This window comes from Salvelinus fontinalis, chromosome 37 (genome assembly GCF_029448725.1).
Source record: "Salvelinus fontinalis isolate EN_2023a chromosome 37, ASM2944872v1, whole genome shotgun sequence".
NCBI lineage: Eukaryota > Metazoa > Chordata > Actinopteri > Salmoniformes > Salmonidae > Salvelinus > Salvelinus fontinalis.
In genome coordinates, this window is record NC_074701.1 from 11,069,179 (window position 1) to 11,141,267 (window position 72,089).

The window sequence follows — 72,089 nt, forward strand, 5'->3', positions numbered from 1 at the left end:
ACACTGTGCACCCCACTACACATTTTTATTACATATGTGGTGTTCGGGTCCACTGGAAAAGTGTGTGTATGTGAAATCAAGTAAAAGTTGGCAAAAAGGTTTGCTGTGTGCCTTCACTCTGTCTTCCTCTTCCCTTGGCCTGCTGTTTCAACATAGCACCAAGAACCTGTCTGTCTCCTGCTTTTCTCACGCTCTTTACCTTTTGTAGTGTGTGAAACTACACAACGTCTTGCGGGAACTTGCACAATGTTATTACAATACATTATTTCTATACATTATTTCCATACATTGTAAAAAATGCTGTATTTTCCCACACTACCACAGCCAGGTGCAAATTGTGGGAGGGACACAACAAATAAATAGCTTTGCGTGTATGGCTCCTTACCACAATCAATCAGTATGGCAAAAAGAATGTCTGCCTAGAGGGCCTTAGAAATCATTTTTGCAGAGTGAGAAGCTAGTGTGGAAGGAGTGTCTTCCACGTTGGAAGATGAAGAATTTTCAGAATATGAGGATCTTGTCTCTGGCAATTCAGAGTCTGACAGTGAGTTGGAAGAAGAGGATGAGATTGACCCTCAGCCAGCCCCAGGACTAGCCCATCAGCAACCAGCTCACCAGCAGCCTGCAAGAGGTGAAATATGGATGTAAAAAAAAATTGTGAAATTGAATGGTCTTCTTGCCCAAGGAATGAGCCACCCCACATGGCTGCCTATGTGATAAGGATGGAACCAAGGCCGACTTGGATGGCGGTTACTCATATGCAGGACTTAAAGTCAAATGTTGAACTGTTCATCCCAGACACCATCCACAAAATCATTCTGGACTGCACTAATTTGGAGGGAATGTGTGTTTTTCGAGAGAGATGGAAGGAGACGGACTAAACTCATTTACATGCATACATTGGGGTTCTTATCCTTGCTGGTGTTTTCAGATTTTCAGATCCAATGGGGAATTCACAGAATCCCTGTGGGATGCAGAAACTGGCAGACAACTTTTCCGTGCAGCAATGTCTCTGGAAAACTTGCACATTATTTCCAGGATTATCTGCTTCGATAATCGGGACACCAGACCAGCTCGGTGGCAGAGAGACAAGCTAGCTGCAATCAGGTCAGTGTGGGACAAGTGGGTGGGACCGCCTTCCCCTGTTTTACAACCCTGGGCCCAACGTTACTTTTGATGACCAGCTTATGCCATTTCGGGGCCGCTGCCCCTTTACGCAGTACATATCATCTAAACCCGCAAAATATGTAATCAAGATCTGGGCTGCCTGTGATGCTGCTGCTTCAGATGCGTGGAACTTGCAACTGTATATGGGGAAGCCAGATGGAGGAGCCCCTGAGAAGAACCAAGGGATGCGGGTTGTCCTGGACGTGACACATGGACTCCGTGGCCACAACATCACGTGCAAACTTATTTTACTTCGCACAAGCTGGGACAGGAGCTCCTCAAGAGGAAGCTGACGATGTTAGGAACAGCACAAAAAAACAAGCCAGGGCTCCCAACTCAGCTGTTGAGTACACGGAACAGGCCTATAAATTCCTCTAAGTTTGTGTTCACGGCCGACTCGTCCCTAGTGTCCTACGTGCAAAAATGAGGCAAAAGGTGGGTGGTACTCATGAGTACGCTGCATAGGGATGGGAGAATCTGTGAACAGGAACATCAAAAACCAGAAATCATAATGAATTACAAAGCCAGAAAAGGAGGGGTGAACAATTTAGACAAGCTGGTGACTGGCTACAGCTGCAAAAGAAGAACCCTACACTGGCCACTTGTGATATTCCTCAACATTTTGGACGTCTCAGTGTACAATGCGTTTGTCATCTGGATGGCGTTCAACCCAGACTGGAACAGAGGGAAGCTCCAGAGGAGACATCTCTTTCTCAAGGAGCTGGGCAAGGCATTGGTAAGACCTCAAATCCAGAGGAGGTAACATATCCCAAGGACCTCAGCTTCTGCAGAAAGTGAGGAGGATGTTGGTGCCCCATCCGCCTGACCCACAGAACCAAGAACTCCAATACCGGACGTAAGTGTTAGTGATGATGTTGCATGTGTGTGTGTCTGACTCTCCTACCTTGGCCTGCTGTAACTATATATGTGTGTGAGTGAGATGTTAGTAAAATTCCTGAACTAAGGGTTTTCATGATTCTAGATTGCAGTTGGTAACGTAACGAAGAAGCGCTGCGATGTGTGTGGACCCAAGAAGGACAGGAAGGCACAGTACACATGCACCAAGTGCAAGAAATACATTTGCAACACACACACAGTAAAACTCTGTCCCTCATGTGGTGTGTAGACCAGCCTTCTTTTGTGTTCGGTGGGACTCTTATCATTTCCATAAAATACTGTATGTAAAATGTGTCCGTCCAATTTGTTCAGTTCTAAGCAATAAACAGCAAAAGTGATAACCTTGTGAAACACGATTTTTTTTCTACCTATGTCTTGATAATAAATTTTTGTAAAAAAAAAAGAAATTGCGCTTTTATTGATTAAATGTGATCTATCAGAGGTAAATGGCAAATATTAACCATGTATGCTGTCTATATTGCTTGTAATTGATATAAGTCAACATCTAAGTATTTTTACGTAAATTGTTATGGCTGTATCGTTTTAAAAACCCAATAATGTGGGTCCATCAGACCCGCGAACATTTGGTGAATAACCCAAACATGAACACCACACAAGGGTTAAACAACACACCACATTGAATAGGCTACATATCTTAGGCTACATATTTGACTATTTTAATACAGACTAGCTCAAAACATTACTAATCATTGAAAATGACAAATTACCCCATGAGTTTGCGCCGCTATTTTGAAAGGGGGGGGGGGGGGGGGTTCAGCTGCTCTATTTGTTCCATTGCCCAGGTGCCTATGAATAGAGGTGTTACGTTTCTGTAAGCTAAGCACTCGGACAGTAGGGCAGGTTCAAGTGCGTTGTACATGAGCCCCATGTCCATAACTGTGTTGGTGACAGTCGTTTTAACAACCACTCGTCGAGTTTTCTGTCTGTGGCTTGTCACATCAGATTTGGCCCACTCGAAGTAGGGCAGGCCGGCCTCCTAAGAAGATCCGCCCATAACGCCTCCTCTGTATTGTAGCATATTACATTCAAACGCCAATGTTGAAACGTGTACAATATGTTGCATTTTATTTGATTGAATTAACTGGCTGTTAAAATAACTAAATTGATGTTCATTATATTGTGTTTTGGTGATTAAATCAATGTTCTCCTGGTATTTTGGATGAACAATGTTGGTGAAAGATGTCTTCAAATAAAATGAACGCACAATAAAACGTTTTGAATATGACACTTGCTGCGTTACATGTTAACTGTTTGGAGTTTTGTATGAAGAGAATTGAAAATTCCACTAAAGTGATAAAAAAAACTGTAATGTGTATAGTTTAACTGCTGAAAAATGTCTATATTTAAAAACATCAATTTGACATCAATTTATGTTAGAAGGTAAAACCAAATCCTATAAGGATGTGAATGTAAATACTACATCCTCATTCCCATCAGCCAGTGTGCTTCAAAAGGACAAAGTGTAGTCACTGTACAGTATGTGCTACCATTTGGAATTATTGTGTAGTGTACAATGCACTGCTGAAATACCTGGGTTGTATATAACAATATTACATTTTTTACACTGTAAACTGATGAATTTCAAGCAGAGATACGGGCAATACTGTATCAGTTGACAAGTCACATAGAAAAGGTGATCTTGTACAATGTTTCATGGGGCAGAAATGACATACAACACCGTGCTACGTTTTTACAGCAGCCAACTGCTTTACAATACCGCTATTTCTGATGATTTGTCCTACGTACTGTACCAGTCAAAAGTTTGGACACACCTACTCATTCCAGGATTTTTCTTTATTTTTACTATTTTCTACATTGTGGAATAATAGTGAAGACATCAAAACTATGAAATAACACATATGGAATCATGTAGTAACCAAAAAAGTGTTAAACAAATCAAAATATATTTGAGAATCTTCGAACTAGCCACCCTTTGCCTTGATGACAGCTTTGCACGTGCTTGGCATTCTCTCAACCAGCTTCACCTGGAATGCTTATCCAACAGTCTTGAAGGAGTTCCCACATATGCTGAGCACTTGTTGGCTGCTTTTCCTTCACTCTGTGGTCCAACTCATCCCAAACCATATCAATTGGGTTGAGGTCGGGTGACTATGGAGGCCAGGTCATCTGATGCAGCACTCCATGACTCTCCTTCTAGGTCAAATAGCCCTTACACAGCCTGGAGGTGTGTTTTGGGTCATGATCCTGCATGTACTGTATCAGTATAATGAAACGGACATATTTCTCAACATGCTCACAACGTGCCATTCGATACAAATTATTTAAAAAATGGTACATGTCAAGTGTTATCAGTTTAGAGATTTGTACTTAGTTGTGAAAATATACCACTTACATTGAAAAAATCTGTAAACACATACACACATTTACACCAACTCATGGGACATTGTTGGAGACAAATTGCGTTTTTTTTAAAAGTAGGGAGACCAAAGCACGTGGTCTGGAAGCATGTGACACGAGAAGTTCACAGAGGCCATTATTGTCTCCCTATCATGCAGTGATGCGGCAGTAATTAAATATGCCACTTATGCTTCACTGATTAATTTCCCTTCACAATTTGGTGGCTCAGCTAAATGCAGCTTTATGGGCAGAAGGGCTATATTGTATCCATTATTGCCTCATTACTGGTTGTAAGGGCTTGGTGTGGGGGAGGGGCAGAGTGAGGGTAAAGCACCCCATGAAGACATTATGGTTGTCTCTCCAAACATAACTATGCTCTCCATTGTCAGTTCTGTCCCCATTTTTCTGATGTGATGTGTTTTACTTTATTGAAGTAGGGAGCAGCTTGTTAATCCGCCAGAGAATCCAAACAACCAACACTTTAATGATGAGGTTTACAAAGAGTTTCTACGGGATATTCTCGTTTATGCTTTTGTTGACTGTTAAGGTTAGACTTCTACAATGTCTTGCGTGCAGTCACTGTAATTATAGCTCTCTCTGGACAGTGTCCTGCAGAAGAGCCACTTTGCTCTGCCCCCAGGCCTCAGCAGCTAGTGGATCACTCCACAGAGCAATGCCTCCCTTGTGTCACTGGCATGGAGAGATGCAGGTTCACTTGCCCTGCGTAGGGGCTTATCTAGGGCTAAGCTAGGGGGACGGACAAATAGCAAAGCCAGCCTCAATCCAGCCAGCCGGTCTAAGGGCACAGAGAGCCATCTGTCCCTTCTCTGAGCAATAACTGACAACAAAGGGGGTCAAACTTTTAACGAGGACTGTAAAACTAGAGGACTATTCATTCTGGAGTGACAAAGAAGAGAGGAAGAGGAACAAATATTTATACTAAAACAGCAGGTTAGTGTTTTATACTAATTCTTATTTTTACTTTACAGGCGCCTCAACCAATGTGGCTACCAGAGGATTAGGCTTTGCAGCTATTCATGTTTCCCTTGATAATAATATTGCAAATAAGAACTACAGAAGTCGTATTCAACCGTAGACTTTAATCCCCTGTTCTTTTAACAACTTACAAATAAATTGCCCTCAATAGCCGGTTGCCCTGAGTTGACACAGACTTAGCTACCCATGTCATTGAATTTCTATACCCTTATTGTTAGATGCAATACATTTCCATTTAATCTACAGTACTGGATTTAATTGATGGAACTAAAGCTAGGCTTTTGGTCTAATATTGTGGGTTTGAGTATACATATATTTGCCCAATGTTCTATGCCCTTGTATATGAGGAGGAACTTTTATCCACACGTTAAGATTGGCCTAAGCTCATTTCATGATGTGAGAGGAAGGTTTTAAAATGCTCCGATGTAATACAATGCTATGTAGGCCCTATAACACACAATTATGGGGCGGAGAGTGTTAAAGCACACAACATAGCCTCTGCGCAAAGTCACTTGTCTCATGATAAGCGTTCAATTTCAATATTAATAGCGTTCCATTTCTTCAACAAGATCAAATTCAAAATCCTCATATTGTCCTAAAAATCAGTTAGTCAAGAGTACATGTGTTCCCTGTAGTGTAATTCCAGTGTAAATTCAGTTTGCTCACAAAGATTAGATTTTTATCAACACCTTTTGTCACTGTACATGTTCAGTTGTTAAATCATGCTCATGGCTGCTCCTGTGTTGCGTTTTGTTCTGTAGTCTTGAGTGGGTGCTGACATGCTAGAGGTGACTGAAATGGGTCAAAGGGGTCTTAAGCATTAACCAAACAAATCCGGGCCTATAGGATTAGGCTGGGATGTTGCTGTTTGTCGGATGCATTTAGTGTAATTATAATGACACAGAGAAGGGAATCACTCTTGTTAGCCTATATATACCCTGCTGCTCAACAACTCTTTGAATTCCTAATATTATTGTCTGCAGCAATATTATATTATTTTCTATATGGCGTGAAGACGTTTGCATTGCTTGCTGGGAATTGACCCAGGCTTGACTTAGCAATGAATGTTGAAGCAATTATAATTAAAGAATCATGTACTGTTTGAATGTAATGACATGTTATTGTCAAACTCAAGCATTATTTTACCCATCACCATTGTGTGTAATCCTTGTTGCTTCCATGTCTTTCTTAGGTGTGGCATGCCGGGCAAAGCGTTGTCTTCATCTATTGGTGTAGGTAAGTATCTGAGTTGGGGAAAAGGGTGGGGCGGAATTGGACCAGAAATCGGCCCTGGCATTTCTAACAAACCAGACCATTTATTTTCCTCGAGACCCCCACACCGGCCCATTTCTTTCCTTGAGGCCCACATTATTGGGGGCCTGAAGATAATGATAATTTTGTGCGAAAAACACAAGTTAGACAGGTCTACTGGGCTAAAAATTGACCAGCCCATCTGGCATTTCGGGCAAATGCCAGATGGCCAGTCCGCTCCTGGTCAAAGGTCATGCATGACACACTTGGTAAGATACAAAAAGGGCAAATAAATTATGTTTAAAGCATTGGTGTACAGATGTAGGATCTTAATTTGAGCCAGTTTGTTATGTGGATTGTAATTAATAGGGGGGAAATGTAGGGGTTGATACATTTTTCACTAGGGTAAATCAAATCTGACATTTTAAAATGGTAATTAAAAACTTTAGAAACCTTTTTAAACCTCAAAACGACAAAATAGTTCTAAAAAATTATCCTACATCTGTAGATTTGGGCAAGTTTTGACAGAATTTTGGATTGTGGAAAGAAGGATTCTGTCAATTCACAAGTAGTATGTTCATATTTGAGTGTCCCACTCCTGTCTGTCTTATATTCAGAGACATTCCTCTGTGGTTCTGGGTATAGGATGAAGGGTACATGGGAACAGTGGGACATTGTGTTCCCACAGTGTGATATCACTTGGGTATTATTAGAGACGGTCACACAGACATCACTTGATCTCCAGCCCTGTAGGATACAAACAGCTCCTTTTGTATTTCCATCTAATCAAAGAACAGTCTCACGAGTTCTGTTTAGCTGGAACTAATGAGGGAGTACCATGTGAGCATCACACCAGCGGCAAAGCGAATTTTACCCAGTCACAGATATCAACCACTAAAACAGGATCATAATGATAAGCCTTGCATCACAGGGCAAATGATAAAGAAATATGTAACCATGTATGCTTACTGGTACGTGGACACAATTAACTCTGGAGGCTTGGATTTCACTTTTAAGTGATGTGGCAAAAAGGTCCAAATCAAAGAAAATTGCATTCACTGTAGGGACAACTCTCTAATCGTAAAATGACAAATTCATTGTCTCATTCGTTCTGGGAAGGCCTCCACATATAGTTGTATTGGTTGCATGTTACACTGGATACATTTCAAGGATCGTGAAAGGCTTTCTAATTTCATTTTATGACTGACTGAACAAAAATCAACTTACTATGCCAGTTTCATGTGAATTGGGTCCCTGTTTGTGTCTACAGAGTGTTGTATGAAGCTGAGTGTCTAGACCGTTGATAAGTGTGAATATGTCTGACAAGGAAGGTGGGGCCTCAGAGGGGGGGCTGAACGTTACCCTCACTTTACGGCTTCTGATGCATGGGAAGGTAAACACGTCTCATCATTGCAACATATTCCTATTCTTTCACATTATTACGATCGTCAGATCGCGTGAAAAATGTTTGTGTCATCATTTTGTTGATTTATATATTTGTTTGGTGTCTCATTGTTAACAGGAGGTAGGCAGCATAATTGGAAAGAAAGGGGAAACCGTCAAAAAGATGAGAGAGGAGGTAAGTCGTGTCCTTACAACTGTCTATAAAAAAACCATATATTTTCTGACAAAACAAATGCAATAATTTTTTACATGACTCACCTAAAATGACACCTGTGTCTCTAGAGTGGAGCTCGCATCAACATTTCAGAGGGATCTTCTCCAGAGAGGATTGTTACCATCACCGGACCAACAGAGGGCATCTTCAAAGCTTTCTCTATGATCGCTGAGAAGTTTGAGGAGGTAACAGACTCTGGTACCATGTAATCTGGTGTGTCCTTATGTTAATATCTTAAGTAAAAATGTACTTAATTTCCTCACTTTGGGCAACATTTCACACAAAACTTCCCTTGACTTCAATGAACGATACAATACAAAAGATTTTGTCAAGACCATGTTAGAATTTCTGAGATTTTACCCCCTATATTTTTATACCTGAAAACCTCTATTTCAGGACATTACAGCTGCAATGACAAACAGCACGGTAACAAGCCATCCTCCAGTGACACTCCGCCTTGTGTTCCCAGGGAGTCAGTGTGGCTCCTTGATAGGCAAAGGAGGCTCCAAGATCAAGGAGATCAGAGAGGTAGAAGAAGCTAGGCCCAAAGCATCTCTCAATTACTCCCTGTCTTTTGACAGCAATTTTGTCCTAGCGGGAGCTCATTTGATTTCGCCTGGTCCCAGATCTGTTTGTGCTGTATAGCCAACTAATGACTGTAGGAGTTGTTTATACAGCATATATCTGGGATCAGGCTACATTTGATGATCCCGTCCTAACCTTTCAATCACCCAATGAAACAGCCTCAGGTAAATGAATTACAATGAAGCACCAGCACAACACAACACTATTCAGGGAGACTGATACGCCTGGACTACCAAACAATGTGGTCACGCAAACATTCTTATTCATCAATGGAATTGGGTGCTAAATCCTCATAGTAAACATATTCAATTAACTATGAAGGAGGATTGCACTCTCCAAATAATTGGGTGTCAAATATTTATGTTGACATAATCTCGGGAACACAGAAACCAAATCTTGTGTGCACTGGCTAGCAGTGTCACAAGAGACTAACTTGTACAACATATACATTGTGCATGTCAACAACAAAAAATCAGACGTTGTACAATTATATATGAATAATACATGATCAAAAGGAATCTTTTGACAAATAATGGCCTCTCTTTGGAATTGACTCCCATTGTATGTGATGTTCAGACCACAGGTGCTCAGGTGCAGGTTGCAGGGGACATGCTGCCAGAATCCACTGAGAGAGCTGTCACTATCTCAGGCACTCCTCAGGCCATCACACAGTGTGTCAAACACATCTGCTCTGTCATTCTGGAAGTAAGCAAGCCAATACAATTAACATACAGTATTATTATTGCATCCAATAATCAGTTTGTTCAAATTGATATCCAGACCTGAAACGGCTCAAGGCTTGATAATTATGGTATCTAACTACACCATAATAATGGAGGTTACAGCCATATCAGGGCCAAGTCATCTAAGAAACAATGGGATCTAACTAGTTGCAGTTGATAGTGATGTCTGATCAGTCATTGCTGTTTGTTGTTTGGTTGTGTCTTCAGTCACCGCCCAAAGGACCAACTATCCCATATCGCCCCAAGACCATGCCAGGAGCCGGCCATCCAGTATTTCAACAACAACAACAACAACAACATGCTTCACAAGTGAGTTTTTTTTGTTGGTCTGTGCAAAAGTTACACTTGAATACAATACAGTAAGAAGCAAAAAAAAATATATACACATCAGCTCCTTGGCGCTGATGATTGGCACGTGATGGCAGGTGATCAAATAGCCTTCTAAGGCTGATGATATCATGTTCAGGAAATGTACAATAACCTTGTTCAAAAAGCCTGCACGTCCGTTAGAATTGTTTATGTGTCTGTATTTTCCAATTCATTCCTTGAAAATGATAGACGAGAACCTGTTATATGACGATGGAAGGCCAGAAGGACAGCTACTAGCCACAGAATGTTGTTACCATACTTGCTTGTCATTAAAGACGTCATTAAAATGAGCTCTGGGAAACATGCAAACTAGGCACTCATTCCGCTCATTCTAGGAATTTCATGGAAATGAATTGCATTTCCTGTTATTCCAATTAAAATGTAGATTCTGCATCTTCCTGGCCTTTTTTCATTCCGAGTAATCAAGTTAAGAAATGTAATTGGAGTTTAGGCTACAAAAACATTCGGAAATGGCACGCAAATGCTCATTTAGCCCAAAAAACATCCGGTGCATCTTTTCACCACTAGAGGGAAGCATCCGCATATATTGACGTCTCTCCACTATTTGTAGTATGTGAGTGGCCAGATGAGAAATTGCTGCTACAGCCAGTTGACTTAAACATCTATAGTCTCTGGTCAGAGCTGTCATATAATTACACAGCAGTTAGTAAGCACATCGCCACTTTACAAATTACGGCAGTGTACCGATGGGCATCAACGCTAGCCAAAATACGACACTTAAACCTCTCGCTTTGCCATGTGGCATTATCCGTTATGGCTCCCATTTTACATATAGAAAATCCATTACGACCTTTCACAAATGTGTGTATCCGATTGGACATCCTAGGCAAAGCGAAACCAAAAAATGAAATGGATAACCTTTCGATTAAATCAGGTGGATCGGAACATAGACGTAGTAGTAGCTACAGATTTTGGGAACGTGACCAAAGCAGCATGGGACCTACATCAAATGCTCATGTGTTGCAACCATTTAGAAAATAATCCAAAAGATACAAGAGGAGAAATGGTCAAGCAGTTATAATACCCCACTCCTGTATCCCATTTTTGCAGGCCTTCACAATTCAAGGACAGTATGCGTTTCCACATCAAGATGTAAGTGCATTTGTCTGATCCAATAACACCCACCCCAATGACCCACTCCCGCCTACAACCACCACCACCTTCCAAGCCACCACTATGCCCTCAGTGCACTCACTAGCAAGGAGGAAACACTAACACTATCCTGTACTGTGGTGTTTATTAACACTAACATAGCAGCTTGCTTTATTTCAGAAGAGTGTGAGAAAATGAAGGGACCTTAACAAAAAATAGCTAACGGTAACTTGGCACCTCTTGCTCATAGAAATACCACATCTAATATTGAAGAATCTCATCACTTCCATGACAAGCCAGCATAATTCTGATTCTGATGTCAAACGTCAAATTCTTCACCAAACTAACACACATTTTGAACTCTGTGTTTGAATTTAAGATTGGCTCTGTATTGTCGCTATAGCTGTCAGCTCCGCTGAAATAATCCAGTTTGATTGGTTAGTTCTAACTTCCTTCCTACCCTGCAGTTGACCAAGCTTCACCAGTTGGCTATGCAGCATATCCCCCTCCCTTCCCTTGGGCAAAGCAACCCTACCTTCCCTGGTACGTACCCAAGGCTCCCTGGGAAAGTCCATCTATCCCTCTCTCTCTCTCTGTGCTCATCACACCAATCATAAACCCTCTTCTGCTTCTGGAAGGACCACGTCTTCTTTTACATGTTTATGTTCTACTGTATGTCTGTAAAGATTGAGCAATTTTTACGAGGTGGTAGCCTACATCTTACAGAAAGAACCCTCATCTCACAGACCCCTCTCCTTAACCTTGGCAGTGATTCTCCTCTGTCTCTAACGTCCTCCCTACCATCCCTGACCTACACCACCCCATGTATTCTATCCCACAACAAAGAAGCAGCCAACTGAAATAACACAATATTCAAACAGTGAGAATTATTGAATTATTCCAATTGTTTGATAAAAAAAAAGACAGGGTATTGCTGAGAATGTATGTATTTCAAAGGATACATTCACAGATTGAAATGCTAAGGTATATTATTAATCTATCATTATGTATAATTGTATGCATTTTATATCAAAGCTGTTAAGTCACTTTGTGCTTTCATGTTAGATGTACATGCAATGTGATTTGAATTCTTTAATTAAGGTGACCAAATAATTGATGCATGTAATGTCTCAGGGATCATACACACAATGCCATGACTTTCAGTGCATATGGAAACAGTACTATGTCCTACTCTGCAGGAATGGAGGCCCCTGTCCCCACAAGTTCTCAGGAGCTGGCAATACCCAATGATGTAAGTCTTGCTCAGTCTTATCAGCATCATACAATGTACAGACTATAGATCCCAGTCATTTAGGCACCGGTTTCGCTGCTCTCAAATGAGGATGACAGCTGAAATTGATGTTTTTCTGTGTGATATGTAAGCCAACTGAATGCTGTCTCTTTACATGGTGTTCTATTCTTATCTTTAGGGCAGATTTCCAATTGTCACGCGTGCAAACTGGCGAGAATATTTTTCAGATGTCCAAATTGTGGAGATAACATTTTCAGATGTTCCAATTGGGGAGATAACATTATCAGATGTTCCAATTGGGGAGATAACATTACGGAGGATACAGATGTTTTAATTGGACTGATAATCCATGAGAAACATGTGACACATCTTTTGACTTCAATTTTTCACTTTCCTATCTTTTCCGCCTCAGTTTATTGGCAGCATAATTGGCAGACAAGGCAGCAAGATCAATGAGATTCGCCAGGTGTCAGGAGCTCACATCAAGATAGCCAGTGCCACGGACGGATCGCCCGTGCGCCAAGTCACAATCATAGGCTCTCCTACCAGCATCAGTGTGGCACACTACCTCATCAATGTCAGGTAAGACTGCTTCACTACCTCTAACAGGTCAGCTGTGAGTTGTGACCCATGAGGCACTACAGTACATGACAGGCAACTGACAAGACACAACTGAAAATAGAGAACAAAACAGGCAAGGTAGTCAAACAACGTAAAACAGTCTAACAACAGACACGACAGTCAAACAACAGACACTATAGTCAATGTAACAGTGTTGACAGGAAGGGAGGACGGTTTTGTTTGAGGGAAAAGCATTACATATTATCTAAGTGCCTTGGGGTCTACATACAATCCAGTGATCCAAACTCACAAAAGCATGAACACCTTTTTATTGTCTTACTGCTTTTAACCCATAACATTCCTCATTTGATTCTTTTTTCCCTTTCTCTCACTCTCCTCCCATGCTATACCCATTCTCTTCCCGCCTTTCTTTGGATATGCCTCTCCTTAACTCCCTTTCTAAACCCTATCTTCCCATCTTCTCCCAACCCCATCCTTTCCAAAAAATGGCTACCTTCCCTGTATCTGTTTACAGCTTAGAGATGGCTAAATACACCATGCAGGCTGCTTCCTCTGCGTCGTCTGTTGACCTCAGCAATATGAGCTTCTCTCAGTCCGCTCCCACTGTCTCCACACCCACCTCCATGGCTGTCATGGCCGCCGCCACCCAAGTCCCTGGCACCATTAACATGCACTCCCCCTCCACCTTACAGTCCATCCCCACCCAGCACTATGCTGTCCCCGTTTCTAGTCTGCTTGGCATGAAAACGCTCCCTATGCTGGCTATGCACCCAGCAGCTGCCTCAGGGCTCCCGCAAGGTCTATCCCCTTACACCACTAAGATTCCTACTGCTGGCATGAAAAAACCTGAGCGCCAGAAGTTTGCCCCATATTGACATATGGGATAAGAATTGAATTCCCCTTCCAAAAACAAGTTTGGGGTCAGTACTGCATAACACTTGTTCCCTGTTTCAAAGCTTGATTAAGATATATTGACTGTATGCAGAGGCCTCATGCCCGTAGGGGGGACAGGGGCGTGTTCCCCCCTCAGATTTGTCTTGTTGAAAAATATTTTTGTTGTTGTTTCTCATAATACTACTAGCCACCTAGCAATTGTATGAAGTTGGCTTCAGGTAGCACAGATAGGTTCCCAATCTTCCACCCTCATTACTCGCTACCAAGAAGCCATTTCAGGATATAAATAAAGTTAGAGTAGCTAGTTGGCAAGGTTGCCTGCTCACATTCATTTCAATCTTTTATCAAGACTTTAGCAGAGCTGCAGAAAAGCATATACGAGGTACGCTGAGATATGCAGAAAAATAAACATATTTTTGGCATATAATTAAGCATAATGATTATTCTCTAGATGGCAGGAAAAAGCTTTCAGCTGTTTGACAAACACACACACACACACACACACACACACACACACACACACACACACACACACACACACACACACACACACACACACACACACACACACACACACACACACACACACACACACACACACACACACACACACACACACTGTAGTGTAACAGTATTGGCTGCAACTGTAAGTAAAGCTAAATACCTACTTGTGTATCTGAACATACATAACAATACACAGGCATTTCTCAAGCTTACAGTATGTGATGCACAGAAACAGCTGATCCTTCCAGCAGAACAGTTTTTTCCGATATTATGTACTGTATTTTGTTTTGAATCGCTGTAAATAGTTGGCCAATGATGTTGTTAGGAAAAGGTCAGTTCCAAACAGGAATTGACACTGTGCCAGCTGCTGACCATTGGTAGGGTAACTGTTTGGTAACACTTTACTTGACACCCAGTGTCATAACATGTTATGACACGGCCATAACCATGTCATAATATGTCCTAACAGCTGACATAATGTGTCATAACCTGTTATAATATGGTCATAACACTGTCATGACCCATATATTTACACCTCTTGCGTTCTTTTATGGCTGGTTATGACACCTACATAAGAGTGTCAAAACCCACATTTATTCAAATGAGTTTTTTCACTGCCGAGAAGTTTCATTTAGTTTGAATCTTTCTTTCTTAAGTCCTTTGTTGTTGTTGTAAGATATTTTTTACAGTCATGTTTCTTTTTTTATCATCATTTTTCAAAAATGATCCTGTAGAAAATAAAGCTTAGTGCACTGCCTTGAAGCATTATGACCATCCTGTGACACTTTACTTGGACTAAGAAAATACAATTTATGAAACTGTCAAGAAGCATTATGACCATCCTAATCATACAAGCCAGATCGGCCTATCACGTACATGCCCTTATAACAGTCATCAATCAAAAAGATGGTGTCTTGTCCTGCTCCTGCAATCTGATCGTACATTCATCCCAGTCATCAGCAACAGAGCATTGGGGTAGGTGTATGTCTGACATCAATGTGTGCGCAATTAAAATGATCATTTAACATGGTAACATACATAAACATACTGTTGACACGTAGGCTAGGATGTAATGGAATGTTTTGCCTTGTGTGGTAGGTTTTGAGGTTTTTGACACTCTTATGTAGGTGTCATAACCAGTCATAAAATAACGCAATATATGTCACAACAGGTCTAAATCTATGTGTCATGACAGTGTTTTGACCATATTATAACAGGTTATGACAAGTTATGTCAGCTGTCATGACGTATTATGACATTTTTATGACCGTGTCATAACATTTGTGACGCAGGGTGCCAAGTAAAGTTATTACAGTGAGGTTTACTGTAACAATGGTTTTTCCGCTTGGTCATGTTTCCTCCTCTCCTCCAATAGGCTCTCGTCAGTGGTTACAGACTTGGGTGCTCTGTAGTATTGTTACACATGCAGTGCTGATGGGATTACTCTAAAGCCACATTGGATTCTTGTGGTTTTGAATCTACACAATAACCCTGTAGAGTGGGACTGGCCTAACTAATTCCTATAGTTCTGTTTTTGCCGCTTGGTTTTCTCCGAACTGAAGTCAAAATGAACAAAACTCTACCGTCCAATTCATATTCCACTCTGCTCTCAATATCTGTGGTTGATGCAGCACACTATTGTAACAACGTTGTGTTTATGTTCGTGTTTTTAATTCGGTTCTACTCTTTGTTTTGTCGATGAGCTCTTATGATTTGTTATATTTGTCCCCGACATGAAATGACTTTTAAATAAATCAAGCTTTTTACGAATACAAATGAGTAATTTCGCCTTTTTTATTGCACAGCAAAATCAAACAATTTACACACTTGAGATTAGACTACCCATCAATATTAGTAATTCTTGTTTTCATATACAGTTTCTTTCTCCTTCACATGAAGAGTGAGCCATAATTCAGATATGGCAGGGCTGTGCACAGACCTTTCGGGGGACAGGTGCTCATAATGAAAAAGCCCAGGTGTTAATCAACTGTTCTGCTGCTGTGACAGTACTGTTGATATTTAAACTAGGTAGCTAGCTACACACACTCGACAGGTGAGCGCATGTCTCAAGCCATGCATGTTTGGATACCGGGCACGCGCAATCTCCTACAGGGCAGACTGGGAAACAGGCACGACCGGGAGCACTCGAGCTCTGTACAGGGCAGATCAACAGGAGCAACCAACAGACTGGATGGGGCAGGGCGAACTTGATGACATCGCGACGACTTGCGAAACAGTGAACACTGAACAACAACGTTAGACTATCTATACACAACATTTTTTTTGTGTGGGGGAAATATACAACTACCCAAAAGGGCACTTTGGAGACTGGAAGGCCTGAGGGGCATGTGCTCTGCACAGGTAGAGCCCTATCTGTGCACATGCCTGTCTGCCTGAGATGTGATATGGTAATTTAGTCGACATGCCTTTCCACTTTGCTAGACTATTTTTCAATAATTCATTGTATATTAAAGTCTGGGTTATTTTTGTAAAAATAACCTTTCTCTAGGAACTAAGCTACATTTATATATACGGTAGCATTCCTATTCGGAAAAATTAAATTGTACAGAGTTGCATGACACAGTATTCAAGATATGGAGTTACAAAACTGTTATATCTTGGCTAGAGTTTGTCATAAGACTTTCTGAACATTTGAGAATATGAAATGTTACTTATTCATGTCACTGATGGAGTGACAAGGTTTAGGGTCGACAACAGAAGTCAAGGGTTGTAGGAGGTAGGTATATAGTGTGTGCTGACTGAGCTTGGAATGTGTTGAGTGCAGGGAAACGATTGCATGTGGCGGGCATTGATAAGGGGAGACGGGTGGAGATCTAACAAATGTCACTGAGGGAGAGAGGGTCATGTATAACGTTGACATGATGTCAGGATATGTTATTGCTAGCCATCAGGGATACTCTGGGAGGAGAAGAGACACAGTCTGGTATCAATAACCATGACAGCCTTGAGTTGGGGTAGAGGTCAGGTCAGACGAAGTGAGGAAGAACAGATATCACTAAGGTTCTGTCTAGCAGCAGGGATGCATTGGCTGTTCGGTTGTGGAGGAGACTCAGCCTAGGAGAAAGGGTTAAATATCAGTGCTTGTGCGATTTTTTTTGTGTGGCTGAATTACAGCTGTAACGACCCTTTGGGAAGAATTAAAAAAGCTTCTCTAGTGTCCGTGAGTTATTTTCTCTGAAAAATAAGAACCTAACAATACTATACAAAGTCTAATATAGGTGTACAGCTAACTGCTAAAATAATGGAAACATTTGAGTAAATTAGGGATACAAAGTATATTGAAAGCTTGGGTTGGGTCCTGAGTTAATTAAGCAATTAACCTCCCATCATGCTTAGGGTCATGTACTGTATAAAATGATGGGCAGGCCATTCTTTTGGCTACCATGGCTATGTCCCCATAGGATGACAATGCCCCCATCCAGAGGGCACGACTGGTCACTGAATAGTTTGATGAGCATGAAAACGATGTAAACCATATGCCTTGGCCGTCTCAGTCACCACATGTGAAGTGAACACTTATGGGAGATTCTCGAGCGGTGGCTGAGACAGCATTTTCCACCACCATCAACAACCAAATGATGCCATTCCTCATGGAAGAATGGTGTACCAATAAAGTTCCAGACACTTGTAGAATCTATGCTAAGGTGCATTGAAGCAGTTTTGGCTCGTGGTGCCCCTATTAAAACCCTTTATGTTAGTGTTTGCTTTATTTTGGCAGTTACTTGTAGTTCAGGTTGGTGCATGATTGGATATGCAAACCTTTTAAAGATACCATAAGCATTGTTTCGCAAATAGAGTACTCTGTAGTCTCACTGGTGAAATCTCTGTTGATCGATATACAGTACCAGTCAAAAGTTTGGACACACCTACAGTACTCATTTCAAGGTTATTCTTTATTATATTTTTTTTTTTACTATTTTCTACATTGTAGAATAATAGTGAAGACATCAAAACTATGAAATAACACACATGGAATCACGTAGTAACCAAAAAAGTGTTTGTCACGCCCTGGCCTTAGTTATCTTTGTTTTCTGTAATATTTTGGTTAGGTCAGGGTGGGACAGGGGGGATGTTTGTGTATAGTTGTCTCGTCTGGGGTGGTTGTATGGTATAGGGGGTTTTGGTAGAGTGTATGGGTTTGTGTTGAGTGTAGGTGTCTAGGTAAGTCTATGGTTGCCTGAATGGTTCTCAATCAGAGACAGCTGTCATTCATTGTCTCTGATTGGGAGCCATATTTAAGGCAGCCATAGGCAGTAGGCTTTTGTGAGTAATTGTCTATGTCTAACGTTAGTAGCAGTGTGTGCACTTTCGTTTGTAGCTTCACTTCATTGTTTTTGTATAGTGTTCGTTTCATCTTCGTCTCTAATAAAAGAAGATGTATTCATATCACTCTGCGTTTTGGTCCGATCCATGCTCTTCCTAAGACGAGGAAAACGAACGTGACAGTGTTAAACAAATCAAAATATATTTGAGATTCTTCAAAGTAGCCACCCTTTGCCCTGATGACAGCTTTGCACACAATGTAGAAAATAGTAACAATAAAGAAAAACCCTTGAATGAGTAGGTGTGTCCAAACTTTTGACTGGTACTGTATATCTCTGTCTGACTCTTGTGTATTATGTATTTGCATTTTTGGTTGGTCACAAATCACCTATCTGCCAATACCCTAATCAAAAGGTGTTGGGATCAGCAAACATTTATCCTTAAATAATATTGCTTACTGTCAAAGTATATGTACTGTACCTGTAAGCTACAAACAGTAGGCAAACTTTTTTCAATACTATATATATTTTTTATGATCTGGGCTTAACCCAAAACATCAAATGAATATTCAACATATAAAAATGTCCTCTCGGGTGCTACAGGAACAGCTTTCTCTTGTCTTGCCTACTCAAGCATGCTGCTTTTAATGGCCAGGTATACTGTAGTCCTCACTGTTTCTCTGCCCTCTTCCTTTCAACAATGAACCCATGTGCCACTGCATACAGTGCACTTAGAAAGTATTCAGACCCCTTGACTTTTTCCACATTTTGTTACGTTACAGCCTTATTCTAAAATTGATTAAATTGTTTTTTCCCCCCCTTATCAATCTACACACAATACCCCATAATGACAAAGCAAAAACAGGTTGTAGAAAGTTTAGCTAATTAAATGAAGAAAAAAAATGAAAAATCACATTTACATAAGTATTCAGAACTCAGTACTTTGTTGAAGAACCTTTGGCAGGGATTACAGCCTTGAGGCTTCTTGGGTATGACGCTACAAGCTTGGCACACCTGTATTTGGGGAGTTTCTCCCATTCTTCTCTGCAGATCCTCTAGGGCTCTGTCAAGTTGGATGGGGAGCGTCGCTGCACAGCTATTTTCAAGTCTCTCCAGAGATGTTAGATTGGGTTCAAGTCTGGGGTCTGGCTGAGCCACTCAAGGACATTCAGAGACTTGTCCCGAAGCCACTCCTGCATTGAGTTGGCTGTATGCTTAGGGTTGTTGTCCTGTTGGAAGGTGAACCTTCGCCCCAGTCTGAGGTCCTGAGCACTCTGGAGCAGGTTTTTATCAAGGATCTCTCTGTACTTTGCTCCGTTCATTTTTGCCTCAATCCTGACTAGTCTCCCAGTCCCTGCTGCTGAAAAGTATCCCCACAGCATGATGATGCCACCACCATGCTTCACAATAGAGATGGAATTGGCCAGGTATGAGCTGTGTCAGGTTTCCTCCAGGCCAAATAGTTCAATCTTGGTTTCATCAGACTAGAGAATCTTGTTTCTCATGGTCTGAGAGTATTTTAGGTGCCTTTTGGCAAACTCCAAGCGGGCTGTCATGTGTATTTTACTGAGGAGTAGCTTCCGTCTGGTCACTCTACCATAAAATCCTGACTGGTGGAGTGCTGCAGAGTTGGTTGTCCTTCTCGAAGTTTCTCCCATCTCGACAGAGGAACTCTGGAGCTCTGTCAGAGTGACCATTGGGTTCTTGGTCACCTCTCTGACCAAGTCTTTTCTCCCCCGATTGCTCAGTTTGGCTGGGCGGCCAGCTCTAGGAAGTGTCTTGGTTGTTCCAAACTTCCTCCATTTAAAAAGGATGGAGGCCACTGTGTTCTTGAGGCCACTGTGTTCTTTTTGCTACCCTTCCCCAGATCTGTGCCTCAACACAATCCCTTCGACCTCATGCCTTGGTTTTTGCTCTGACATGCACTGTCAACTGTGGGACCTTATATAGACAGGTGTGCCTTTCCAAATCATGTCCAATCAATTGAATTTATCACAGGTGGACTCAAACATCTCAAGGATGATCAATGGTGTCACGTTCCTGACCTTATTTCCTTTATTTAGTCTTGTTTAGTTGGTCAGGACGTGAGCTGGGTGGACATTCTATGTTATGTGTTTCTATGTTTGGTTTAGGGTTGTCAACTAGCCTCATATGGTTCTCAATTAGGGGCAGGTGTTTTAGGTTTCCTCTGATTGGGAACCATATTTCAAATCAAATCAAATCAAATGTTATTTGTCACATACACATGGTTAGCAGATGTTAATGCGAGTGTAGCGAAAGTGGCATAGTTTAAAGTGGCTAGTGATACATGTATTACATAAAGATGGCAAGATGCAGTGGATGATATACAGTACAGTATATACATATACATATGAGATGGGTAATGTAGGGTATGTAAACATTATATTAAGTGGCATTCTTTAAAGTGGCTAGTGATACATTTTTACATAATTTCCATCAATTACCATTATTAAAGTGGCTGGAGTTGAGTCAGTATGTTGGCAGCGGCCACAAAATGTTAGTGGTGGCTGTTTAACAGTCTGATGGCCTTGAGATAGAAGCTGTTTTTCAGTCTCTCGGTCCCTGCTTTGATGCACCTGTACTGACCTCGCCTTCTGGATGATAGCGGGGTGAACAGGCAGTGGCTCGGGTGGTTGTTGTCCTTGATGATCTTTATGGCCTTCCTGTGACATCGGGTGCTGTAGGTGTCCTGGAGGGCAGGTAGTTTGCCCCCGGTGATGCGTTGTGCAGACCTCACTACCCTCTGGAGAGCCTGACGGTTGTGGGCAGAGCAGTTGCCGTACCAGGCGGTGATACAGCCCGACAGGATGCTCTCGATTGTGCATATGTAGAAGTTTGTGAGTGCTTTTGGTGACAAGCCGAATTTCTTCAGCCTCCTGAGGTTGAAGAGGCGCTGCTGCGCCTTCTTCACAACGCTGTCTGTGTGGGTGGACCAATTCAGTTTGTCCGTGATGTGTACACCGAGGAACTTAAAACTTTCCACCTTCTCCACTACTGTCCCGTCGATGTGGATAGGGTGGTGCTCCCTCTGCTGTTTCCTGAAGTCCACAATCATCTCCTTTGTTTTGTTGACATTGAGTGTGAGGTTATTTTCCTGACACCACACTCCGAGGGCCCTCACCTCCTCCCTGTAGGCCGTCTCGTCGTTGTTGGTAATCAAGCCTACCACTGTAGTGTCGTCCGCAAACTTGATGATTGCGTTGGAGGCGTGCATGGCCACGCAGTCATGGGTGAACAGGGAGTACAGGAGAGGGCTCAGAACGCACCCTTGTGGGGCCCCAGTGTTGAGGATCAGCGGGGTGGAGATGTTGTTACCTAACCTCACCACCTGGGGGCGGCCCGTCAGGAAGTCCAGGACCCAGTTGCAAAGGGCGGGGTCGAGACCCAGGGTCTCGAACTTGATGACGAGTTTGGAGGGTACTATGGTGTTAAATGCTGAGCTGTAGTCGATGAACAGCATTCTCACATAGGTATTCCTCTTGTCCAGATGGGTTAGGGCAGTGTGCAGTGTGGTTGCGATTGCGTCGTCTGTGGACCTATTGGGTCGATAAGCAAATTGGAGTGGGTCTAGGGTATCAGGTAGGGTGGAGGTGATATGGTCCTGACTAGTCTCTCAAAGCTCTTCATGATGACGGAAGTGAGTGCTACAGGGCGGTAGTCATTTAGCTCAGTTACCTTAGCTTTCTTGGGAACAGGAACAATGGTGGCCCTCTTGAAGCATGTGGGAACAGCAGACTGGGATAAGGATTGATTGAATATGTCCTTAAACACACCAGCCAGCTGGTCTGCGCATGCTCTGAGGACGCGGCTGGGAATGCCGTCTGGGCCTGCAGCCCTGCGAGGGTTAACACGTTTAAATGTTTTACTCACCTCGGCTGCAGTGAAGGAGAGCCCGCAGGTTTTGGTAGCGGGCCGTGTCAGTGGCACTGTATTGTCCTCAAAGCGAGCAAAAAAGTTATTTAGTCTGTCTGGGAGCAAGACATATTTAGGTAGGCTGTTCTCACTGTTTGTTTGTGGGTGATTGTTCCTGTTCATTGCGTTCTTCGTTGTCTGTATGTTCACATGTTCAGGTCTGTAACGCTACGTCGTTAGTTTCATTTTCTGTTTATTGTGTTGTTCGTGTTAAGTGTTTCCAATAAATATGGAAACATACCACGCTGCGCTTTGGTCCTCCTCTCTTCCACCTAACGATGAGCATTACAAATGGAAACAGGATGCACCTGAGCTCAATTTCGAGTATCATAGCAAAGTGTCTGAATACTTACAGTTGAAGTCGGAAGTTTACATGCACTTAGGCTGGAGTCATTAAAACTCGTTTTTCAACCACTCTACAAATTTCTTGTTAACAAACTATATTTTTGGCAAGTCGGTTAGGACATCTACTTTGTGCATGACACAAGTAATTTTTCCAACAATTGTTTACAGACAGATTATTTCACTTATAATTCACTGTATCACAATTCCAGTGGGTCAGAAGTTTACATACACTAAGTTGACTGTGCCTTTAAACAGCTTGGAAAATTCGTTGAAATTATGTCATGGCTGTAGAAGCTTCTGATAGGCTAATTGACATAATTTGAGTCAATTGGAGGTGTACTTGTGGATGTATTGCAAGGCCTACCTTCAAACTCAGTGCCTCTTTGCTTGACATCATGGGAAAATCAAAAGAAATCAGCCAGGACCTCAGAAGAAAAATTGTAGGCCTCCACACGTCTAGTTCATCCTTGGGAGCAATTTCCAAATGGCTGAAGGTACCACGTTCATCTGTACAAACAATAGTACGCAAGTATAAACACCATGGGACCACGCAGCCGTCATACCGCTCAGGAAGGAGACGCGTTTTGTCTCCTAGAGATGAACGTACTTTGGTGCGAAAAGTGCAAATCAATCCCAGATCAACAGCAAAGGACCTTGTGAAGATGCTGGAGGAAACAGGTACAACAGTATCTATATCCACAGTAAAAAGAGTCCTATATCGACATAACCTGAAAGGCCGCTAAGCAAGGAAGAAGCCACTGCTCCAAAACCGCCATAAAAAAGTCGGAAAACAGTTTGCATCTGCACATGGGGACAAAGATGGTACTTTTTGAGAAATGTCATCTGGTCTGATGAAACAAAAATAGAACTGTTTGGCCATAATGACCACCGTTATGTTTGGAGGAAAAAAGGGGGAAGCTTGCAAGCCGAAGAACACCATCCCAACCGTGAAGCATGGGGGTGGCAGCATCATGTTGTGGGGGTGCTTTTCTGCAGGAGGGACTGGTGCACTTCACAAAATAGATGGCAATTTGAGGTAGGAAATTGATGTGGATATATTGAAGCAACATCCCAAGACATCAGTCAGTCTTCCAAATGGACAATGACCCCAAGCATACTTCCGAAGTTGTGGAAAAATGGCTTCAGGACAACAAAGTCAAGGTATTGGAGTGGCCATCACAAAGCTCTGACCTCAATCCATTAGAACATTTGTGGACAGGACTGTGCGAGCAAGGAGGACTACAAACCTGACTCAGTTACACCAGCTCTGTCAGGAGGAATGGGCCAAAATTCAGCCAACTTATTGTGGGAAGCTTGTGGAAGGATACCCGAAACGTTTGACCCAAGTTAAATAATTTAAAGGCAATGCTACTAAACACTAATTGAGTGTATGTAAACTTCTGACCCACTGGGAATGTGATGAAAGAAATAAAAGCTGAAAGAAATAATTCTCTCTACTATTATTCTGACATTTCACATTCTAAAAATAAAGAGGTGATCCTAACTGACCTAAGACAGGGAATTTTTACTCCGGTTAAATGTCAGGAATTGTGAAAAACTGAGTTTAAATGTATTTGGCTAAGGTGTATGTAAATAAGGTATTTCTGTTTTTAATTTTTAATACATTTGCAAAAACAAAACAAAAAGTTTTCGCTTTGTCATTCTGAGGTATTGTGTGTGTACTTTTTTTTATTTGATCTATTTTAGGATAAGTCTGTAACGTAACAATATTTGGAAAAAGTAAAGGGGTCTGAATACTTTCCGAATGCACTGTGTACACTGTGACTTCAGAAAGTATTCACACCCCTTGACTTGTTTCACATTTTGTTGTGTTAAAGAATGAATTTAAAATATATTAAAATTGAACAATTTGTCAGTGGCCTACACACAATAGCCCATAATGTCAAAGTGGAGTTGTTTTCAACATTTTTACGAATCATAAAAAATGAAAATGTCAAATTTCTTCATTCAATATGCATTCAACCCTGTTTTTAAAATAGTAAGCCTAAATAAGTTCAGGTGTGAAGACGTGCTTAGTAAGCCACAAAATAAGTTACATGTGCAATAATAGGGTTTAAAATGATTTTTGAATTACTTCCTCATCTCTGTACCCCATCTGTACCCCATATGTAAGGTCCCTCAGTCGAGCAGTGAATTTATTTCAAACACAGATTCAACCACAAAGACCAGAGAGGTTTTCCAAAGCCTCGCAAACAAAAAAGCAGACATTGAATGTCCCTTTAAGCATGGTGAGATTATTAATTACACTTTGGATGGTGTATCGATACACTCAGTCACTGCAAAGATACAAGCATTCTTCCTAACCCGGAGGGGGAAGGAAACCGCTCAGAGATTTCACCAATGGAAATGGAATGGAGCTCAGTGACCTGTATTCATGATTACCAAGGGAAGCTAGGCTTCACCAAAAATGTTACCAACAAAAGAAGATACATTATTAAATAATTTCTCTTCCGTCTCTCTCTGTGTTTTCATAATATTCCGTCATTTCTCAAGGGGCTGAATCTCACCGGAGAAATCACCAGAGCGAGCGAACAGTGCCCCTCTGTCTCAGTATGTATAGCCGTTGTTATGATTGCTGTCTGAACCAAAGCGTATAACATTTTGGTGCTGTAGCGTTTGATTGATTGATTGATGTCAGCAATCATTTGGCCTTTACTAGCCAAGCTGAGCTCAACTGTGGGTTGTCCTGGTGCAACAAAACATCCCCCAAGGGAATGCAGTTTGGATTTGGCTTCAGACCAATCAGATCACTTCCTAAGCAAAATGCAATTTTCAGAAAAACATGTCTGTTTCTGGTCTGCTGTGTTGATGTCCTTCAGTAGCTAGCTTGCTAAATCAGCCCTTTCCAAAGCCATGGATGGAAATGAGGATTTGGACTTGTGGTTTTGACTTAATTCTGTTTACAGGCCAATTGTTATTACTGCAATTCTAATCTAACCATACATTAATATTTGGTACCACTGGCCTGAGATGCTTAAAGTTCAATATGTAGCCTAGATGTAGCCTTGTAGGCTCCCGCTAACTAGCTAGCTAGCTAACTTATCTGGTTCTGTGGTTCATTGTTGTCCATGAGAGGAAGTTAGGCTAGCAAGCATTTTAGCTAGGTAGCCCATGACAACAAAAACTAAAAGTGTACTGTATAACAGAGGCATAGACCGTTTGGCCAACATGGAAGAGAGGAGGATGACATTGGTGTTCAACTAGTCTACAAGTAGGGTGAGTCAACATTCTTTGTTTTACTTGCTTGTGCACACACACACACACACACACACACACACACACACACACACACACACACACACACACACACACACACACACACACACACACACACACACACACACACACACACACACACACACACACACACACACACACACACACACACACACAGACAAAAACTAGTACCATGGACAGCCACATGATATTTAGTAACATTCATTGGACTAAATTGTGTTGGTATCTTTATGTTTGTTTTCAGTGTATTAAACTAAGCATATACAGCCTTGTTGATTTGCTGATGTTGAAGTTGAAATGGTGCTCGAATAGCGGAGGCTGTGCTCCTGTCGCCTTTGTGCTGACCAAGGTAACGCCGTGGTTCTAAATCAGTAGTTGTTTAGGAAACTGACGGGGGAAAAAACTTGCTTGACCATGCTGCAGATTATATAACTATTAGTTACATGCAATATTTGCTTTGTGGACTTCAGACAGACATTGCTCTCCGGTTTTGTGATGAACAAATGTATGTGTGGTTGAATTTGTTCTGCCACTGTGACAACTGTTTTGTTGTCACAGCTTTATTGTATATCACGGTGGTGTATGAACAAATGGGTTATAGCGTAAACAACACCATTATCACAACATAGGTTGCAAAATGTCTTCCTCAGTGATTTTACCCACGCACCGCTACTGATGGAGAAGCACAGGGTCAATCCTAGAGGAAACCTGGTTCAGTCAGCTTTACACCAGACACTGGGGAGATGAATTCACCTTTCAGCAGGACAATAACCTAAAACACAAGGCCGAATCTACACTGGAGTTGCTTACCAAAAAGACAGTGAATGTTCCTGAGTGGCCAAGTTACAGTTTTGACTTAAGTCTGCTTGAAAATCTATGGCAAGACATGAAAATGGTTGTCTTGCAATGATCAACAACCAATTTGACAGAGCTTGAAGAATTTTGAAAAGAATAAAGGGGAAATATTGTACAATCCAGGTGTGGAAAGTTCTTAGAGATGTACCCAGAAGACTCACAGCTGTAATCACTGCCAAAGGGGAATCTAACATGTATTGACTCAGGGGTGTAAGTACTTAGGTAAATTAAACAATTCTATATTTAATTTTCAATACATTTGCAAACATTTATAAAATATGTTTTTACTTAGTCATTATGGGTTATTGTGTGTAGATGTGTAAGAGAAAAAATATATCGTACCAGTCAAGGGTTTTTCTTTATTTTTACTATTTTCTACATTGTTGAATAATAGTGAAGACATCAAAACTATGAAATAACACATATGGAATCATGTACAGTAGTCACCAAAAAAGTGTTAAACAAAACAAACAAAACATCTGTCATCAAGGCAAAGGGTGGCTACTTTAAAGAATCTACAATGTAGAAAATAGTCAAAATAAAGAAAGACCATTGAATGAGTAGGTGTGTCAACTTTTGACGGGTACTGTATATTTATCCATTTTGAGTTCAGGGTGTAACACAAACAAAATGTAGAATAAGTCAAGGGGTATAAATACTTTCTGAAGGCACTGTATTAAACCTTATTTTTTGTATAACTTGAAAGATTCATCATTTCCCTGTGCTCACAATCCAACCCCCTAAGAACCCAAGAAATACATACCATGGACTTACATTTCCAAATAGTGGATTACTCCGTTCAAGTCTAAAATGCTGTTGGATATAATCAATAGTTAGGGAATGGAAATGTAATGACAGTAAGTAAAGACATTTCAACCTTAGGTGAAGTGTAACTGCAGCAACAGCCAACAATGGTGCTGGGCTGTGTGCCCTGGGCAGTTAGGAGTTCACAGACGTTTGTTTAATGCTATAGTAATGATTTCCCTTCTGGCCCTGTCACAGGGGAAAGGAAAGGGGCATGGAATGACTCTAAATAATCAATTATATTAATGTAGTACCCACAGTGTTGGGAATGAAAAAGATTTGAAGAGCTTAATCACTCTGCAGTGTTACTCTGTGACATATATGCACATTGCCATACTCTGATCATTTCTTAGATTTTCCCGAGAGTGAGCATCGAGTAAGACATTGACCAAATAGCTTAATTATGGTACTAAAAAGTGTTATGAATTATATTATTTTTTATTGTGGTGAAAAGGTATGGGGTCCTAAAGTTTATGAGGGGTGTGTGTGTGTGTGTGTGTGTGTGCGTGTTCTTTGACTTGGGCTTTGATCTGTCTGGGCACAGTCTCAGTTCACAATGCTTTTCTCATATCAGCCAAATGAAATGACTGTGGTGAAACATTACATGAAGGACCCTCAAAGAACAGGATAACCTACTAAAAACAATATCTTGGTTGGTTAGTTAACCCGAGGGTCTTCACAGCGTCCACTCATGCTTTATTTGTTTGATTCTCCATAAAGAAGCCATACATAGCCCTTCTAGTGGTCAAGTCCACGCTCCTATTTCATTGACCCCATGACTATGTGACGTAAGGACCCTAATGTTTTTTTGGTCACCCATACCAAAAAAGTGCCAATGTAGATCAGGGAGAGCATTGGCGCCACACTCGTCTCACAGTGTATCGAACGAACGACAGAGCAGCTGTTGTACTGTACGTAGAAAGGAAGACCGTAAGTTGTGCAAGACACATCTAGACAATCAAGCATCCTTATTGGGAACTAAGCTACAAGATCAGTGTTCGCAATAGTATTTTGTATTATTGGTTTGTTGTAGGCTTATATACGACCGTTTCTCTGCCTCTATAGGGAGATGTTGTTACCGTGGGCAGCTTATAGGTTTCAATAAAAAAGCTTCGACTTCTACCTCAACCCAACCGTCAGCCAACGGATAAAGGACACACGCAGAAGCTTACAGGTAACACGCATTTATATTATCTGCCACTTTCAATTGGTTCGCAATTTATGCAGGTGCACCCCACCAATGAATCCAATATGAAATAATGTGGCTTCATTCACACCAATTGACTTTGTTCAATAGGAGATAGTTGCGTAAATATCTGATGATTCACAGCATCACGCCCCTGACATCTATAGTATAAAGAAATGGATTTAAAGGTAGTAAATGCACATTAAATGCGCATGCATATCTGGACAGATTGGAAACCGGTGAGGTACTAATAACATAATTAAACCATTCAAAGGCTGTTGCGCTCTAATCTGACGACCAATCGAATAAACCAACTGTGTATGCCGCAATAATCAGAATAATGGAAGGTTTTATTATATGTTGAATTGGACAACAATGTGAATTCGCTGCGAAATAACAATCGTGCCTCCTTTTCTTGAGATATCTGGCAATCTCTGAAGTGCATTTAATAGCCGAGGCTATAGCGCTGTAACAGGTGCTGGAAACTGAATAAACATGTTGAGGTGGGGATGATAAGACTAAGCACAATCTATTTGATCATACTGCAAATGCACTTCTTGAAATAAGCAATTGCAATATAAAACATTGTATTCTCCTATCACATGCATCATTTGTCATCAAGTCATATTGAAAGGTATGAACCATAGAAACCTCATATGCTCATTATCAACTGATAGGTCAGTGTGCTTAGTAAATATCTCTCAAACAATCCGTTCTGAAAAATTGTGTGTCTGTGTTATAGTTGTAATAGAGTTTAGTATAAGCCTTAAGAGAACACTGCCTTTCCCTTTAACAGCAGCTTAGCTTTAATTGGGGGATTTTGGTTGTCGACTACATGATGGCCCACTGGGCATAGACATCGATTCAAAGTCTATTCCACATTGGTGCGACGTCTGGAAACAACGTTGATTCAACCAGTGTAAGCCCAGTGTGGGAGTTGAACTGGTCTTGAGATTAGTCGTGTGAATGGGGTTTCATTGCTGATGTGATAGGTGACCTCTAGCACACAGTTGCTGAGTCAATGGCCCTGTACACGCTCAAATTGTACAACTGATAGGACTGTGATACAGTTGATAGTTTTTCTGCACAAAAATAAATTCCCAAGCACTGTGGATATATATACATATATATTTTGTTGTTGCAGTCAAGCTCTCTGTTGTATCACAAAAATATAAATTGTATCACAACCATTGGTGCAAATGTGTTGTTGTACATCAAATGTGTTGTTGTACATCAAATGTGTTGTTGTACATCAAATGTGTTGTTGTACATGACTGTGTAAGGAGCCATAAAATAGGAAATGCTTCAGCCAGATATTCTCTTCCCAGCTTACTCTGCTATGGTCTGTTATTAACTGCTGGTGATATCCAACCTCGGAGGTAAGGGCAGACCACACTACAATTTGTCATTTGCATAAGACTACATTTGATCATTTAGCAGACACTCCCTAACAAAGGAGGCTGAACAGCATAGCGTAGAGATGATAATCATGAATAAACGATTGTGGTCATTATTCGCTGATTTCCCCCAGAAGATTTTGGCATGAAGTGAGAACTCCACTCAAGGATAAGAGATTGACCCTTCATAGATGTGTCGGACCCACAAGAGCATTAGAGCAATCAGCCATGGAACAACCCTAGGCTCTCAACAAAGACGGAAGGAAGGATGAGAAAGATCAGGTCTACAAAAGTGCTCATTTGAGCAGTCGTCCTTTAAATCTAAATAATTTGTATTGGCCAGCCCTTGCCAAACCAGTCCAATTAAAATATTATACATTAGTCTATAAGCGACAACTATACAGTCTTCACTCAATGTAAAACTGGCATTTTATTAGACACCATCGGTCAGAAGTTTTAGAACACCTACTCATTCAAGGGTTTTTCTTTATTTTTACTATTTTCTACATTGTAGAATAATAGTGAAGACATAAAAACTATGAAATAACACATATGGAATCATGTAAAAAAACAACAAGTGTTAAACAAATCAAAATATGTTTTATATTTGAAATTCTTCAAATAACCACCCTTTGCCTTGATGACAGCTTTGAACACTCTTAGCATTCTCTCAACCAGCTTCACCTGGAATGCTTTTCCAACAGTCTTGAAGGAGATCCCACATATGCTGAGCACGTGTTGGCTGCTTTTCCTTCACTCTGTGGTCCAACTCATCCCAAACCATCTTAATTTGGTTGAGGTCGGGGGATTGTGGAGGCCAGGTCAACTGATGCAGCACTCCATCCCTCTCCTTGGTAAAATAGCCCTTACACAGCCTGAAGGTGTGTTGGGTCATTGTCCTGTTGAAAAACAAATGATAGTCCCGCTAAGCCCAAACTAGATGGGATGGCATATTGCTGCAGAATGCTGTGGTAGCCATGCTGGTTAAAGTGTGCCTTGAATTCTAAATAAATCAGAGACAGTGTCACCAGCAAAGCACCCCCACACCATAACGCCTCCTCCTCCATGCTTTACGGTGGGAAATATACATGCGGAGATCATCCGTTCACCCACACCGGGTCTCACAAAGACATGGCGGTTGGAACCAAAAATCTCCAATTTGGACTCCAGACCAAATGGCAAATTTCCACTGGTCTAATGTCCATTGCTATTGTTTTTTGGCCCAAACAAGTCTCTTCTTATTATTGGTGTTCTTTTAGTAATGGTTTCTTTGCAGCAATTCGACCATGAAGGCCTGATTCACACAGTCTCCTCTGGACAGTTGATGTTGAGATGTGTCTGTTACTTGAACTCTGTGAAGCATTTATTTGGGCTGTAATTTCTGAGGCTGGTAACTATAATGAATTTATCCTCTGCAGCAGAGGTAACTCTGGGTCTCCCATTCCTGTGGCGGTCCTCATGATAGCCAGTTTCATCATAGCGCTCGATGGTTTTTGCGACTGCTCTTGAAGAAACTTTCAAAGTTCTTGAAATGTTCAGTATTGACTGACCTTCATGTGTTAAAGTAACGATGGACTGTCATTTATTTTTTGCTTATTTCAGCTGTTCTTTCCATAATATGGACTTGGTCTTTTATCAAATAGGGCTGTCTTCTGTATACCATCCCCACTACCTTGTCACAACACAACTGACTGGCTCAAACGCATTAAGAAGGAAAGAAATTCCACAAATGAACTTTTAAGACGGCACACCTGTTAATTGAAATGCATTCCAGGTGACTACCTCATGAAGCTGGTTGAGAGAATGCCAAGACTGTGCAAAGCTTTCATCAAGGCAAAGGGTGGCTATTTGAAGAATCTCAACTATAAAATAAATAAATAATTTTAGTGTCTCGTTAAATGTTATTGAACCTGGCAGTTTCACACTCTTAAATAGCATAGCCAGATGAAATTTTGCCGAGCCCCCGATTAAATGTTGCTGAGACATTGCATTGTTCAGTCAGACATTGCATTGTTCAGTCATAGGCATTTTGAGATGTGAAGACAACCTCGACTGAACCTCGACTGAATTATACACTATGTCAACAGTAACGACTAGCCTAAACCTGCTCTCCTCAAAACACAAAACCTGTTCATTCATTCTAAACCAGTAGAGCAGTACACCTTTAAATGTCACTGGAAACATTGAAAGTCTTCTGTCAGCCAGACAGGGATCAATAAACCATTCATTCTGCGCTCATACAACCACTATTGTTGTACTGTGTTATACAGAAATAACTAATTACCACTGTTAGATAATCATTGGGATTATTTCCACATATGCAATATACTTCCACATGCACTAGCAGATAAAAGGCAATAAGAGAAAAAGAAAGATGAACATACAGCTGACTAGAGCCACTATGAACCAAGAAGACGATGGTTGATGGTTAGCCTGAGGACAATGCAGAGTCTAGTAGGAGGGAAAGAGGACAGCTAGCAGGCAACAACATTTGCAGTGGGACTGTCACAGCCAGGCACTAGCAGCTTTTAGGTTACGGCAAATAGAGCCAAATTATGTTCTTTCACTAATGAACCACTGGCTCTGTCTGCTGCGGCACTATCGGTATGCACCCTGTTCTGCCACCTCTCAGAGCCCAGTCTCAGCCTTGCTTCTTGGATTTTGCCTCTCGGCTCATACACAACAATTTAACAGAACAGAATCACCTCACAAATACCAAACGCCACTAGCATACCACACCACTCATTTTCAATTCAAGTATGTTCTGTGAATAGATTGGAATAGTTTTCGGGCATTGCAAAATTATCATTGTTTTTAAATGCAGATTTTGAGGTAACCTCGTCCCCAGGCTGGATGTCTAGGGCTGTGGTGTTGAGCCTACACATGAAGTGACTTTCAATTTATGTTTGGAATTGAATTTGAATTCACCACAGCCCTTATCTCAATATATACTTCCCTGAGGTGCCAGGACAGGCCCATCCATTTATTAGTGTGGTATATCCTAAGAAATTACATTTTTTATGTTGTTACTGATAACGTATGTTTCTTGTTCCCTTTATATTACCATACAGCATTTTTTTAAAGACTGACTTGCTCAGGGAAAGCTTAAAGTATTTATACAGCTTCTATTCTTTCATGAGAATCCTAATTAGGAAACGGTAGTTGCAGCTACTCTGTTGAAAGCTAATTCAGTGCCAGTGGAGTTGACATTTTAATCAATACTGCATGGACTCTTTTTAAATGGGTCCCGCTACATGTCTACGGCTCATTGTTAGGTCAAAGTCAATACAGCGAAATCTCACCTTTTTACACAAAGATAGACACATCCATTCCACTGCAGTGTCGAAACAAAACACAGGAAGGCATTACATCTCAAAAAATAAATAGCATATTATGATAGTTCGGTGAATCAAATAGATTGATTGGTAATGAAACAAAACGTTTCTTCGTCTCTGTCACAAGACATTGCATACGGGGTGTCATCGACATGACCTCATCAACTCAATGCAGTAATTGAAGTCCGTCCTACTTACCTATGACCAACTCTGTGGCATTGTGGATAGAGTGTCCACCCTGATATTGGAAGGTTGGGAGTTAGATCCCTGGGTGAGTCATACCAAGGACTATAAAAATGGGACCCGATGGCGGTAAGGACCTGTGATAGACTAACGTCCTGTCTAGGAGGTGTGCTTGAATACTGCAGAAACAGGAGATTGGCTCCTGTGTCTATGGGCTGTTCCATCTCGCACAAGCTGGAAGTACTCACTCGCCTTGACTTTTTCCCCAATACCCCATAATGTCAAAGTGGAATTATGTTTGTGAAAATGTTTACAAATGAATTAAAAAAGGAAATGCTGAAATGTTTAAAGTCAATAAGTATTCAACCCCTTTGTTATGGCAAGGCTAAATACATTCAGGAGTAAGAAATTGCTTAATAAGTTGCGTGGACTCACTCTGTGTGCAATAATATTGATTAACATGATTTTTGAAGGACTACTTCCTCTCTTTACCCCACATATATAATTATCTGTTAGGTCCCTCAGTCGAGCAGTGAATCGCAAACACAGATTCAACTACAAAGACCATGGTGTTCCAATGCCTTGCAAAGGGCACATATTGGTAGATGGGTACAAATGAAAAAGAACAGACATTGAATATCCATTTGAGCATGGTGAAGTTATTAATTACACGTTGTATGGTGTATCAATACACCCAGTCACTACAAAGATACAGGCTTCCTTCCTAACTCAGTAAGAAACCACTCGGAAATTTCACCATGAGGCCAATGGTGAGTTTTAAACAGTTGCAGAGTTAAATGTCTGTGATAGGAGAAAACTGAGGATGGATCAACAACATTTTAGTTGCTTCACAATACTAACCTAACTGACAGAGTGAAAAGGACGCCTGTACAGAATAAAAAATATTCAGAAACATGCATTCTGTTTGCGACAAGGCATGTGGTGGCATATTTCTGCTTTACCAAATGAGGAGAGTTGCAAACTTCACACACCAGTCAGAGTTCTACTTAAACTACATCTTTAATAATAAGAGCTTTGCAATAGCCTTTTTGACTTTCAATGATGCGCTATCTCTAATGAACCATTGAAAAGTACCAACAGAAAAGTACAAAGATCTTTTATAGCCAAGATACAACCTACATGACGAGCCACAGATCACAAAGGTGAAGATTTGTATGAAAGATATCTATAAAACATATCAGACAGTTACTGCTGTGTCAACAGTTTTCACTGTAAAAACCAGTGCCGGGCCCACCTACTCCAAACTGGAACCGTCTCTCCCTGGTACGGCATAGAACAGAACCATTAGCTCATGTTCTCTGGAATGCTCTTTAGGTTTTATCACCCAAAGACATCGTAAATCTCCTCTGTCAGTGTTATCTCATAGAGGCCCATCCTCAGTAGAACACACACACACAACAGAATAATATTCTATTCTGTCGAAAAAAACAACCATGATAATGCAATACAAGCATTATAATATAATCTTGCAATTTTCCACGACAGGCATTAAAGTAATACTGCAAAAAATGTGGCAAAGCAATTCACTTTTTGTCATGAATACAAAGTGTTATGTTTGGGGCAAATCCAATACAACACATTAATGAGTAGCACTCCATATTTTCAAGCTTAGTGGTGGCTGCATCATGTTATGAGTATGCTTGTAATTGTTACATACTGGGGAGTATTTGAGGATAAAAAATAAATGTAATGGTGCTAAGCACAGGCAAAATCCTAGAGAAAAACTTGGTTCAGTCTGATTTCCACCAGACACTGGGAGATGATATCACCTTTCAGCAGGACAATAACCTAAAACACAAGGCCAAATCTACACTGGTGTTGCTTACTGAGAAGATAGTGAATCTTCCTGAGTGGCTGAGTTACAGTTTTGACTTCAATCTATTTGAAAATCTATGGCAAGACCTGTAAATTGTTGTCTAGCAATGATCAACAACCAATTTATAGGGCTTGAAGAATTTAGAAAATAATAATGGGCAAATGTTGCACAGTCCAGGTGTGGAAAGCTCTTAGAGTCTTACCCAGAAAGACTCACAGCTGTAATCGCTGCCAAAGGTGCTTCTACAAAGTATTGACTCAGGAGTGTGAATATTTATGTAAATAATATATTCAATAAATTAACAAACATTTCTGAATAGATTATTTCACTTTGTCATTATGGGATATTATGTGTAGATTAGTGAATTTTTAAAATATTGAATCAATTTTGAATTCAGGCTGTAACATAACAAAATAATAAGTAAAAGGGCATGAATACTTTGTGAAGGCACTGTACTTACCTAGGGTAGTGGTGTCATGATAATGTCATAGAAAATGTAAAACAGCAAATAGTCATGACAGTTGGTGTCTGTTATGACAACCGAACACTGTCATGACTCAACCATTGTTTGATTACTGAACTTGGTAGATTATGATTACTGCATTGTTTGTTTGACAAATATAAGTAATGAATCCAAAGGCTTCATTTTTATTCCCTTTACATTAGTGGTCTCAAACTCCTGGCCAGCAGGGTACATCAGATCCGTAAGTCGCAGTTTGGTGGCCCTGCCTGGAGTTTGAGACCACTGCACAAAACAGGAGCCAAAGTTATAGAATATACTGTATAAAAACACTCTTCATTTCATTGTTCTGTATAACACTGTTCACTGATCTAAGTTGGTCTGGTAATTTCTTCAAGCTACAGTAAATTCATTCTTCCTGAAGATAATCAATTTCTCCCTGTATACAGTTCTCAGATTTGTTTGAACTCGTATCCATTGATTATTTTTCCTTTGTTCTGAGTTGGGAGTGAGAGTGTTAGATTCAAGTTATTTTTTTGAGCCATTTTCTCCTCAGTCTATCTCTGCTGGATGTATTTGATGCAAGGAAGCGTTAATGGAAGAAAACCTATTGATTTCCTGACACAGGCCAAATCAATACAGTCCAAGGAAATAGGGTTTCTCTTTGTCATGTGAGGTGTTTCTTTGATAGGATCAGACATTGCAATAAAAAAATCTGAATTCTTACCATTATTGGGGCTAACATGGAGACAATTAGTCATATCTGTTTATGCTGTATAGCCATCTCCTATGTTTGGCTATGACAACGACCGGAGGAGTTGGTTCTAGATGCATAAAGAGGTCGATGGAACTCGACCAAAACAATGTAAATGCCATGTATACGCGTGGGGGAAAGATCCTGAATCTTCTTATTGCCCCCCTGCAAAATTAGCCTACATTTAAGCTTGGTTCGAATACCCATACTAACATACCGTATACTACATATTTAGTGAATATATACTACATACTATATACTAGTAGTTCATTTTAATATACTTTGAGTAGTTAGTTAGATAGCCTGTAGTTAGTATACTGGCAAGTTTGATGTATAAGTAGCCAACTAACGTTAGGTAGCTAGCTAACATACCGGTATGTGGTTCGTAAGGACAGCGTAGCTAACAAATTGTCAGCCAACAGAATGTGTAAGGTAACTTATTTGAAAAGTCATTACTTTATTACATTGATCAACATTTTCTTAACATTTGTCATAATTAGTTAAAGCAGTGAATTTGTATCCGTTCTCGTACTTCGGCTGCATATTTTCCGCCATTTTCTTCAAATCTGAAAACGATGTGAAGCCACGCCCATTTCCTGAAGAATTGCATTATGGGCCCTAAAGTACAGAAATAGTGTCCTCTGCATGTATACTTTAGATATTGGAGAATTTAGTGCGACATCTGGGAACTTTTGGCATATTAACTATATCCATACTATGACCAATAAGCATACTATATACTTAATTGACGTCACAAATAGTACGGTTACTATGGTTAGTATGAGTATTCGAACACAGCTTTAGTCTATTATTTATATGTGTATTTCACACTATGTTAAGGTAAACATCAGAGTATAATGCTGTATGGATGTCAACTCCAATACATGTTCATGTCATCGTCACCAATAAACTGCATTACAGTTAAAAACGACTTTGACTACCACCTCTAATTTCTGTATGCGAGCTATGCTACCAGCTTATACGAATGGGAGTTAGCATTTAGCAGTCACTTCTTCTATACCTGAAAAGGGACAACTTCTAAATGTTATACTGCGAAACCTGCCAAATACCCTGTATATCCAAATCGGACTTTAGTAACCACACTGTGGGCCTGTCATAATACATCCATCATGATGGATTTGAAGAATATTCACTTTGTTAGATCAGATTTATTGAAACGTGCGTCATCTGGCATCCTTCTTCTATCCCCCACGGTCTGCGTTCCATTGACCTCATCACCGCATCTATCCAACTGATTTTGGACCAGGCTAGGAGACAATATCAATGTCTATACTAAATGTGACAATCCTGTCAAATAATTAATTCTGGTTTCATTCTCTTTTTCCAGATGGACTGGCTCACACCGGAGATGTGAAGTGTGTTATGTGAAGCCAAGGTGTCATCCCACCTTGCAGGTGGTGGGGAGAGATGCTGCACTCTGTTGCCATGACAGCGGAAGTCCTGTTTGTTATGTGGTTTCTCATGACCAGTACTCAGTGTAATCCCGTGGCAGACTTGTTGGTGAGCCGGGAACGCTTTGAGCGCGTCCTGACCCAGGCCAGAGAGGACAAGTATGACAAGCAGCAGGCCTCGGAGGGGGCGCTCAGTTACAGCACCCAACAACAGCTGAAGGAGATCAGCTTCATGGGCCTGGAGGCCAACAGAGGGGTCAGCAATAGAACGTCTGTCAACAGATCCAGGACGAACTCCAGCTCCCAGAAACGTGGTGGATCCAAGGGTGGGAAGGCATCACAGGAGTTGTGGGAAGAGCAAGAGGGGGGCCTGAGTCGGGTAGACGAGGGCCCCACAAGTGAAACAAACCTCTCTCTTGACGCTATCGACGAGTACGCATATCCAGATTACAGGGGGAAGGGCTGCATTGATGAGAGTGGCTTTGTGTTCGCCATCGGGGAGAAATTTACTCCGGGGCCCTCCACGTGCCCTTGCCTCTGCACGGACGAGGGACCCCTGTGTGCCAAGCCTGAATGTCCCAAAGTTCACCCTCGCTGCGTCCGGGTGGACACCAGCCAGTGCTGTCCAGAGTGCAAGGAGAAGAAGAACTACTGTGAGTTCAGGGGAAAAGTCTACACAACGCTACAAGAGTTTAAGGTGAGTCTGGAAATGAGGTCTTTAAAGATTTACAGGGTCGTATTCTCTAGGAACCCAAAAAAAGCCAACAAGCCAAAAAAGGGAAGGGATTGCCTCAACGTGTCCAATGAGAAACGTTTGTGTTTGTTATCCATTGCGAAACGTTTGGCTACATGAATACAACCCATGTGATGTTGACACACCAATCCTTAGGCAGCATATTTCACGGTGCGGTTTCAGTCCAGTGTCTTGAAAAGGGTTTCTTCGACAGGCTGTGCTTCACGAGATCAACCTCTGAATTGAAAAGAAGCTTCAGAACACTGGCGATCTACATGCGCCAGAGATTGAATGTATCTTGTTACGAACGTTTCAGTCAGTAGACCTTCATCAGGGAAACTGTTGATAGCCTGCCAGTTGTATGCTGGGTTCATCGTGAGCGCTATACCAGTGCAGCAGACAAAAAAGCAGCCAAGCACATTTAAAAGTCTGCATTTATTTGATTCACACAAAGCTTGAATTTTACTTGGCTCTGCTGAATTGAATAGTACTGTTTAAGCTTAAGAGTGGTTTTTTCCCCCTTGATTTTCTTATCTTGATACACTCGCTAGTTTTTGTGGAGTTATCTATTTTAAGCCAAGCTCAGGAGACCTCAAAAGGTCTTATCTCTTGATTTACTATACCATCAGCTTTCTATTCTATATTTGATCAAAAATGTATTATATGTGGCTGTATAATGCGTCCCTTTGTGCTAGCACTGGAGGGTCACACCAAGAGGTTAGGTCTAATATGGGATTTATTTCTGCTAACGCAGAGTGATACAAGCAGCTCTGTATTGAGAGGCACAGCTTGTTACTCTCCTGGGAGAAGTCTGCGGGGAGAGAGAGACAGACAGAGATCAGAGAAAGAAAAGAGAAAGAGAGATACTGACTTCCACTAGAGTAAATAGCACTATCCTCTGTGGATGCCTGCCTATGGGATTTGAAACAAAGCAACAGGCAGAGCCTTCTGGTTGATTGCTGTGTTCTGCGGTGGTACAGTAAGTGGCGTCTCTCTTGCCGTTTTTCACAGTGGAGTGCCAGGCCAAAGCTCGAGACGCTCTGCAATCAACTTGATCCATGCTGTTAGGATTAACCTATGGTCTCTGATTAAAAGGAAAGGCTCACATGGCCACGGGTGCCTTCAGACTAAAACCTACAGCGGTAACATCTCTAGTCGAGGGGGGTGACCTGGTTGAAGGCGTAGTGTCGACAGAAGCTGCATCAGACAGTCTTTCGGACCTGTTTTTCTCCAATACTTTCAGAAATGGAAAGCTCCATTAAACAAACAAACTGTTCTCTCTTGTTCACAAAGCAATACACTTGGAAGCTTCTATCTGTTACCCACTGAGCACACAATCAGCACATTGATTTCCCCATTTTCGGTTGATTGCGCACTGAAGTTCATTTCTCCTCTCCTTCAAATGAAGTATTTATTTCCAATGAAGTTCTGTAAGATCGTAACTTCCTGTGTTCTAAGCTTTGTGGCTGAATCTTCGATGTTCAATGTCATTGTGTTGGCTAGCGGGTCGGACATGTGTGTGTGTGTGTCTGGTGTGTGTGTGAGTGTGTCTGCGAGCGAGTGAGTGAGTGAGTGCTTACATGAAAGAGATGTACAAATAGTCTTTCTCCCTCTGCCCCCAGGTGTCTCCGTGTGAGAAGTGTCGCTGCGAGGGGAGTGGAGAGGTGTTGTGCTCTGTGTCAGCATGCCCTCAAACAGAGTGTGTGGATCCAGAGTATGAGCCTGATCAGTGCTGCCCCATCTGTAAGACCGGTGAGTGATCATGCTTGTCTCAAAACACTTACGTTACCGTAATACGGAACACACAGCATGCACACATGCAGCACCGAGCCATTTCATTTACCATTTGAATTTGAGTGTGTGTCTTTGCGAAATCATACATGATTGCCCAGAAAAATCATGCCTTATCATAGTTTGTTGCAGTGCTATTAATTCATATGATAGTGGGAATGCCTCTTTATTACCCAGACCTATTTGTTTCTAATGTGAACAGATGCTCCTGGTAAGTTGCCACAATATGCTGGTGTGAATAAAAGGCGAATCAAGGTTTGGGAATCCTGGGTTAGGGTGAGAACCGTTTGATTTGAAAGCATTGCAGTGTTTTATAGGAGTGCTTCTCTGGCTCACTGTGGATTATCTGAAGTTGCTTCAGGTGATTTTAGACAGCATGTCCTAGATTGTGTCCCCTTGTTTTTCATGGCGTGACTCTAACGCAACATGGCAATGTCAGCAACGTTGCCTCGTTCAGCAAAAATAACGATGACTGGTGATATGTATCTCGAGCATATCTCGGCCTCCTAAAGCGATGCTGTACCACAAACAAGGGAAATGCAATCAACATGAAATGAAATATCTATTGCTGCAAACACACAAAAACTGATACCAACAGAAAGTAATACCTTTGTCATCTTCACTTGTGAAATACCACCATTTAATATTAGTACTGTATTGTTTTCTTAAATACATTTAATTGAGAGTGATATTTTTTCAATAGCTATTTTTGCATACATGTGCATCCTGTCTCTTCAGCAGTAGTGCTCTCTCTTTCTCTAGAGATGTTTAGGAATACCTGCACTAGGAGATATATGGCATACTGTATGTGGTGTCCATGTATATCAAAGATCCAAACATATCTATGCGCTCATTCAGGCAATAAGAGCTTTGTAGTGTTGTGGTTTTAAAATGAATCAAGGCCAACTTCAATCAAATCAAATCAAATGTATTTATATAGCCCTTCTTACATCAGCTGATATCTCAAAGTGCTGTACAGAAACCCAGCCTAAAACCCCAAACAGCAAGCAATGCAGGTGTAGAAGCACGGTGGCTAGGAAAAACTCCCTAGAAAGGCCAAAACCTAGGAAGAAACGTAGAGAGGAACCAGGCTATGAGGGGTGGCCAGTCCTCTTCTGGCTGTGCCGGGTGGAGATTATAACAGAACATGGCCAAGATGTTCAAATGTTCATAAATGACCAGCATGGTCAAATAATAATAATCACAGTAGTTGTCGAGGGTGCAGCAAGTCAGCACCTCAGGAGTAAACGTCAGTTGGCGTTTCATAGCCGATCATTAAGAGTATCTCTACCGCTCCTGCGGTCTCTAGAGAGTTGAAAACAGCAGGTCTGGGACAGGTAGCACGTCCGGTGAACAGGGCAGGGTTCCATAGCCGCAGGCAGAACAGTTGAAACTGGAGCAGCAGCACTGCCAGGTGGACTGGGGACAGCAAGTAGTCATCATGCCAGGTAGTCCTGAGGCATGGTCCTAGGGCTCAGGTCCTCTGAGAGAGAGAAAGAAAGAGAGAAAGAATTAGAGAGAGCATACTTAAATTCACACAGGACACCGAATAAGACAGGAGAAGTACTCCAGATATAACAAACTGACCCTGGCCCCCCGACACATAAACTACTGCAGCATAAATACTGGAGGCTGAGACAGGAGGGGTCAGGAGACACTGTGGCCCCATCCGATGATACCCCCGGACAAGGCCAAACAGGAAGGATATAACCCCACCCACTTTGCCAAAGCACAGCCCCCACACCACTAGATCGATATCTTCAACCACCAACTTACCATCCTGAGACAAGGCCGAGTATAGCCCATAAAGATCTCCGCCACGGCACAACCCAAGGGGGGCGCCAACCCAGACAGGAAGATCACATCAGTGACTCAACCCACTCAAGTGACACACCCCTCCTAGGGACAGCATGAAAGAGCACCAGTAAGCCAGTGACTCAGCCCCTGTAATAGGGTTAGAGGCAGAGAATCCCAGTGGAGAGAGGGGAACCGGCCAGGCAGAGACAGCAAGGGCGGTTCGTTGCTCCAGAGCCTTTCCGTTCACCTTCACACTCCTGGGCCAGACTACACTCAATTATATGACCCACTGAAGAGATGAGTCTTCAGTAAAGACTTAAAGCTTGAGACCGAGTCTGCGTCTCTCACATGGGTAGGCAGACCATTCCATAAAAATGGAGCTCTATAGGAGAAAGCCCTGCCTCCAGCTGTTTGCTTAGAAATTCTAGGGACAATTAAGAGGCCTGCGTCTTGTGACCGTAGCGTACGTGTAGGTATGTACGGCAGGACCAAATCGGAAAGATAGGTAGGAGCAAGCCCATGTAATGCTTTGTATGTTAGCAGTAAAACCTTGAAATCAGCCCTTACCTTAACAGGAAGCCAGTGTAGGGAGGCTAGCACTGGAGTAATATGATCACATTTTTTGGTTCTTATTTAGCACTAACTGAAGTTTATTTAGTGCTTTCTCTGGGTAGCCGGAAAGTAGAGCATTGCAGTAGTCTGACCAAGAAGTAACAAAAGCATGGATTAATTTTTCTGCATCATTTTTGGACAGAAAGTTTCTGATTTTTGCAATGTTACGTAGATGGAAAAAATCTGTCCTTGAAACAGTCTTGAAATGTTCGTCAAAAAAGAGAGAACAGGGTACAGAGTAACGCCGAGGTTCTTCACAGTTTTATTTGAAATGACTTTACAACCATCAAGATTGTCAGATTCAACAGAAGATCTCTTTGTTTCTTGGGACCTAGAACAAGTATCTCTGTTTTGTCCGAGTTTAAAAGTAGAAAGTTTGCAGCCATCCACTTCCTTATGTCTGAAACACAGGCTTCTAGCGAGGGCAATTTTGGGGCATCACCGTGTTTCATTGAAATGTACAGCTGTGTGTCATCCGCATAGCAGTGAAAGTTAACATTATGTTTTCGAATGACATCCCCAAGAGGTAAAATATATAGTGAAAACAATAGTGGTCCTAAAACGGAACCTTGAGGAACACCAACATTTACAGTTGATTTGTCAGAGGACAAACCATTCACAGACAACCCTGATATCTTTCCGACAGATAAGATCTAAACCAGGCCCGAACTTGTCCGTGTAGACCAATTTGGGTTCCCAATCTCTCCAAAAGAATGTGGTGATCGATGGTATCAAAGGCAGCACTAAGGTCTAAGAGCACGAGGACAGATGCAGAGCCTCTGACGCCATTAAAAGGTAATTTACCACAAGTGCAGTCTCAGTGCTATGATGGGGTCTAAAACCAGACTGAAGCATTTCGTATACATTGTTTGTCTTCAGGAAGGCAGTGAGTCGCTGCGCAACAGCTTTTTCTAAAATTTTTGAGAGGAATGGATGATTCGATATAGGCCAATAGTTTTTTATATTTTCTGGGTCAAGGTTTGCCTTTTTCAAGAGAGGCTTTATTACTGCCACTTTTAGTGAGTTTGGTACACATCCGGTGGATATGTACCATGTTCAACATAGGAGGGCCAAGCACAGGAAGCAGCTCTTTCAGTAGTTTAGTTGAAAAAGGGTCCAGTATGCAGCTTGAAGGTTTAGAGGCCATGATTATTTTCATTGTGTCAAGAGATATAGTACTGAAACACTTGAGTGTCTCTCTTGATACTAGGTCCTGGCAGAGTTGTGCAGACTCAGGGCAACTGAGCTTTGGAGGAATACGCAGATTTAAAGAGGAGTCCGTAATTTGCTTTCTAATGATCATGATCTTTTCCTCAAAGAAGTTCATGAATTCATTCCCAAACCAAAAACCGTGGATTGATGGCAGCATTCGCGTGAAACTGAAAGCGCGAACCACAGCTTTTAACCAGGGCAAGGTGACCGGAAACATGACCGAATACAAACAGTGTAGCTATTCCCTCCGCAAGGCAATCAAACAAGCTAAGTCGCAGTATAGAGACAAAGTAGAGTCGAAATTCAACAGCTCAGACACAAGAGGTATGTGGCAAGGTCTACAGTCAATCACGGATTACAAAAAGAAAAACAGCCCCGTCGCGGACCAGGATGTCTTGCTCCCAGACAGACTAAATAACTTTTTTGCTCGCTTTGAGGACAATACAGTGCCATTGACACGGCCCGCTACCAAAACCTGCGGGCTCTCCTTCACTGCAGCCGAGGTGAGTAAAACATTTAAACGTGTTAACCCTCGCAAGGCTGCAGGCCCACACGGCATTCCCAGCCGCGTCCTCAGAGCATGCGCAAACCAGCTGGCTGGTGTGTTTAAGGACATTTTCAATCAATCCTTATCCCAGTCTGCTGTTCCCACATGCTTCAAGAGGGCCACCATTGTTCCTGTTCCCAAGAAAGCTAAGGTAACTGAGCTAAACGACTACCGCCCCGTAGCACTCACTTCCGTCATCATGAAGTGCTTTGAGAGACTAGTCAAGGACCATATCACCTCCACCCTACCTGACACCCTAGACCCACTCCAATTTGCTTACCGACCCAATAGGTCCACAGACGACGCAATCGCAACCACACTGCACACTGCCCTAACCCATCTGGACAAGAGGAATACCTATGTGAGAATGCTGTTCATCGACTACAGCTCAGCATTTAACACCATAGTACCCTCCAAACTCGTCATCAAACACGAGACCCTGGGTCTCGACCCCGCCCTGTGCAACTGGGTCCTGGACTTCCTGACGGGCCTCCCCCAGGTGGTGAGGGTAGGTAACAACATCTCCACCCCGCAGATCCTCAACACTGGGGCCCCACAAGGGTGCGTTCTGAGCCCTCTCCTGTACTCCCTGTTCACCCACGACTGCGTGGCCATGCACGCCTCCAACTCAATCATCAAGTTTGCGGACGACGCTACAGTAGTAGGCTTGATTACCAACAACGACGAGACGGCCTACAGGGAGGAGGTGAGGGCCCTCGGAGTGTGGTGTCAGGCAAATAACCTCACACTCAACGTCAACAAAACAAAGGAGATGATTGTGGACTTCAGGAAACAGCAGAGGGAGCACCACCCTATCCACATCGACGGGACAGTAGTGGAGAAGGTGGAAAGTTTTAAGTTCATCGGTGTACACATCACGGACACACTGAATTGGACCACCCACACAGACAGCGTTGTGAAGAAGGCGCAGCAGCCTCTTCAACCTCAGGAGGCTGAAGAAAGTCAGCTTGTCACCAAAAGCACTCACAAACTTCTACAGATGTACAATCAAGAGCATCCTGTCGGGCTGTATCACCGCCTGGTACGGCAACTGCTCCGCCCACAACCGTAAGGCTCTCCAGAGGGTAGTGCACAACGCATCACCGGGGGCAAACTACCTGCCCTCCAGGACAACTACACCACCCGATGTCACAGGAAGGCCATAAAGATCATCAAGGACAACAACCACCCGAGCCACTGCCTGTTCACCCCGCTATCATCCAGAAGGTGAGGTCAGTACAGGTGCATCAAAGCGGGGACCGAGAGACTGAAAAACAGCTTCTATCTCAAGGCCATCAGACTGTTAAACAGCCACCACTAACATTTAGTGGCCGCTGCCAACATACTGACTCAACTCCAGCCACTTTAATAATGGGAATTGATGGAAATTATGTAAAAATGTATCACTAGCCACTTTAAACAATGCCACTTAATATAATGTTTACATATCCTACATTACTCATCTCATATGTATATGTATATACTGTACTCTATATCATCTACTGCATCTTGCCATCTTTATGTAATACATATATCACTAGCCACTTTAAACTATGCCACTTTATGTTTACATACCCTACATTACTCATCTCATATGTATAGACTGTACACTATACCATCTACTGCATCTTGCCTATGCCGTTCTGTACCATCACTCATTCATATATCTTTATGTACATATTCTTTATCCCTTTACACTTGTATGTATAAGGTAGTAGTTGTGGAATTGTTAGGTTAGATTACTTGTTGGTTATTACTGCATTGTCGGAACTAGAAGCACAAGCATTTCGTTACACTCGCATTAACATCTGCTAACCATGCGTATGTGACAAATAAAATTTGATTTGATTTAATTTATTACGGCTGAGGTGAAAGCCATCCTCACTTGGGGAATGCTGCTTTTTAGTTAGCTTTGCGACAGTATCAAAAATACATTTCGGATTGTTCTTATTTTCCTCAAGTTGGAAAAATAGGATGATCGAGCAGCAGTGAGGGCTCTTCGATACTGCACGGTACTGTCTTTCTAAGCTAGTCGGAAGACTTCCAGTTTGGTGTGGCGCCATTTCAGTTCCAATTTTCTGGAAGCTTGCTTCAGAGCTCGGGTATTTTCTGTATACCAGGGAGCTAGTTTCTTATGACAAATGTTTTTAGGGGTGCAACTGCATCTAGGGTATTGCGCAAGGTTAAATTGAGTTCCTCAGTTAGGTGGTTAACTGATTTTTGTCCTCTGACGTCCTTGGGTAGGCAGAGGGAGTCTGGAATGGCATCAAGGAATCTTTGTGTTGTCTGATAATTTATAATTTATAGCACGAGAATTTTGATGCTCCTTGGTTGGGGTCTGAGCAGATTATTTGTTGCGATTGCAAATGTAATAAAATGGTGGTCCGATAGTCCAGGATTATAAGGAAAAACATTAAGATCCACAACATTTATTCCATGGGACAAAACTAGGTCCAGAGTATGACTGTGGCAGTGAGTAGGTCCGGAGACAAGTTGGACAAAACCCACTGAGTCGATGATGGCTCCGAAAGCATTTTGGAGTGGGTCTGTGGACTTTTCCATGTGAATATTAAAATCACCAAATTTGAATATTATCTGCAATGACTACAAGATCCGATAGGAATTCAGGGAACTCAATGAAGAACGCTGTATATGGCCCAGGAGGCCTGTAAACAGTAGCTATAAAAAGTGATTGAGTAGGCTGCATAGATTTCATGACTATAAGCTCAAAAGACGAAAACGTCATTTTTGTTTTGTAAATTGAAATTTGCTATCATAAATGTTAGCAACACCTCCGCCTTTGCGGGATGCACGGGGGATATGGTCACTAGTGTAACCAGGAGGTGAGGTCTCATTTAACACAGTAAATTCATCAGGCTTAAGCCATGTTTCAGTCAGGCCAATCATTATGATCAGTGATTAGTTCATTGACTATAACTGCCTTTGAAGTGAGGGATCTAACATTAAGTAGCCCTATTTTGAGATGTGAGGTATCACGATCTCTTTCAATAATGGCAGGAATGGAGGAGATCTTTATCCTAGTGAGATTGCTAAGGCGAACACCGCCATGTTTAGTTTTGCCCAACCTAGGTCGAGGCACAGACATGGTCTCAATGGGGATAGCTGAGCTGACTACACTGACTGTGCTAGTGGCAGACTCCACTAAGCTGGCAGGCTGGCTAACAGCCTGGCCTGCACCCTATTTCATTGTGGAGCTAGAGGAGTTAGAGCCCTGTCTATGTTGGTAGATAAGATGAGAGCACCCCTCCAGCTAGGATGGAGTCCGTCACTCTTTAACAGGCCAGGCTTGGTCCTGTTTGTGGGTGAGTCCCAGAAAGAGGGCCAATTATCTACAAATTCTATCTTTTCTGAGGGGCAGAAAACAGTTTTCAATCAGCAATTGACTTGTGAGACTGCTGTAGAGCTCATCACCCCTTAACTGGGAGGGGGCCAGAGACAATTATTCGATGCCGACACATCTTTCTAGCTGATTTACACGCTGAAGCTATGTTGCGCTTGGTGACCTCTGACTGTTTCATCCTAACATCGTTGGTGCCGACGTGGATAACAATATCTCTATACTCGCCAGTTTTAGCTTTAGCCAGCACCATCTTCAGATTAGCCTTAACATCGGTAGCCCTGCCCCCTGGTAAACAGTGTATGATCGCTGGATGATTCGTTTTAAGTCTAATACTGCGGGTACCATAAGTCCCTCTATTGCCACAAGATTACCACATTTCAATTTCCCCCCGTTTTAGAGTAGCACTGTAAAAATGTAAAGTGGTACTTGACTGTACATAACACACATTTTGTCATGGCTCCATTTATCACGTTGGAGGTAAGACCCAGATGCAGACAGCGTTGAAGAAACAAAAGTTTATTCCTGACAACAGGGGCAGGCAATCAACAGGTTAAGGCAGGCAGGGGTCAATAATCCAGAGAAGGTATAAATGGTCCAGAATGGCAGGCAGTCTCAGGGTCAGGGCAGGCAGAACGGTCAAAACCCAGGAAGGACTAGAAACAGGAGCAGGAAAACAGGCAAGAGCAGGGAAAAATGCTGGTAGGTATGAAAGAACCAAACGAACTGGTAACAGACAAACAGAGAACACAGGTATAAATACACAAGGGATAATGGGGAAGATGGGCGACACCTGGAGGGGGTGGAGACAAGCACACAGGTGAAACAGATCAGGGTGTGATACCACTGAGAAGTACTTGGGTCAGTAGATTTTTACATGGGTCTCAACGTGGGTTTAGGTGTCTTCATTGTTTCATTGTGTTTCATAGTCTAGGCTACATTTACACGGTCTTGTAACAAAAGTAAATGTTACTCGTTTTCTGGAGTCTGTAAGAGGGCAATTGTCAGCCCTTGTAAAGGCCACTTATATCTGAATCAAGCTGAGAAGTTAACCTTTTTCTCATACGTCTCTGTTAATGTTGCGCAACCAGCTGCTTTAAGGGACTATGCAAAAAAAAAAAACATGTGGTGCGTCCCAATAATGATCTCCTTTCTTCTAAAGTGTACACTCATTCACTACTTCCCACAGAGCTCAAAGCATTGGATTGGTGGAGGAATTGGGTAGAGGGAGTTTCCACCCTAATTCTTATACAAATTATTTCCTTTAAAGTCAAGTGAACAAGGAGGAGAGAGAAACAACTTTGATTAAACAGTGTGTGCCCATTGATTTGCCACCTCATTCACATTTCTTACATTATGTGTCCTTGTATGTTAACGTGTAGGTAGACAACACAACTTTTGCTATGAGTTTTGCTTACAGTGATCTTTATGTCCCTGTCCACTTCAATGTTGATTATAGATCTACCAAACTTAAACAGCTTACCCATTCTCCAATAAGTTTGACTCAGGTAGTCTCTTAAGTTTTTCACTGTATCGTAGGAGTGCCAGGCTCACATACAGATGTTGTCTAAGGGGGAAACAGCTGTTGCAACCTCCTGAGCGCTCCATGCATCTGAAGTATGACATCAAAGCACCTCTCATTGCTAATGGCCATCATGTCACAGACAGGATGGGAGACTCACAAAAACAGAATGCCTAGTTGTGGAAAATACCTTGTACTTGGGTCAGTAGATTACAGTAGATGTCCTTACTTCAATATAAATTATGTTTCAAGAAGAACATCTGAGAAATAGAAGTTGGCCAATTAACAAGTCATAGCTGTAAGACTGTCATTCTTTTATCTCATTTTCACATACATTACATTACTATAATGAATTATGATAGTAGGCATTGTATTAACATTGTAAAAAACCTACGTGTTGGGAAGTTTAATACCTTCATCTATTATGCAGAGACATCATTTTGTCCTTTTCAGGCATGCAAAATCATTTGTGATCGTCAGCGAGAGCAACGTGTCTCAGGTGTGTTGTTCACGCTGTACGCAAAGAGACACTTGAGGAAGACCCAGGGGGACAGATGAAAGTGAGAGATATCGCTAGCATCCAACCCAGGCAGTTGTTCATGAATATCAAAGAACATCTGTGGCATTGCAGCTTTGTGAGATTCAAACAGGTTCACATGAGGTTTTTACCTGCTCATTGAACCAGGGTAATCTATCATGAAGATAGAATCATCACATCATATTTGGTTTCACATAACAAGTAAAATACAGATGGCAGAATGCATGCACAGGTGCAGTCAACTGAATTGTGGAAGAAAGACACAAACAACCTTTCTCAATACTTCTAAAGATTCCATGCACATGTTTTGTGCACAAATTCAATTATACCCGTCTACACAATGGATTAAAAGTATGCTAAGGAAATTCAGCATCCCTTCTGTAAGTTTCCTGCTGCTTCCAAGAATCCAGTAGTTGACTTTACTGACTCTAAATCCCTCTGTCCTCAATGCGTCAGTGGTGGTACTGGTAGCCCCTCCGTCTCGAGTTTTGCTCGTGCAGACCATTGCCTTGGCAACACTTAAGGAAACAAGTGGTGCTCTCAAAGGCTCAGACATTGGGGTCGACACTCATCTGAGGAGGTTGTGATAAACAGTCGAAACCGTAGCCAAAACCCTTTCAAAAACGGCAAAACACAAGAGGAAGAAGCCTGGTCGCTAGGGGGAAGAGCAACTCTCATTTAAAATGAGGGAGGTATTGGTAAAAATATTCATTGAAGAGGTTTGGAGATGCTGTGAAAATATATTTAAGAGCACTTTCAAAATGGCAGGGGTGGGAGACATATGGTGGTGGGGATATTAGACTGCATTGATTTCCCACTTTCGAAGCAGCTCTCGACCACCCTTGATTATGAAGGAAAGCAATGGTTTCCATTCTCAAAGCTATTACTCCTACTCATTAAATGCAAAAGCTCAGATGTCCATAACCATTCAACTGTGCAACATTTTGCTCTTTTGATTTCAATAATGCTCCCCGCAGACTCTATTAGACTATTTGCAAGACTATTACGATGGAAATATTTTGTAGGTTTATTACAAGGCGCCTTTGCTTTAGCTTATTTGTTTTACTGTGCCTGATGATATAATGGATTGGGATAAGAAAGCCATGGAAACACAGACAATGACAGCTTGTGAGATAAACATGAATGGAAAATGCTCTAATACTAGATAAACACTAAAACGTAACATAGAAGGTGTGCTGCTTCACAGAAGGTAAAACCTGGCACTGTCTTACACCATTGACTGTTCCAGAATAATGTGGCAGCATATATTCAAGACGGCACACTCATTCTAGTGCAACATGTTGGGAAGTAAATGATTCACAGCAGAGAAAATCACTGCTCTGAAGGCTTCTCACACCCAAACAATTTCGATGACCATTTTCACAAAGCCAAGGCATTTTGCTGCATTCATAATGCATACGTCCTAAAGAACTACATTACGGGAAGTGATTTCTCACTATTCTGCTATTTCCCTTACCTTAACTCTCAGAGCCAGTAAAGTGGAGCATTAAGAATGTGTACAGTATAAGGATGTGGCCCTGATTTATTTATATCTCTCGTCTACCACCAGTAGCGTTGAGCCACAGGTGCTAATGGCTGTTTCTTTCACATTCAGCCCACCTGCTCAGTTTTCAGTACCTATTACACGATCACATCTTGGACTGTCCATTTGGGTTTTCTGATATAGTCTGATGCTTGAGGTTATTAACGGTGGATAATGCTCTGTTGAGGCCCATTTGAATGTTTTCGGATCAAAACACTTTCTATTGTCAGAGAGAAGAGCGATGTTGTGTTAATGAAGCCGTGGCGACTAAAAGATGGGCATTCGTGTGATAAGCAGAAAGAAAAGGGGGACAGCCGTGAGTAAGCACAGCAGAGAGGCACATAATGGGTGCATACATTAATAGGATTGAGTGTCATGCTAATCATTCTGTCCACAAATGGATGACAGGCTCTGTCTGTCTGTCGCTCAAGTCTTGGCTCCATAGCAACATTTCTCCTGGTTTGTATTGGGGTGAGGTATACCTCTTTAGAGCATCACACGTCACACATTATTTACCAGTTTGTCTCAATCATTTTGATAAGACTATACTCGAGGAAATATTTTGCTTAATGTTATTAATGACTCAATTGCGACAGAAGACGGGACATGCGCTGAGTTGTTATTCAGGGAGGGTTTCTTCAGTCTTCACCTAGAGTTATAAATGTGCGAGTGCTCCCCTTTTGACAGCCCCAGCAAACTGTTCACTATAGATTGATGCGCCGGCAGGCCTCTCCTCAGTGCTTCTGTCCAGTGAAGATTCCTTTGCTTCAGCTGAAAGACGCACAACTTATCAGTGGGAGCAGCATCTTAATACCAGAATAGTGTTGCTCGAGCTCATGTTTTCTTTTTTAAGGAGAAACCATTGCCTGCAGCTGTATGTCATGTTGTGGCTGCAGCTCCAGGAATGGGTATTTGGGTCCATGCTGCTTGAACGATAAGGGATGATTTATGTGAATATATTTTTAGCCAGTTGTGGAAGAAAAATGGAGCTTCTTGAGACAATGGCCACCGTTTCACACTGGGAACCAGAGCTAAGTAGGTTATAAATGTAGGTTACATGTAACTAAAAATTGATGAACCGAGATTTTACATTTCAGTGCAACTGCATTTATTAATTGAATACTGATGTTTTACAAAGTTGTATGTCTGATTTAAACATGATGTTGAAATGGTTTTGATCATATGTGCATTCGTAACATTATTTTTCATCAGAGAGACAATCCAATGAAGGGTAATGAATTTGGGCATGTCTTCCCTTTTACCACCTGTTCAGGGGTTCGGCACCATGAGAAACAGCTCAGTGAGACTGTTGTTGGAGTGGGTGGAATTCTAACACAGCTGGGTGTCGGCATCTCAACTATCCAGTGTTCTTACCGATTTGTATTGGCGTGATTGTTAAACAGTAGCGATAGTTTTGATGTCTTCAATATTATTCTGCAATGTAGAAAATAGTCCAAACAAAGAAAAACCCTTGAATGAGTAGGTGTGTCCAAACTTTTGACTGGAACTCTGTATAATGATGACATTTGGTGACGTTTTTTGTTCGTTTTGGTCTTCAGCAAGTTTTTTTTTTGGTTGTTCATACGTTTTTTCAGTGAGCAAGCCAAAATCGGCAACAGTAGCGATTCTTCAATGAAGTGTTTGTGTCATTCAACGAGAGACAACTTGTTTTCATTATTATTTTTTTTTCACCTGAGAAATACTGCACCAAACAGCTTAGTTATATGTAAAATTGCGCAACTAAGATCTGCTCAGCAAAAAACGTCAAAATTAATAAAATATTTATTGAGTTATCTATTACTATTTTGAGGACGCGTATACTGTCTACGGGATTTCAAGATGGACAAACAGTACTACTGAAGCTTTTTTTCTCATTTTTCAACAAAGGTATTTTAAGGGAGTATGCGAGCACACTTGTTCGGTTTGCCCAGCCGAGTTTGGCTAGGCGCCAGCCGAACCAAAGCATGCTGACGGCTTTTGCCAGCACATCCACTCCATCCACAATCCCACTAAGCTATTTTTCAGGGTAGACCAGCTCTTGGATTGACTGTATACAAGATCATTGAGATTGTCTGAGACCACTTTAACAGTTACCTTGATTCTTCTTTTGCCAGGTCCAAACTGTTATGCAGACACACAAGTGATCCCAGCTGGGCGCGAGGTGAAGATTGATGAGTGTACAATCTGCTACTGCACCTATGAAGTGGGCACGTGGCAGATCGAGCATCAGGCTACCTGCAGCAAGAACGATTGCCAGGTGAGCTAGAGACTGGCCCTGACAGTGGGTATGGGGGCAGGGGCTATGGGGCCATAGGTGCTCCCGCCGTGTCCATGTCAGCCAGCACGCAACTCAACGCTAGCCTGATTAAACCAGACTGACCGCTGGTGAGCGCAAACAAATGAGTGCAGCGTTCAGTCTAGTTTAACCTGGCTAACTGAACGCAGCCTTCACCCAGTCTATACCAGACATCAGGGTCATCCCCCAGACCGTATGATTTCTGCATTTACAATCACATGTATTATTAAATCAAGCTTTATATGAAGAGTTTGAATCCATATACAGAATATCTATTTATCTATGTACTGAATTATTTATGGAGAAAAACTAGCCAAAACATATTTTTTTACAGCCACTGCATTTTATTAAACTGCAATGTATTGGGGTTAGAGGTCAAATAAACATAATGGAATGTATAGAATCCTTACTGTCTGTGTTTCATGGAGGTAGAAACCATAGCCTACTGACAGGGGGTGTCATTCTTACACGATGCACCACCTGAAGTAAAACAATGGGTAAAACTTGTAAGGTTTCAATTTGAAAATTGTACGTAATTTTGAAAATAACTTAGTGAAGAAATGTAAGAAATGACATGACTGTTTTGTGATTTGGTTATATGAGTTTTGCAATTTCAATGTGTTTTGATTTTATGTGCTTTTTGTAAGCAGTTCTCTTTGTATTATGTATTCATGTTTAAAATAAACAGCAACCTGTGCGCTGTAGGTGCTTGAATGATAATATCAATCAATTTCTTGAACCAAATACATTAAAAAAAAGTATAATATATATATTTTTTCAATTGTAATTTTTTTTTGCCCAACTCCAGATACAAACTTATACATACGAACAACAACTTACAGACACACACACATGATGACTACATCTCATCTGCCCAGACCCACATGCTCACACCCCCATCCCTAGTGCCTGCATTATTGTTTGCCACTTGGCCTTAAATTGTACGAATTTATTTTTCTCGGTCGCCCATGCTATTCCAATGTTTCAATAATACATATTTGGATTTTGCCATTATGTTAATGATGGCGGATAGATTGATTTCCAAGTTTTTAGTTCGTTTTTTCAAGATGAGCGATGAGAAGAGAATCCTCCAGTCCATTGGGTATCTCACTACACCATGTCTTGAAATATGCAGACAGATGGATTAAAAGTAAGTTTAGATTGTCATTTTTCTGACAACCAACTTTCTAGTTCCGCCCACAACTTCTGAACTTTATAACGTTCCCAGAATTGAGATTATTGAGTCGTTATTAGTTTTACACTTAAGACATGAATCTGCCGTTGTGTTGTAGAATTTGCTAATTTATTTTCTTGTATAATAAATTCAATATATTATTTTATACTGGATTAAGCACACATTTTTGTTAACTGTAATTCTGTTAGTTATGCTCCAACTTTCCATCCTTCTTGTGCCAACATCAGTTCTTTTTAAGTCTTGGTTCCAATAGTTTAAACATTTTTCTAAGAGATTGTCAGTTGGATAGGCTCTCTGCAAGGTTTTGTATATCTTCCCTATCACATGAACATCCTTTTCTGACTCAAATAGGATTCCCTCAAGGTTGCTCCGATGTCTAAAATATATTTTGTGATATGTAACTTTTAAGTATGTATTCGAAACTGTCTCCATTGGTTAGTCCAAAATTACTTTTTAATTCTGTCATGGAAATAAATGTATTTTCTGTTACCAAGTAATTTTCAGTTTCTATGCCTTTATATTTACGTTTTCCATGTGGACCAATTTATCTGTGAATTCTGAATCCAAGGATTTTTCCATAAGGTTGTGTTTTTAGGGCGTGATATTGGTTCTTGTAGAATACGTTTCATTTTCTGCCAAATTGTTATCGTGTTCTTAACTATGAAGTTAATGTTCTTAGCTTTATCCTTTGAAAATAGTCACGTAGAAAGATTCTGGGGATGAGCATGTGCAGCTTAAATATGAACCCATTGTTCCTCTTTAGTGCATTTAACCCATATGTCGTAAGTAAAAGCCTTGTGTAGCGAGTTGATACAATTCCGAGTCTGGAAGGGTAAAACCACCCTCAGACATAGGAAGATGTAAAACTTTCATTTTTATTCTATGAATTTTATATGCCCATATAAAGTCTGTTATGACCGGGTATACTTTTTAAAAGAATGTCTTCGGTGTTAGCGAAAATATATACAAAAACTTGGGCAGCCATGCCATTCTAAAGAGGTTTATTCTACCTGTAAGATTTATGGGAAGATTATTCAATTTAATTAGATCTGCTTTCATATTGTTGAGTAATGGAATAAAGTTATCTTTACATATTTGTTGTTTGTTGGCACTTATTAAGCATCCTAAGTATTTCATTTTTTTTTTGTGGTCCACTTAAAGGATTACTGTAGCTCGTGAGTTATTATTTTTCTTTTTCCTATTGCCATTCATTTTGTATCCTGAGATATTTGAGTATTCAGAAAATATAATTTTTATCAAAGGGGGCATTGAGTTTACAAAATTGGTCAGGTATATCAGGAGATCATCAGCAAATACGTTTTGTTCTTTATTGGTGTTTACCAATGCTAATACCTGTTATGTTTGTGTTCTGTCTAATTCTTTCTGCAAGCGGTTCAATTGCCAGTGCGAACAGAAGGGGGGAGAGGGGACATCCATGTCTTGTGCTCCTTTCTAAAGCAATTTCATCAGATAATGTAATATTTGTGTATATGTTTGCTTTAGAACATTTATATAATTATTTTATTAAATGTATTATTTTAGCTGGAAAGTTGAAATATTCCAAAGTTTTGAATAGAAAAGCCCTGTCAATACGGTCAAGAGCCTTTTTTGGCATCAACAGAAACTGTTGATAAATCTTTATCTTAATTTTTTGTGTATTGTAATAAACTGAAACATGTTCTTGTATTTGTTTGTAAGTGTTAGTTTTTTATAAACCTTGTTTGATTGATTTGTATGAAGTCTGGTAAGACATTTGCCATTCTATTTCTTATATTTACATTTACATTTAAGTCATTTAGCAGACGCTGTTATCCAGAGCGACTTACAAATTATGCTTTGTTTTTATTTTATTGTCACAATTTATTAAACTTATGTGTCTATAATCCGCAGGGGACTCTCCAGATTTTCCTGGTTTTAATATAACTGAAATAACTGTTTGATGCATGAAACTAGGAAGGACTGAATTGAGTGACATGTCTAAATAGGGGGGCTACTTTGTGCCAAAATGTTGAATAGAATTCTATGGTTGGCCATCGATTCCTGGTGCTTTTCTCCGTGTGAATATTTTAACGGTATCTAATATCTATTCTTAGTTGATCTCTGTTTTTAGTGATTACTTTTTGTCTACTGATAATTGCTTCAGAGTTATGGAATCTAAGAAGGCTATAGGACAACTAAATGTTGTTTAGTTCTAATTTATATACATTTCATAGAAGCTTTTAAAATGGTCATTAATCGCGTTGTTTCTAATTACCACTTTTTTATCTTTATCTTCTTAAATTATAACTGGTTTAGCATGTACTCATTTTATGAGAGCTGCAAGATATTTACCAGGTTTATTTGCCACTACACTGAACAAAAATATAAACCCAACATGTAAAGTGGAGGAGTATTTCTGTCTGTATTAAATCCATTTTGTGTGGAAAAACACATTCTGATTGGCTGGGCCTGGCTCCCCAGTGGGCCCTCCCATGCCTCCACCTCTGCCCAGTCATGTGAAGTCCATAGATGGGAGACATCGATCTGCATATGAAGTTGTGTCTTGGCTCAGATTAGGAGCCAATCTGTAAATAGCACACCCAACTACCTCATCCCCATATTGTTATTTATCCTCTTGCTCTTTTGCACCCCAGTATCTCTACTTGCACGTCATCATCTGCACATCTATCACTCCAGTGTTAATGCTAAATTGCAATTATTTTGCCTCTATGGCCTATTTATTGCCTTACCTCCCTACTATTCTACGATTGCGCACACTGTACATAGATTTTTCTATTGTGTTATTGACTGTACGTTTGTTTATGTGTAACTCTGTGTTGTTGTTTATGAGAACTTGTTCTCAACTGACCTACCTGGTTAAATCAAGGTGAAACAAAAAATACATACAATAAAAAGAGGACAACAACTATCATAAATTGGTGACAGCCTGTAGGCTGCTAGCATTTCTTAATGAACATGTGTAGCAGCTGAAATCAAGGTCTAAGTCGAGCTCTTTATGGCGAGAAGTTTGACATTTTGCAAACTTAACAAAATGCAAAACTCGTTTTTCAACCACTCCACACATTTCTTGTAAACAAACTATAGTTTTGGCAAGTTAGTTAGTACATCTACTTTGTGCATTACACAAGTCATTTTCCCAACAATTGTTTACAGACAGATTATTTCACTTATAATTCACTGTATCACAATTCCAGTGGGTCAGAAGTTTACATAGACTAAGTTGACTGCCTTTAAACAGCTTGGAAAATTCCAGAAAATGATGTCATGGCTTTAGAAGCTTCTGGTAGGCTAATTGACATCATTTGAGTCAATTGGAGGTGTACCTGTGGATGTATTTCAAGGCCTACCTTCAAACTCAGTGCCTCTTTGCTTGACATCATGGGAAAATTAAAATAAATCAGCCAAGACCTCAGAAAACAAAGTGTAGACCTCCACAAGTCTGGTTCATCCTTGGAAGCAATTTCCGAACGCCTGAAGGTACCACGTTCATCTATACAAACAATAGTACGCAAGTATAAACACCATGGGACCACACAGCCGACATACCGCTCAGGAAGGAGACACGTTCTGTCTCCTAGAGATGAACAAACTTTGGTGCAAAAAGTGCAAATCAATCCCAGAACAGCAAAGGACCTTGTGAAGATGCCGGAGGAAACAGGTACACAAGTATCTATATCCACAGTAAAACAAGTCCTATATCGACATAACCTGAAAGGCCGCTCAGCAAGGAAGAAGCCACTGCTCCAAAACCGCCATAAAAAAAGCCAGACTACGTTTTGCAACTGCACATGGAGACAAAGATCGTACTTTTTGGAGAAATGTCCTCTGGTCTGATGAAACAAAAATGGAACTGTTTGGCCATAATGGCCATCGTTTTGTTTGGGGGAAAAAGGGGGAGGCTTGCCAGCAGAAGAACACCATCCCAACCGTGAAGCACGGGTGTGGCAGCATCATGTTGTGGGGGTGCTTTGCTGCAGGAGGGACTGGTGCACTTCACAAAATAGATGGCATCATGAGGGTGGAAAATTATGTGGATATATTAAAGAAACATTTCAAGACATCAGTCAGGAAGTTTAAGCTTGGTTGCAAATGGGTCTTCCAAATGGAAAATGACTTCAAGCATATTTCAAAAAGTTGTGACAGAATGGCTTCAGGACAACAAAGTCAAGGTATTGGAGTGGCCATCACAAAGCGCTGACCTCAAACCTATAGAACATTTGTGGGCAGAACTGAAAAATTGTGTGCGAGTAAGAAGGCCTACAAACCTGACTCAGTTACACCAGCTCTGTCAGGAGGAATGGGCCAAAATTCACCCAACTTATTGTGGGAAGCTTGTGGAAGGCCACTCGAAACGTTTGACCCAAGTTAAACTATTTAAAGGCAATGCTACCAAATACTAATTGAGTGCATGTAAACTTCTGACCCACTGGGAATGTGATGAACTAAATAAAAGCTGAAATAAATAATTCTCTCTACTATTATTCTGACATTTCACATTCTTAAAATGAAGTGATGATCCTAACTGACCTAAAACAGGGAATTTTTACTGGGATTAAATGTCAGGAATTGTAAAAAACTGAGTTTAAATGTATTTGGCTTAAGTGTATGTAAACTTCCGACTTCAACTGTATCATGATGATTTTTGCCTAAAAATACTTTTTTACAACCTATGTGTTTGCATTGCTGATTGTATCAGTGTTTGCTGTTGGAGTCCGGAACATAAGTCCAGTCAATGCATTACTCCAAATTCATCTAGCCAATAAGTTATTTATTCATCTTTTCCAAACAACGCCCGAGCCAACGCACTGACCAAATGTACAAGCACAGTCCGGCCCTACAGACATCTACTCACTTACCTGATGACAATACTACTGCTCGCTGGGGATGTCTAGATGAATCTAGGCCCCACAGACGGACACTCCTCCCCGGGCGTTCTCACCGCCGGTCAAGGTAATCATCTACCAGTGGGACTACTGTCAACGGTGGGGGTGTTACCCCAGCGTAATATCCAGTCACTATCCAGTCACAAGTAAGTCTCAAGTCTTAGCACTCAAGTCAAGTCCCAAATCAAGACAGGCAAGTCCGAGTCAAGTCTCAAGTCCTAAATTTTGAGTTTCGAGTCCTAAACAAGTCATAATGTGCTCTTCACCAAATGTAATACAATTTCATATTTTTATCAAGAGTAATAGTTAGTATATTACATTTATGCAAATCATGAATGCGTTAATATATATATATATATATTTATTACTATACAATTAAACATATTTACATGGAAATACATGGGTAGCCATGAGTATGGGGTGCAATCGGCCGATGTAGGCTTGTACACATCGGCCTACCTACCTACCTACCTACCTACCTACCTACCTACCTACCTACCTACACACACACACACACACACACACACACACACACACACACACACACACACACACACACACACACACACACACACACCCTCTCTGTGTGTGGTTACAGTAGGCTAACTTATGTCAATGGTTTTAGGAACAGCAATAACATCAGGCAGGATTTAGGCTACCAACTGCCTAGCCAGTTGTAGCTCAATCTTGGGTGCAGTGATCAAGTTCCCACTCTTACTGACTGTGTGGAGGCTCATTGACTTAAAGTTACGTTAGCCTACATGCTACAGAAGCAAAGTTATATATAGCTGTCGGCTATATTAGCCACGACTTACCGTTCTTTGTGCAGCTTCAAATGTCGAACAAAGTTGGAAATGATGGAAGTTGATGGAAATGATGGAAGTTGTTGCGCCTCCGTCTGTCATTTTCTTCCCGCATGTTTTGCAAGTTGCAATCCATTTTTTGTTGATACAGCGTAGTCTTTATATCCAAAAATAATAATTTGGGGTGTCATCTTTCCAAGGGCTCAGACTGAAATCACCCACCGGCATTCCTCTGCACTGCCACGTGAAACTTTTTCTCAGCTGGCACAATTTGATTGGCTGCTGTCCGATTCAAACTATAATCTGTTAAATGAAGAGTTTATGCGCTGCACACTTTTTTTAATAGCATAATATTTTAAATATTTGGGCTTGGGGAGGATATCAAGTCAGTTCGAGTCAAAAGGCTCAAGTCCAAGTTATGAGTCATTGGTGTTGAAGTCAAAGTCGAGTTACAAGTCATCATATTTGTGACTACAGTCTGACTCGAGTCCAAGTCATGTGACTTGAGTCCACACCTCTGGTAATATCCATATTGCATCAGACACGCAAACTTCATCCCCTATATATCAGACACACTAAGCACCATCCATATAAACTCGTTAAACAAACAAAATATCACTGGGAGTTCCAGCATGAAAAAGGTGATCCCACCCTCTTTCAAACGATGAACCATGCAAAAGTTCTCTGGGAACCTGGGGCGAAACCAAAAGGATTGCTCGGGGGTCATTTGAACATCAGAAGCATCACCTAAACAACTGATCAGATTGAAAAAGGTTGAACTTATTCAAATTTGGATTTCCTTTGTTTATCTGAAACATGGTTATCCGAAAAATCACCTGAGGTTGCTTATGTTATGCTGAAAAAAAATCCAAATGAGCGTGACGCGGGGCTGCATTAAATGCACCCAACTTGAATTCACCCGCACAATGGAAATGGAATGTATTGCAGTAACAATAACACTGTCACTACAAATGTAATTCACTGTTGTTGGCATATACCGCCAACCATTATCAAACAACATCTTCTATGAATATTTTAAAGCAATACTAAAACAACTTGACACCAGTGGAAAATAAATAATTGTATTTGGTGATTTTAACTTTAACTGGGCTGATAAAATGAATGACAAAAAAGCTAAAGGAAATCACTAGTCAATGTGACTTTGCCCAGATGAAAAATGGACGAACTAGAATCACACATTCTTCAAAAACTCAGATTGATCTTATTTTCAGCAACAAACCAGAAAGGATTACAAAATCATTTACATTTATTACACGAATATCAGATCATAACCAGACTCTGATTACCAGGAAGCTAACCAAAAACAGAATAATGTACAGACAAGACAAAAAGCAAGTCTCCTACAGAATACCTAAGAAGTATCTGGCTAAGTTTGAGGAAGAATTGAAACAAACAAACTGGAGTGACTTGCTGGCCACTGAAGATTTAGAATAATAATTTAAACGTTATTGTTACAATTACTGGTGTAAAGGACAAATTCATGAAGAAAACTGTGAATGGCTGAAAAAAAAGTTACTTAGCCTGGTTCTATGAGCAGTTATGGAGTCTCATGAAGCATAGATACTTTGTCCTCAAAACTGCTCTGAAAACAGATCTAAGTACTGCCATGAGGATTTTTAAGGATCGGTGCAATAAAGTTCTAAACAAGTTTCGAAAGCCTAAAGCCAACGTTTTTATTGGTCTTATCAACCAAGCTAAAATAGCCCCAACATTTAACAATTTCTTAAATGACTCAGTTGAGAACTTGGGTGTAACAATTGGCAATAGAAATAAAGTGATCATTTCACCTGACTATACCTCTCTTGTTTTTAAAAAGCAGGTACAAATACACCTTATGGAAGAGCGGGGACTGTGAAGTAACACAAACATAGGCACAGACACATGCATACACAAACATGACAATATACGCGCTATACATACACGTACACATGGTTTTGCGTTGTAGATATGTGGTAGTGGAGTAAGGGCCCGAGGGCACACACTTAATGTGTTGAGAAATCTGTTGTGAATGTGTTGTAATGTTTTTAAAATGGTATAACTGCCTTAATTTTGCTAGACCCCAGGAAGAGTAGCTGCTGCCTTGGCAGCCTTGGCAGCAGCTAATGGGGATCCATAATAAATACAAATACAAACCAAATACAGTTTTAAAATTTCATAGGACATATCATATCGATTCATGCAGATGTTTTGTTTTTACGTCTCACGAGACCATTTTAAATGCTTGGTGCAAGAGCTAATGGGTAATATTTCATAGACAGTCATAGATACATAGATGAAATTATGAGACTATTATGCCAATGAATATGCAACAGCTGTCTGCTCTTACAATAGAGATACAACGGTAACTGAGAATCCTGAATTTCCATCAAATCTGCCAAAGGACAAAAGCTGGAAGCAAGTTATTTTCAACTGAATTAATAAGGAGGAGACGGGGATCCAATTTCATTGATCCCCATTTTCTGCTCGTTTCCCAGCCGTGAAAGGGCAGCTGACTGGGAGTATGTCCGTCGGAAGTCCTATTTAGGAAAGAGAGAAAAGGTTGTCTTTAATCATACAGGTAGGCTAAGGACGAAGAGAGAGAGTGCAATGAGTATTATACTCAAACCAGCTCCAGGGGTGCTTGGAGACACAATCTGCAATGGTGGATGTTGTGTTCAGCTGTATTCTTGTACTAAGCCATTCTCGCTCACAGTGTTATCTGTTATACATGTATACATACTACCACGTATGTTCTGGACTTCATACAAATTACCCCTCTTCAATACTGGGGAAAGAATAATAGCCTAATCCCATTATGGTTTTACAGGGTAACAGTACAGAACAGTGCATGATACAAAGGAAGCACAAGGACAGATGTGGGGTTGTTTTCTTTGGAGAGGGTCTCTGTCGGCTCTGCAGCTTGGTTCTCAGGGACCCGGTCCCTAATGTGCGAGCCACACAGCAGTGCTCTTTGATCCAGGGTTGCCAGACAACGGCAGTGTGCCTCCAGCAGTGAGATGTGCCTGTGAGCCAGCCTGAAGGATTGAGGTAAATAACCCCAAATATGTGCATATACATGACGAGCGCCACTCAAGCAGCAGGGGAGCAAACATCAGCTTCCGTCTCTAGTCATCTTCCCTTATTCCTATACACTTCCGCTCCCTTCCAATCAATTCTCAGTTCACTCAAGATGTATTGGGAATGTGCTTGTGTGAAATTAATGCTTCTTCTTTCCCTCTTGTTCTTTGCTCGTATACGGTCGGTTACACTTGCTGGTGTGCACTGTGCATACTCCAGTATACGTTTGATTTACATCTCTCACTCTCACTCTCACTCTCACTCTCACTCACTCTCACGCTCTCTCTCTGTCTTTTCAATGGGTTGAGAGTTCCGCTCACTTCCAGTCTCAATACCAATTTCCTCAAGATATATGGATTTACAACATGCTCGGATAAAAGGCTCCTTCTTTCCCCCTTTTTTCTTTTCCCGTATGCAAGACACTTACTGGTGTGCACTGGGCATACTCCAGTCTACATTCACATCCCTGCAACTGGATGTGTTGGTGTCTTTCAGGTAGTTCAGAGTGTTGATTGAGGAATGTGATTGTTTGTCATGAGTGTGTTTTGTATGTTTGTATTCTCTTTGTACAGTATGTTCATTTAAAATGTTCTGGTGCATTTCCTACTCTCTAAAAATCAGGGGTTTAACAAGGGTTCTTCTAAGATCCTCGAAGTTCTTTGAAGAACCTTAGGGTTCTTGGTACTGAAAATGGCCCCAAAAGGTTCTTCCACGAACCCCATAGGAGGTGGGGTTCATTGTGGAACCTCCTTAGTTGGTGGGTGTTCTTGCAGGAACCTAACTGCTCAACTGAACATTTGGATTTGAATTTGAAAGGACAGCAGGTGAAGGCACTTAACTGAAACATTTAAAGATCTCAATTTAAGTTAAGGTTTGTGCCTTGTATGATCTAAATGTATATTGTTTTATGATGGTACCGTCTATCCTCTACATTATGGACATGGTATGTGTATGAAAACTATTATCAAAACAGGTTTTTTCATTCACATTCACCTCAAAAACCAAGGTATGAATACTGTTGTGTGTTTATAATGACATTTTTGGGGATTCACAGACTTCATGCTCCCTTACACCTCTGATGAATATAACAGGAAACCTGTTTGATCACCATGTACTGCAAAATCATTCTGGCTATGGATAACGGAGAACATCAACATGCCAGAGGATATATCCTTTGGACTTGGGGCTCTGCTGGGAGTTTACCTCAAATTAGATTATTTTATTCTGCTTTGCCACTAAAATCATAATAAACACAAAGATCTAAAAAATTGTGTTATTTTTGTTATTGTTATGCATATTATTATCACTAATAATAATTACTATTATAATGGGGGGGGTAATTAAAATATTTACCCCAAAAGGTTCTTCGAGGATCCATTAAAAGGGGTTCCCCCACAGTTCAGTTTCAATTTGAAAATTTGAATACACCAGGAACTTTTTCTTTTTAAGAGTGTATGTGTCATTTGTTGTGTAACAGTAAGATGCAGGACTCCCTTGCAAAGGAGAACTTGGTCTCAAAGGGACTCCTGCTAAGTACATCTTCCCCCCTCTCTCTCAATCTCTCAGTTAGCAATGGAGAAAAATACAAGATTTGCTCCAAAAAGACTAATTCCCAAAACAGAGGAGAAGCCTGCTGTGTGTCCGCTCCGAAAGTAATGAATGTGTGCAGAGACTTTATATTCTATCTCTGATGATGGTGGATAGATTATTTGTGAAATATTGCTTTTTAGAAACAGTCCTTTTTCCACCAGTTATCTATTCAAAATGTCAAAGTTGATTCAAAGTTGTGTCTGACATGAAGTTTTAAATTGAACAACATGATTAAAACCATCTCTAACGTCTACATACTTCAAGAGAGACTAAATTAGTCATCTACTTTGAAATGAAATTCCCAAAGTATTGTGCTTACAGACCTCCGAGTCTGCCTTCAAAAAGAACACATTAATTGGAGACATATGTCTGGGAAAAACACAAGAGATTATCCTGGTCCTCTCGGCAATTAATCCCCATAGTTCCGGACAATGTTCATATCAGTGAGCCTGCCTTTGTTCCTATTAAGTGATGCAATTCATTATTAATTTACGGCAATCAACCATGGACTTGAAAAGAGTGCCTGCAAGGGTTGAAGGACCATTTGTGTAGTCAAGTGTTCATATCATGACGACATCATAAGTAGTTTACCAGTATCTGAGACACTATACCCATTCTCTTATGTCAGATAGAGCAAATATTCGCCAGCGGGACGAGAGGCGCCTAGGAGTGCCACCACCTGACATAAGACAATGACAGTATACCATCTGAGACTAGCACCTGGCATTATTTCCATTTGATTAGAATGACGTTGCTGGGCTATCTAATAATAATGTGTTAACAATGTCTACCTACAGATGTAGGATCTTTGAGCCTGTATGCTACAGCAGGATAATAATCCTGCAGGAAGAGGAAATGTCAATTGTTCTGTGGGTTATAATGAATGGACATTTTTGTAGGGGTTGAAATTCGGACATTTCAAAGTGGAAATTACAAGCTTCAGAATGTTTTTTTAAAACCTCAAATACACTACACGTTTAAAATGTGCTGCCTTGCAGGAATTCGCTCTCCTGTCGACGGGGTGATCAAATTAAGATCCTACGTCTGGAAATTAATTACAATATCCATGCGGGTGTGGAATAAACAAGTCGTGATGAATACCATTTACATGTGGGTGCCAATGTAGCTAATCTATATCAAAGGTACAAGTCAGCATTCAAAGGCTGCATTCATACCGGCTGCCCAATTCTGATTATTTTTCCACTAATTGGTCTTTTAACCAGTCAAATTAGCTCTTTTGCCAATAATTGATTAGAATTGGGCCTGTGAGCTCCTCAAAAATGTAAGAGATGATAGGCTGCGTTTGCACAGGCAGCCCAATTCAGATCTTTTGTCAATTATTTGCACATCTGAAACTTATCTGATCTTTTCCCGAATGTGTAAACAGCAACAACAACAAAAACCACATGGAATCTGTTCTTTTGACTTCCGATATATACCACCTCCACATGTTGATCTCATTCCTGATACAAACCCGATCCTCCATATGTGACCTCTGGCTGGACACTCAGATCCGATTTTTTTTGCTCTGAAATGTTTTGTTTTTTTTGCACATGACATGCCTTTTTAAGGAACAATAGCAGGAAATGAGCATTGCATGTGTGTGTTACTTCAGAGGCCACATCAGGGTGCATGCACAAATTCTGATATGGGTCACATGTACAACCGCACAACCTATGTGCAGCATAAATATGGCAATGTGTGTTTGAATTAGGTATGATATCTAACATAGGTCTAGCCAGATATGATTTGTTTTTGCAGACACATTCTCCCTGGTCATGTTATTCATAACATCTGAAAAACATGTGTACGCGACCAATACAATTGTTTTATATTTTATTCATCATTGCCCCCAGTGGATAAATCAGGGAAGAAATCCAGTTAAGCTTACTACTGTACTGGAGGTTTGAAAACAGCCCAGACGTAGGCTAGTGCATGTCCTTGCTGCTGCCTGCGTGTGCCAAGAAGAGTTTAAGTATTTTGTCGGCTAATATGTTAGGAGTGCGTCTCATGCAGCTTGTCAGTTCCCAGAGAATAGGATGTAACATTGGTGCATTCTGAATGTGCTCGCAGCAGATATTTGTAAAGAAATGTTTGTGTTGACCTTTTTTTTTTACTCTTTTGTTTTAGGAGATCATTCTACGAGTCTCCTTTCTTTCTATGTATGACATTGAAAGCAATATTGTTGACCATTTTCCATCTTTATTGAATCGTGACCTGTACCTTGCATGGGAGCTGGAGGGCACTCTTTCATGTTGTCATGTATAGGCCAGCCATTTGATAGGATTTCTGCTTCTGGCTGAGTTCACTTCCACCAAACAAATCTACCTTGATACCATTTCAGTCTGAATCAAATGAATGTGGGTTGTTGGTGAGTCCATTGAGGTGTGCTGTTTTCTGTCATTTGTGCCTGTCATTAACCATACTTTGATTCATTACGCGATAAACACAGACTTCAAGACTAAAGTTGCAGTGATTCAGTCAGTTCAGCTTTATGTAAAGATAGAACAGCTATTGTGTCTTTGCGTTTGTCACTCGTGTTCTTCACTTTATTTTTTCGAAGGAACTCTGCAGTATAGCCCACTGTACATTCATTTCACCAGACAGACAACCAGATCAGTTCAAATCCATTAAATCCAGCTCTACAAATTCCACGCTGGTCCTGCAGCAACACAATCACAGAACACGTACAGTAACATTCCCTTGTGATTGTGGTCCTCCTTGATCAATTTAAGTGAATCATTTCATGATTGAATGCTGAGCTCAAGAGAGTCTGACTGGCCTGAAATTGTCCTTTATAGATTCGGTTTTATATCTCGTCTTCTGCTATCAGCCACAAGTTCACATTTTCAATGTCACATTTGTGGCTGGGGTTACCTTAAGATGAGGTGGACACAGTCACAGGGGTGAATTGTTTTTTTTTAAAGCCAACGTCTCAGTAACATACCCTACCTACCATAGCTGAGATAAGAGTTAGATAGGTTATTTCTCATATCGTGGAATCACAGTCCCCGTGTTTGGTTGAAAAGGGTCCAGTTGTAAGCTGTGGTCCCAGAAACAGGCAATGCTTTACCTCACCCACATTAACATCAATCGCTAATGAGCACGCTGTCTCCCCTTCTCCCAAAAGTACCTGCCTAATGGATATCGGGGATTCAATCTAACTCTCTCCATCATGGCTTGTTTTCAGTCCAGATGGGTAAAGGATAAGATAGGGACTAAACGTCTACGAAAGACAACATGATCTCCTCCAGAGAGAGGTAGCTAACTCCGGTGTAACCTGATTACTGGATGCTTTCCAGGGGGTTGAATTATGGAGAGCATTGTTTTGATAGGCACATATGCATAACTAGCTGTCAGACGGTCAGACGGTAGGGAGCCTGGTGTTATCGTAAAGAAAGCAGCCCTTCTCTTTGCTCGACCGAATACCAAGTGTTTGTATTTGCAACACGCCATTCATCTAGGGGATTTTCCCTTTTATATGGCCCCCGTATTGTAATTCATAATCTAACACTTGATATGCACTGTCAGTGCAGACAGTGCATATATTACTTGGCCTATAGTAGAATCAATGGCCCGTATTCTGTTGTCGCCTCCCACGGGCTCCCAGGTTGTGAACAACACGGGTGTGTCAGAATGAAAAACAAAACTCTTGACACATTAACTGAGTCTATCCTAAAGCATATCAAGCATCCAGATACCTGACAGCAATTATGGGTTCAGAGAGTGCCCTTACAACAACAAAAAACACATAGCATTTTCACATGTGAAATAGCTATTTTCACATGTTGAGCTTAAGTTTCACAGGAGGCCATATTAAATTGAGTGTTCACGTGTTCACGCCACCTTTTCACATGTGAGATTAAAAACATGTTTTCACTTCACATTGCAAATTCACGTGTGAATATTGGATATGCAGTTTCACATGTGAAAAACTTTCTCATGTGAAAATCACACGTTCACATGTGTAAATGCAAGTTCACATGTGAGAATCAACCGCGTGAAAATCTATTTTGCAGGTCACATTTAAGAATAGTCCACATGTGGATATCTAACTTTGTGTGAAAACCATTCAAATGTGAAAATGTAATTGCAGTTTCACATGTAAGAAAACTCCATGTGAAAATGTTGCGTAGCAATGTTTCCACATATGGAATTGCAACTTCTGTAAAAAAGAAACTTAGCCTATCTGAGTATCACCGGAGGCTGCTGAGGGGAGGACGGCTCATAATAATGGCTGGAACGGAGCAAATGGAATGGCATCGAACACCTAGAAACAATGTGTTTGATGTATTTGATACCATTCCTCTTATTCCACTTCAGCCATTAACATGAGCCCATTCTCCCTAATTAAGATGCCACTAACCTCCTGTGCTGAGTATAATAATTCAAGTGCGTACATTTTTTTTTCTTATTTGATTATTTCTGAGCCATCCGTTTGGAGTGTTACTACTGCAGGAATACCCCTCTCTTCTTCTTCCATTGGTGAGTGACCATTGGACAAAGCCCAGTGAAAAGAACAGAGAAGCTAGTTATCCGTGTCTCCTTATTTCTCCTGTTTAACCTCCCAGTCAATTTGTTTTGACATCACATGGTTGTTTTTAGCTGCATAGATGTCATTTTTGTGTATTTTAAACACTTTTAAACAATGCATTTTTTTTTTTACTTTGGTTAACTGATTAACTCTTACAGGGCTAATATTTACATGTTAAAGAAAGTGTGTTTATCACTTTACCTGAGTTTGCTAACCATTAATATTCTGAAATTACAGCTCCATTTGAGTAATTTTTTTGACAGCCCTTGTTGACCTTAAAATGTGAAAATGCACAAATGACAGTGTAGTGGACATGACTCGGTGATGAAGTAGCCCCGCCTGCTACTTAAAAAGTAATATTGGCACTCTTGGTCAAATTGTCAAGATGTTGGCTTCTCCCATGGGAGACCAGGGTTCGAATCCCAGCAGTTACAAAAGCACATGAGAAATGCATAACTTTTTTTTTTTTTTTTACCTTTATTTAACTAGGCAAGTTAGTTAAGAACAAATTCTTATTTTCAATGACAGCCTAGGAACAGTGGGTTAACTGCCTGTTCAGGGGCAGAATGACAGATTTGTACCTTGTCAGCTCAGGGATTTGAACTTGCAACCTTCTGGTTTCTAGTCCAACGCTCTAACCACTAGGCTACCCTGCCACCCCTTCGGGAAACTACTATGTGTCTGAGTCATTTGAAAAATCCATGTGAGACTTCACAGGTGACATTTATTCACATGTGAAAAAATGGATGTGAAACGTCACATGTATCCGAAAACCACGGGAAAACCACCTGGGATTTTTTATATATATATATATTTTTTTTTTACATGTGATTTTTTCACGTGTGTCTTTTCACATATAAGTAACACAGGTCCATGTAGAATAAACAACCCTTTACATAATACCATAGAAACAGTGTTCTGCTAATATTAACAATATGCACCTTTCACATTTCATTGTCATTCCCAGCCGATACAGATACTGTGCCTATCGACATTTTGTCAGAGTGGTCACACCTTCCTGTGTCCCGTATTCAACAGGAGTTCCCTGATCCTGGGGCAGAACACAGGGTTTCTCCCTCCCCATATTAACTGATACCACTCAATTTAATAAAAAAAAAAAATGTATGCCAAGTACCAGGTCTCTCCATTTAGAGACATCAGTATCAAGCCCATCTGATAGCCTGGACTTCATCACATCCAGTGGAGATTTTACCATGTAAATCTTGGTGGCGCAAACTCCCCTCAAAATATTGACGCATGCCAGCAAAGCCACTACACAACACAGCACTAAACAATACATGATTTGCACTATAACAGTGACAAACGGTGCCCACAAACTGTTAGGGTCTACATAAAGCTGTCCCAACAGCAGTCTCAACACCTTACCACTGCTACACCTGGCTCTCAACAGAGCCTTGTCTGGCAGCAAAACAATTCATTCAGCCTCTTTTACTGCCTTTAAAAAAACATAGCTGATTTAACTCACTTGCTTAAACAAATGTGCTTTCTACTGACAATTGAGATGTACAAACTAAGGCATAAGATAACGATGAGGGGATGAGATGCAATCTGTAATTTCGATTAATACATTAATGAGCGAGCTAAGAGACGTAGTCAATATAACTATTTGTTCAGTGAAAAGTAGAGGGAAAAGTACAGTGTCAG

The 72,089-nt window shown here is 41.0% G+C and overlaps 2 protein-coding genes across 3 annotated transcripts; both read left to right on the forward strand.

Moving 5' to 3' along the window:
• The first annotated feature begins 5,006 nt into the window (after positions 1 to 5,006).
• On the forward strand, positions 5,007 to 16,126 carry LOC129836128 (poly(rC)-binding protein 3-like). Of its 2 annotated transcripts, none has more exons than XM_055901943.1 (13): positions 5,007 to 5,394; positions 6,632 to 6,675; positions 7,961 to 8,083; positions 8,213 to 8,269; positions 8,377 to 8,493; positions 8,705 to 8,836; positions 9,470 to 9,598; positions 9,844 to 9,945; positions 11,077 to 11,118; positions 11,586 to 11,661; positions 12,318 to 12,370; positions 12,783 to 12,952; positions 13,467 to 16,126. In XM_055901943.1, exons 3-13 carry the CDS (start codon positions 8,006 to 8,008, stop codon positions 13,825 to 13,827), a joined length of 1,317 nt encoding a protein of 438 aa, XP_055757918.1. In that variant the 5' UTR covers positions 5,007 to 5,394; positions 6,632 to 6,675; positions 7,961 to 8,005; the 3' UTR covers positions 13,828 to 16,126. The 2 variants fall into 2 exon arrangements, with proteins under 2 accessions (XP_055757918.1, XP_055757919.1); XM_055901944.1 differs by having other exon boundaries at positions 5,015 to 5,394; positions 15,726 to 16,126.
• Positions 16,127 to 28,568: 12,442 nt separating this feature from the next.
• LOC129836129 (brorin-like) lies at positions 28,569 to 56,630 on the forward strand. The gene is made up of 4 exons (XM_055901946.1): positions 28,569 to 29,002; positions 38,329 to 39,089; positions 40,748 to 40,877; positions 54,160 to 56,630. The coding sequence occupies exons 2-4, from the start codon at positions 38,409 to 38,411 to the stop codon at positions 54,309 to 54,311; spliced, it is 963 nt and encodes a 320-aa protein (XP_055757921.1). The 5' UTR covers positions 28,569 to 29,002; positions 38,329 to 38,408; the 3' UTR covers positions 54,312 to 56,630.
• The last annotated feature ends 15,459 nt before the right edge of the window (positions 56,631 to 72,089 follow it).

Excerpts from the sequence above, each read along its gene's own strand:
- LOC129836128 (XM_055901943.1), top strand. The coding sequence starts at position 8,006 with ATGTCTGACAAGGAAGGTGGGGCCTCAGAGGGGGGGCTGAACGTTACC. Across the intron at positions 8,837-9,469 it reads AGATCAAGGAGATCAGAGAG|ACCACAGGTGCTCAGGTGCA; the intron begins GTAGAAGAAGCT and ends TGTGATGTTCAG. Across the intron at positions 9,599-9,843 it reads TCTGCTCTGTCATTCTGGAA|TCACCGCCCAAAGGACCAAC; the intron begins GTAAGCAAGCCA and ends TTGTGTCTTCAG.
- LOC129836129 (XM_055901946.1), top strand. The coding sequence starts at position 38,409 with ATGCTGCACTCTGTTGCCATGACAGCGGAAGTCCTGTTTGTTATGTGG. Across the intron at positions 39,090-40,747 it reads CAACGCTACAAGAGTTTAAG|GTGTCTCCGTGTGAGAAGTG; the intron begins GTGAGTCTGGAA and ends CTCTGCCCCCAG. Across the intron at positions 40,878-54,159 it reads CTGCCCCATCTGTAAGACCG|GTCCAAACTGTTATGCAGAC; the intron begins GTGAGTGATCAT and ends TTCTTTTGCCAG.